This window comes from Stegastes partitus, unplaced genomic scaffold (assembly GCF_000690725.1).
Source record: "Stegastes partitus isolate 25-593 unplaced genomic scaffold, Stegastes_partitus-1.0.2 Scaffold1359, whole genome shotgun sequence".
Classification (NCBI taxonomy): Eukaryota; Metazoa; Chordata; class Actinopteri; family Pomacentridae; genus Stegastes; species Stegastes partitus.
Genome location: NW_007579090.1, coordinates 5,060 through 76,393, shown reverse-complemented (window position 1 = coordinate 76,393; position 71,334 = coordinate 5,060). Strand labels below are relative to the sequence as shown.

Here is a 71,334-nt window from a genome sequence, read left to right as displayed (position 1 = left end):
TGAAAAAACTAAAGTGAAATTTTTTCGATTCATTATTTTACAAAAATTAAAAATCTCTGGAATCAACAAGTACAGCACTTTGTGCCAACAAGGGTTACCAATACTAAAAAAAAAAATGCAGGCTCTGCATACTATAGATATTTTACTACTTACGTTTTCATTTTTGTCTCCTGTTTGCTCTGTGTAAGCTCTGAATTTTTGTCCAGTGACTGCAACTGAATAACTAATGCTTTTATGTTTGGGCCAGTGAGTGAAGAAACATTAAGATTTTTACAGAATCTGGTTTTGGAAAACTGTTTTTTTTTTGTTTGTTTGTTTTTGTTTTACCAAATTTGAAATGCGACATGTAGAATAAAGTTATTTTTGATAAAATATCACAACTTTAAGCTAAGAATTGGTTAAGTTTTCAGGAAAAAAAAAATCTGTCATTAATGCTTATTTTAATCTATCAGAAAGGTAAAAATCCAACAATTCCTTCTGTGTTTACAGTTTCTGGCCTTGATGATTTGGGATTTTTAAAAAACCCACCAATGGGTTCTGCAGTTTCAAGGGTTAGTACAGGTCTACACTGATGACAGGAGATTCCTCTAGAACCTGGAGGATTCTATTAGAATTAGAAATTCTAACAGGTTTTCAGTGAAGCTTAGTGCATTTGGTGGATTTTAAAGGATTAGCTATTTGTGCTGAAGAAACCCTGGATGCAGGAGCAGTAATCAAAGCTGAACAAATCAAGCAACAAGACGTAAACACTATCAATCATAAGAATACCTCACAGATTCTAGTAGATGCTACAGAACTCCATAGACATCACTGTAGAGGAACCCAACTCTATTACATTTCTGGTGCAGTCGGTTTTTTCTTGTGCAATTTAGTGGATCTTCTTTATTTATCTATATAAAAGGTGGACTCACACGGTCCCCCTTAAATGTAAATATTGGATTCTGGTGGATCCCACTGGGTGCTGGATGTGGCTCTGCTGAGGCCACCACTGAGATTCTGTTGTATAACTGTGGTTTCTACTGGACTACAAAGGTCCAGTGTGGCTCCAGGTGAATTCTTGGGTGATTCTGGATACCATTTATCCAGGGCTGGTAGTCAGTACAGTTTAAGGCATGTCATTTGCTCACAGACAGTTTAGCAAGAGTTCACATCCATGTTAGTTAATTTTATTAGATTGTAGCAACAGGAAAAACAAGTTGATCCCAAAGTCTGGATGTAAGTCAGCTCCATAAAGACACTACAGAGCAATCATCTTTGGACACTGCATCCTGTGTTCTACGAAATGTGCAACCATGGAGTTTATCTGTTTATATTTGTAAAAGCACTACTTTAGTTTAAGCCCAGTATTTGGGGGGATGTTATTGAGCCAAAATGACTAATTGACCTTAATTCATACAAATGCTGGAAGAAGCTCCTTCTGATCGGTGTGTTTTTCCCTTCCTTTGTTTACATTTACAGTCCCGGTGTTGTTTGCCTTAAATGTCCCTGAACATCTGATTGGTTCTTGGGAATATTAGTCGCGATGGCTGTCTGTTAGCAGACAGTAAACAGAGTATTTTCAGATTGAGGCCACTGGTCCACTGCGGTTAAGCCTGAGAGCCTCTGGGGTTAAAGATCACAGGATTAATTAGGATTAACTAAACAAGTTCAGCTCAGGTTCAAATGACACAATATAACCTGTCTGTATCCAGCAGCGAGACCCCAGTGTGGTCACTTCTACCTCAAGCTTTATGAACACCTTGTTGTGTGTTATGTTGTGAATAACGAGAATGCAACATTTAGGTTGTAAATCAAAGTCAGTGATGGTTTAATCCGTTGATTCAGGACATTTCAGCTCCAGCGTCCTGAGCACACAGGCAGCGATGCCACTACAAATTATTTTCTCAATTTATCAGTTTGTCATTTGTATTGAAATGTCAGCAAAAGGTGAGAAATCAAAGGTTTTTAGAGCCCAAGATGACGGCTTCAAATGTCTTTTTAATCCTGCCAACCATCCAAAAATATTCAGCTTAATATCAGAATCAGAATCTGTGTACATATACAAGTATTTACACATAACAAATATGCATTTTAACAAGGGCAACAGGTTTTAAGAAAAGTTTCACCATTAAGTATAGCTACAGATATTTTTTTAAAATTATTTTACTTTTATTTAACCAGATAAGAGACCCACTGAGATCAAAACCTCTTTCACAATCGTGACCTGGCCAAGAAAGGCAGCAAACACACGTCCACAAATAAACACACACACACACAAAAATCACAAAATAAACATTAAAAGTGGAAAGTGTAGACAGTAAGCAGATAAAGTGCAGGAGTGTACAAGACAGATTTTTTGTTGTGGGCATTATTTAGCCTAGTTTTACTTTGTTTTTTTGTTTTAATAGTGAATCTGTGAAAAAACAATTAATTTTTCAAAACAATCACCATTAAAACTTTCTACAAGTTCTACAGTTCCAGTCAGAGTTTCACTACCAGCTACTGTTCCTAACATCCAGCTGCTCCTCCCTTGCAGCCGCCTGAGGAGTAACGTGGAGGGTCAGTATCTGATGGACGGCGTTCCCTTCAGCTGCTGCAGCACCTTCTCCCCTCGGCCCTGCATCCAGCAGCAGCTCAGCAACCGCACAGCCCACATCCACTACGACCAGCAGAGCCAGCAGCAGAACCTGTGGAGGAGAGGCTGCCGACAGGCCCTGCTGGACCACTACACCGGCATCATGGAGTCCATCGGCCTCACCGTGCTGCTCATCTGGCTGTTTGAGGTACTGCAGAGGCAGAGTTTGGCTGCTGGCTCAGAATACAAATCTACAGATGCAGGTGGAGATGAAATGCAAAAATCTGTTTCCCCTTCAAGTGTACAGAGCAGGAAAGGAAGCAGGAAGAAACGGGAGGCAGTCGGCTCAGCTAAACTGTGAGGCTGTCACTGTGGACCAGTTTGATCTGGTTTAACAAAGCACTCCAAAGATTCATCTTCTTCTTCTTCTCCCTTAACATTGTTTGACTCACAATCAACACTGATGTGGCAGAATTAGGATGAGAGAAGATCAACTTTATTGATTTCTCACTGGGGAAATTCACAAGATACAAGAACTTGATACAAATAAAGCACAGTAAGAAACAAGACAAGAAACACAAAAGTATAATGAGGATAAAGAAAATACAGAGTGTAGAATTATACTTAAATTTATTCCACATTTCTGTTAATGTACTTGCAAAGTGAGAAAAGACCAGTGTTACGTTAGGTTACTGTACTTCGAGAGCTTTAAAAGAAAAACATTTTCATGTGATGAGAAAGTAAGTTGAAGCTACTGGAACTCACACAAGACATCATTGTCATTTTTCCCCACACGTTCTTTCCAGGTTTCATTACCCACAATGCACCTGCACCTCTGAGGCTGGGGTGTGTTAGTAGCAGCTGGTGTGTCGTAACTTCTTTCTAACTCCACCCAGATTTGTTAACTTATCAAACTTCATAGGAAAGTATTGCACATTAAGGGTTGCAGTGACGTGCTGATCTCTCTAATATAACACATCTGCAAAACATCTGCAGTCTGTACTCCAACATCTGGAAACAACACACACTGTTAAATTACTAGCATGTAGCTTCTTCTACACTAATACACTTCTTTTCGCTTCAGCTGCTGGTTCTGACGGGCGTCCGCTACCTGCAGACAGCCATGGAGAACGTTCTCCGGCTGGGAGATCCGGACTTAGAATCAGACGGTTGGATTCTGGAGAACAGCCTGGCAGAAATGGCCCGGTCCAATTTCAACATCATCAAGAACCTGGGGAAGTGTTACCAGGTCGACGATGACCCCAACATCAATATCCCGACCGCCGCCGCAGAGCGAGAGGTGTCATCCAGGCAGGTCCAGGTCCCTGTGACCGGCTAGAATCATCGCCGGAGGCCGTGAGCTGCTCTCGTGATGATCCTCAGCTCAATCTCCTCCAGGATGTAGAGCGACGAGGGTTCAGTTTTCATCCTGAGGGACAGCAACAGAAACTCAATCGAGTCCATCCAAACAAGTCTGGCCAGATGTTTAAAGTCCAGCTGCTGGGTCCTCAGAACTCTGCAGGTCCTGCTGGACCGCCAGCGCTTTCTGCCTTCAGATACAACGTATGAGTTTAACCACAGTTTTCTTAAAAACATCAGCGTGTGACAACTGTTCATTTGTTTTTTAAAAGTTTCTAAGATGAGTAATTTTTTGTACTCCAGAATGCATTACTCAAAAAAAAAAAACATGACAGGGACACTTTTAAATGTCATCAAAGCAGACTTGTACACTTAGTTTCTAAATGACCTTCTAAAGGTACAAACCTGCCACAAAGGGTGCTGTATAATGGAAGAAGTGCAGTAATTTACCTTCTTTCCATTTCTGAGGCTGTCGCAAGAAAATGTCAATGAGAGCCATAAAGACAAGAACATTAACTGAGGCCTGCAGGGGACAAGATAACTCACAGCTGGTTAACAGTTTGAATAACTGTTTAAACCCTACGGTGTCTTTTGTTTTTGGCAGTCAGTTTGGACGGACTGAGGGTCTCCCTACTGGGAGTCCAGATGGTGACATTGCGGGCTGCGCCTTAACCATCAGGTGCTTTTCTTACCATTACGAGTATTAAAAATTAGGCTCAATCTTTTTTTTCTTTTTTCTTTTTTTTTTTTAAACAAATATGTCAAAAATTGAGCAACAGTAGCTTCTCAAATGGAAATATTTAGTTTCCTCAGTTTTCCTTTTACACATTAAACACTATATAACACAATTTAAGGATGTCAGGTGTAATAGCAATGGAAGTCACTGCAGCTTCACAGTTCTTTGATGGAACAACAGACCCTATGGGAGGTTTTCTGTCTTTTAATATCTTGACGCAAATAAAAAAGAAAATTATTCATCCACTCTACAAGTTGAAGACACATGATGGAGGACAAAGTTCACCTTGTATTTAGTGGTGCGAATATATGACAAACAGAATGATTTGGAGGGAGCCTGAGGTTATTTCTTCCTGTTTCTCTGTAAAAACCTGATGCCTTCATCTGTTTTCTGTCCCTGGCTTCTTCCTCTGCTTCCTTCTGAAATGCTTTCGACTGAGGACTATGTTCTAACTCATGCTGTTTTTAGTTTATAGATTTGAATTTGAAGAAATAATGAATTCAATGCATCGAAGAGGTCTTTTTTTTTTTTTTTTTCTGTTTCATGACTTTGTGTCCAACACAGAGAGGTCCATGATTTGTTTAGCTTAGCTTAGCAGAAAGACTGGAAGCAGACTAATTCAGTTAAAAAAAAAACAAAAAACAGTCCAACAAGCCCGACAACAAACAGGGTCCTTCATAAAATATCTGAGCAGCTGAGGTGTCAACGCGATGCTGGGATATTCTCTCACTGTGAGTTTATGTGCTTTATTTTGATTTTTCTCTTCATAAAGGTCCCATTTCTGATCATGTTTGATATGCTTATATAGATTATCACGATGTACATGTGGGCAGGGATGAACCTGTGGTGCACAGTTGAGTGCAATGATGCATGAATGAAACTGAGGAATCTCTAAGTAGTAACTCTCCTTTAACATTTGTTATCTGCTGATGCCGTGTCTCGTCTGATACTCAAACTAACTGTTGGTTAAATCTATCTGTCTAATTCTGTAAAAACCAAAGCTAATACGCTCGATTTTTTATTCATCCGAATAGTGAAAACTGTTAAATTACTGTATGGAAGTTTCACTGGAAGAATGTGACTCTGAAGTCTCATCCTGTTGTACTTGAACTACAGAAACACTCTGACCTCAGAAACACACACACAATACACAACAGAACTGAGTACACTACTGTGCAATATGACCTTATTGTCAAATGATTCAGAATTGTATCACCTGTGAGTAATTACATTTCTTCTAAGCTGAACAGCAGGGTATTTGGTCTTGTGTAAAATAAAAGAACAAAACAATTTATGTGTATTATATTAACCCCATTCAGGATTTTCATGTTGCCGTACGCAGAAGGTCTTTCAGGGTCCATTGGACATTTTATACTATGTTAAATACATTTTCTGATAAGTTGATGTATTTTTGGTTCCAAATGCACGACAAATGTCCCTCTTTTTATATTAAAGAAAAAAAATTCTTCAAAAATAATAAAATACTACCTGTCACCTAAACCAAATGGCCTGGGGTCCAACAGTCCTGAACAGGGTTAAGTTAATGCAGGTCCCACCGTATCAACTCACTGCAACTAAAAATTCTCGTGTCATTTTGGAAACGTGCTTCGGATCACTGCTGGAACATTGGTCTTCTGTTAAGCTTCTGCAAACTGCAGGTCACCTTGTCAGCCAGTATTGTGGTTTATCCACAGGTATTTATGGTCTATAAATATCATCTCCCCAACACCTTTTGCAGCCCCATAATCATGTCACTCCTACCTTCATGCTTCACTGTCAGGGCTATGCATTCACTGTGGTGGTCCCGGTCAGATTCACACCAAACATGTAGGACCTCATCTGAGACAAACAATCATATCTTGGTTGCCTCTGACCAAAGAAGTTCTTTTCTTGAACACCAACATACACATTATGCAATGTTCTTCACATGTTGTCACAAAAACTCTGATTCCCATTGATGACCCCTGGTGCCAAGTCTGAAGCACTTGCCTCTCTGTTTTTCAGTGCCAGATTGTGAAAGTAACGCACTGCCTCTGGTATCATTGTATGAGGATGACTACTGTGGCTCTGATTAGCAGTTCGATGGTGTGTTCTATTTCGCCTGATTACCGCTGCAACAATGTTTTGAATGACTTTTCCAAATTTGTGAAGTCTGACGATCATTTTAAATTTCTTTTACATATTTTTCATGTCGAGCCATCATGCATATGCAGATAGACACAGTCCAGTGTTCCAAAAACTGAGAAAATTGTTGTGACTACAGATCATTTTATAACCATGTTTATGCAATCACGCTAATTGGAAATCGCAGCTGTGCCAAATTTACTTTCAGTGATAAAAGGTTTTCTAGCTTGTGTGTCAGTGATCACAGGTGTATTCACTTCTCTTGCTTTGAGTTTCTACTTTGGGGCTTGTATTTTCACTACAGTCTTGCTTAAGTATTTTTGATTGTTCATAAGAGGAAACACTGTTCATCTTCGAAATAATGCAATTATTCAGACGTGAACCATGTGACATTTATGTAATTTTGCACAAGTTGTACTCGCTTCAGTTGTAGACTGTGTATGTGACATGTGTTGTCATTAAATTAACATTGAATTAAAATGATGGCTAACGTGAGCTGTCGTTTGAACCAATGGAAGTGAGTGTTCAGTGATAAAAGGGTCCGATTTAAAGTGGCTTTTTTATGTCTGGATGGCAGCAGCAGAGGGCGCTCTCCTAGCCAGCAGTCAACAATAACTGAGGGTGCGCTCCAGTGCCCATACTACCACACTATATACAGTAGTATGTTAGAAAAAGATTTATCATGTCCCAGTAAATATGTCAAATATGGCATGCTAAAATACCAGGATGCCCTACCACATATGGCAACATTTTGCAGTATGCAAGCCAGCATACTTTTTTAGACATTGTGACCCTGAATCCTGTGCAGTGGAACATTTATCCCAGTGTCTCATAAATGTATATAAAAGGTAGACCAAGCATCCCGGTCTGAAAAGTAAGTGCCTCAATCCTGTATTCTTTCTAACAAACCGCAGGGGGTGATACGTCTGGTTCCAAAAATGTGTCTGATTGTATAGAAGTCTTTGGGGAAATTACTTCTCACTTGAATTGTTACCTTAGTAACCATTTTTCAAACTAGTCTTATAGTCTCCTTTAATACAGCGTTATGCTCTTTTTGTGAATTATAGTCCCATTTAGGATAAAATAAACAATAAAACAGAGTATGTTTTAGGGTGTGGCTACCTTCTGGATTGAGTCGCTAGTGTACGGAGTGTGTTGTGTTGTAGTCAGATAAATTCTTCGCATGTTTAATTTTAAAAGACCAAGACTGCAATGGCCAAACTTCAAACTTGACAACTCAAAAACGGTAGTCCACAGTGACATCATGGCAGCTTCCACACTCTTTTATATATATTATATCTGTGGTCTTGTGGTAATATGAATAAGCTTGAGCAGTGGAGAGTGCACAGACAGATGGCAGCTTATTTCACATTACAGACTGCGATGGATATATCCACAAGATGGTCAAAGCTTAAGGTTCAGTATTATGTTGAAGTGGTATGTCCCAGTTGTATGACACTGCATGCAGCATTACACACTTTGTCAGGGCAGCTGTAGTACAGACTGAGAGTACAAAGATGAAGCGTCAGATTTGAATGTAGAATATGACTGAGTCGTTGATGCTGTAAACTTTCAATGAAAAACTTTTCAACATTCAATGAATGATGAGGCTGTGTATCATGGCCGTCATCAAGACCATGAACTTTATCAGGCCAATTGTTTTTTAAAAACAAACAAACAAACAAACAAACAAAAAACTGTTTTTTAAAATGAAATGTTATCTCAGAAGGTCTTTGATACATCGAGCTATATATACATATATATAATTATATGTAGTGATGCACGATATTAAAATTTCTGGACGATACCAATAGCCGATATTAAGGTTTCTGATATCAAAGACAACTGATATTACCAACGTTGATATTCAACTTTTGTTCACACCGAAAAATGAGTATAAGTAAGCACTGTGAGAACGTGAAAACTATTCAAAAGAAGCCCAAATTAGACCACATAGTCTTCTTTATTATGTAACAAAAGTAAAACATCCATCCATCCATTATCTATACACCGCTTAATCCTCACTAGGGTCATGGGGGCTGAAGTCTATCCCAGCTGACTCAGGGTGAAGACAGGTTCACCTGGACAAGTCACCAGTCTATCACAGGGCTACACTTAGAGACAGACAACCAAGCACACTCACATTCACACTTACGGACAATTTAGAATCACCATTTAACCTGAGCATGTTTTTGGACTGTGTGGGAGGCAGCCAGAGAACCCAGAGAGAACCCACACTGCACGGGGAGAACATGCAAACTCCACACAGAATGATCCTGGGTGCCCTCACCGGAACATAAACTGAAGACCTTCTTGTTGTGAGGTAACAGTGCTAGCCACTGATCCACCTTGCAGCCCAAAGTAAAACATATTGAAACATATTTTAACATATTTAACTTTCAAGTTCAGGACCATTTAAGTTAAAACATCTAAATTCTTTCATTGGACCAATACCGATATATGGGAAAAAACATTATTAGCGGCTGATACTGATACATCCCAAATTATATGCTCTATAAATCTCGTGTGAATTAGACATAGTAGAGCAGAAACTGCTCTTCTAATTTGATTATTTGAGATGGAATGACCACATTTGATGATTATTTCTTGCATTTCATTAATATTTTTGGACTGCAAACTGAGTATTAGAACATTTGTCTGCTAAGACATCAGTCGTCTGAGAGAGCAGGGTCTAAGTTAGTGACACAACTTACATCTAATTTCTCTGCTGGTCATCAATAAACTTGTCTGCTTTCAAGATTCAGTTGCAGTGTACAAACACATCTGTATATATATTTTTTTATATATCTGTAGAATGTAGCTGCTGGAAACAGTGCTGGAATGTTTGGCTTTAGTGTTTAACATGATTGGAGCATTACATTTTTAAAGTGATGATGCTGTTGCACTGTAGATATATTAAATTAAACAGCTTCAGGCTGCATAACTAAGTGGTCTAACAGTCACAGTCAACAGGTAGATAAGATAGATATAAACCAACACTAAATGTATGTAATGTCGGATCATCACGTAGAAACACACAACCTTCTCACACGGTGTGATGAGACCAGAAAAGACTAAACTCAGACAAAAATACAAAAAATAAAAGACAGAACAGTGACATGAGATAAAAACAATGATGTCATCAATCAGTTTTGGGTTTCTGTTGTGAGAACTAAACCGAAATTATATGCTGCAAGTTTCCTTTCAATCACACAATGATGCTGCAGTCGTCCACTGGAGGGCAACAGAGACAAGCTGCTGAACACTGATGGCCCAGCTGAAGCTGCTGAACACTGATGGCCCAGCTGAAGCTGTGAACACTGCCTCTTGGTACAATTTTGATTTACTTTGGTTGACTATTTTGAGGTCGGGCCTCACTGTGTATATGTACTGCACTGATAGAAGAGCTAAAGTTACATGTCACAGAACAAATGGAGTTCTCGCGTATAACCATGTGGAGCTGCAGAAACATGCTTTATGTCACATGAAACAGCTCAACAGAACAATCATATAATTCAGTTAGAAAAACATATTTCTCACTCACTACTGAGTACTTTTACTTCACCATTGTAAGTAGACAGAGTATTCATACAGCAGTACAGTAGTTGTATAATAGCACAGTACAGTATCAGAACTGTGAGTGTTTACCTGCAGCTCTCTGTCTCACTCATCCTTCCTGTTTGATCCACTCTCACACGCAGCATCCAGCCAATCACAGCCCTCCTCCTCTCTGACCCGCGGGGAGACGGTTGTCACGGTGACGGCCACGTGGTCTCCAGTGCCCCAGATTATTCTGCAGCTGACCCCCCCGCCCCCTCCCTCACCCCACTATATTCCTTTGTTCCCCATCTCACCCTTCCTTCCTACTCTCCCTTTCCTCCCCCATTTCCTCTCTCTCTGTCTTTCCTCCCTTTTATTAATCTCTCCTTCCTTCCTTGTATCTATCATTCCTCTTTTCCTCCTCCATCATTTTTCCTTCCTTCCTCCTTCCTCCAGGCCTGTCTGTCCTTCATCCTTCCTTTTTTTTGTTGCTTCTTTTGTCTCCTTCTTCCTGTACTTATCTTTGTCCTTCACTCTCTCCATCTTTTCTCCCATTTATTTCTTCTTCATATCTTCCTCCCGTCTGTGCATCCCTCCGTCTTTTCCTCTTTGTCCCACCATCCCTTCCTTTGTTTCTTTGTCCTTCTCTCTTTCCTGACCTTGCATTCATCCCTTCTCCCCCTTTCTCCCTCCCTCCTTCCCTCTCTTCTTTCCTTTCCTCTCCCCAAATACAGCTTGTCTTCCTTTATTGACTCCCTCCTTGTTTCTCCATCTTTCCTCCTCTTATTGACCTTTTTTCCTTCCCTCCTTTTGTTTCCTTCGTCTTCATGTCCCCCCCTTCTTCCTCCTCTTCACCTCCTGATTGATGTATCAAACACCTCCTGTTATGTAACACCTCTGCCTATTACTGCTTCCTTCAGAACAGCCAATCAAATTCCTTCAGTATCTGTGACATCACAGATCAGGGGCGGGGCCTGATCCCAATCAATAACCTTTGTGTGTGGGTGTGTGTGCATGAGTGTGTGTCAGCTGGGTGGTTGCCGTGGTGACGGGGATTAAACGAGCTCAGATTTACTGTCGTTCCTAATCGACTATGGTCACCTCCTCATGTCCCACAATGCACCTGCTGTTACATAACAGAGAGAAGGAGCCAATCAGAGCCTGTGATGTCACACAAGCGCCTACGATTTTACACACACTGATACTGTCAATAATACTGCGCTTACTGCTCGTACTACTGCGGTTACTGTGACACTGATCGGACACCTTCCTGCAGCACCGTCCTGATAGATTAGCGCTGATCAATAGCTGATAGCAGGTTGCATGTAAATGAGAATCATGGTTCTGTGAATATTAATGACATCACATGTAATGTACCATCTGATGAGCATGTGGTCATCGGTGGTTGTCGGGGAAGCAGAAAAACAGGAAGTGTCTGCTTTCACTTCTGCAGCTGAAGTGTAGACGAGTCAGCAGTTTGTTTACAAAACATGTGGTGACAGACAGCATCACCTCTGGCTGCATTTTGTCTCCATATTAAATTAATTGAAACAAATCCAGACCAGTTACCTGGAACAGTCTGAGGGACAAGATTAATAATCTGATTTAATTGTCCTGGAATCAGATGTTAGGATCTTGCTGAGCTGAGGCAGTCTGAACAGGCAAGGTTTAACAAAACATTTCCACAGAGATCCTTTGCTTTATTTCACCTGGTGGAGGTGATGGTGGCGGTGCGTCCACTGGAAATGTTGCTGCTGCACTCAAACTGGTTCAGAGGTCAGATATCTGTCTCCTCATCAGACATCACATGATGCTGCTACCTGCAGCGTTCTAGTGTTTCACTTTCCTTGAAACATCAGCAGCAGGCCGAAGTTTGTTGTCCTGTTCAGGCAGCGGGAAGTCAAACTACCAACCTCATAATGACAGCTCTAAATGTCATCCCTGCCTACTGAAAAGAGGCTTAGCTCAAGCAGAGCACACACACTCACAAGCGCTATTAGCAGGCTATTAACTAGTGTGTGTGTGTGGACTGACTGGTAACTGTTATGTAAGTCAGAACTGCTGATCTGTCACACACACACACACACACACGCACACACACACACAAAAACACACAAACTGCATGAAAGCTACCAATCACAAGGGTCAGAGGTCAGAGGTCAAGGTGTGTGCATTTCATTGTTCTGATGCATTAGTGATGGCCGCATGACCTTCAGCAGGTTGTCACGGAGACAAGAATGATGTGAATGATGAGGGTGGAGCATTTCAAAGGCGGGGAAGGAAAGATGGAGGCATAGAAGGAAGCAAGACAAAGAAGAAGGAACTATGTTGGTAAAGACAGTAAGACAAAGAGAAGAAGGTAGAAAGGAAGAAAGCAATAAAAAAAATTGTGAGGAAAAGATGGACACATGTTGGGAAAAAAGGAGGTATGGAAATAAAAAGAAAGAAGGAGATAAAACAGGAAATGTGGGCAAGGAAGAAAAGAAAATTAAAGGAAGCAGGGGATGATGGTAATGAAGACATACGAAGAGATGAGAGAAGCGTGTAGGCGAGGAAGGAGGGAGTTAGGGAAGTGAAGAAGACGGAGGCATGGGAACAAAAGAAGTGGGGAAAGAAAGAAAGGAGAGGGAGGAGGTAAGGAAAGAGACAAAGAGGAAGCAATGGATGTAAGGAAGGACAGAAGGAGCTAGGAGAATCGAAAAGGATGTCAGTCTCGGGTCTGTTCTCTGTTGGGTGTCTCAGTCTGTCTGTCCTCTGCAGGACGTCCTCCGGTCGTCCTGATGAGCTGCTCAGTAATCTGCTCTGTGATGGAGGGAGGAGGGGGAGGCGGAGGGGGAGGAGAGGGAGGATTATCTGGTTAGCTGTGCTGCTGACTGTAGCTGTTGTTAGCCTCGTCAAACTGTAGTATTTAGAGCTGCCACCCAAATAGCAAAACCTGATTCCTGAGAAACCCAGCGGAAATAATTCAGGCTGGCAGCTGCAGCATGTTCTGAGGTTCTGGGCTTCATTAAAGAGATCGATAAAAAAGAACACAGAGAGTTAAAGTCATGACTGTCTGTCTGCTCCTGTAGCTTCAGGACTTCTTTCATCAGTCTCTATGAAAAATAAAGCAGGTTTCTGAAGTCAAACCGCCTCCACCACAGTAGCTGACTGAAATCTTGGGGATTTTAACAAAATGCCTGCAAGGACAGAAAAAAATACAGCTTGAAAGAAGGAACTACAGCGGGTGGTTCTGTCATCGTCACTGGTTCTTACGACGAATACAGAAAAGGACGAAGTGGCAGCTCTTGACAAGTGAAGAAATAGGAGCTGGCATCTTGTTCTGGTGACATCATTTACAACCAGAGTGGGTGTTGTGGTGAGCTGGGGGGGGTGAAGACGTGGTGTCAAGGTCCCACCTCCTGTCCTGCCCTTCATACAAGAGCACGACCAATGAGGAGATGATAAGCGTACAGCAAATGCCCACCACAGCCAAGAGAGCAGCAGTTGGGCTACATGAATTTTAAAACGGATCCTCCTCACTTCCTCTCCATCGTGCAGGGCAACTCTGTTTGTGGTTTACCCTTCATTCAACTATGAGGTATATATACAACAGCAAGCATCAGGAGGAACTCCCCCCTCTCCAGTGGAAACAGAGAAAAAAAGAAAACTTGTAAACATTTTCTCATTTTTAACTCTGATAAGTTGCTTAGTGTTTGCACCTGTAAATATACAACACGTTACAATCACATGACCACGTCTACAGTTTTCTAGATTGGACTATTGTATATCCATCCATCCATCCATCCATCCATCCATCCATCCTCTTCTACGTATCCACAGTCGAATCACAGTGGCAGCAGGCTACGCAGGACATTGAAGACATCCCTCTCCACATCATTGTTTTCCAGCTCCTCCTAGGGGATCCTGAGGTGTTTCTGGGCCAGAGGAGAAATGTAATCCCTACAGTGAGTTCTAGGTCTATCCTGGGTGTCCTCCTGGTTGGAAAACCTCCAGTGAAAGGCATCAGGATTCAGATACCAGAACCACCTTTCAGTGTGAAAGAGCAGTGACTCTACTCCAAGCTCCCTCTGGGTGTCTGAGCTCCGCACGTTATCTCTAAGGGTGACATCAGCCATCCTATGGAAAGACTAATTTTGGCTGCTTGTGTTTCTCTTGGTCACTAGTCATAGCTCATGACCATAGGTAAAGGTTGGAACGTAGACGAGTAAATCGAGAGATTTACCCTCACATTATTGCTGATTCCTGTCATGAACAAGATCCCAAGAGCAGAAACCCAACCCCAACCCAGGTGCAATCCATCAGTTTCTGCCAGAGAACCATGATCTCCGACTTGATAGTGCGAATTCTTGTCTTGTCTGCCTATCGTTCCAAAAAGATCCCATCTCGATGAAGCCAACGGAACTGCATCATCTGCAAATAACAGAGATGCAACTTCGACATTCCCAAGCGGGACATCATCCTCACCTCACCTGCGCCTCAAGATCCTGTTCAGGAACAGGATCAGCAGTGATGGGGCAGACATAACAGAAACCAGCACCCCCCCAGAAACATGTTTGACGTTGTGCTGAGCATATGAGCACACAAACTTTTGTGTATTCAATCCTAAATACTGTGTATCCCTTAAGTTGCTGATGCCTGTTTAATTAAAAATCCATCTTAGTCTGAACAGTTTAAAAATACGTGACTTCCTTGATGACCACAGGACTGCGTTTCATGATGTGAGTAAATCATTTAGCCTGCAAACATTCAGGGCTGGTGGGAAATGGTGTTCACTGAATAAATACTGAATAAACAACAATATCAAATTGTTACCAAAACACTATCGCCCTAAACTAGACATAAAAACACTTCAAAGCTTGATCTTTAATAGGAAATGTCTCTAGGGGGGTTTTCTCACTTCTGGTTTCAGTCTGACACTACAGAGTCAGTGAGCATCATGTGATGTGACTGTATCTGACTGATGGAGACCTGCGGGGGTCCAATCAGTCCAGACAGTTTTTGCAGACACGCTCTTGCTCACTAACCGTCTCTGTTACATTATCAACACACTGCCTTAACCCTCACATGTCTGCAGTCTGATAACAACATAAACATGTCAACACAAGAATCTGTTCAGTTGTTTAAAAAAAAGGAAAAACTCTAAATGTTTCAAGAAACAGTTCTCACTTTGTGATTTTAGCTGCTGAGGTCAGATATTTGTCCACCTCTTTCTTTTCTTTCTTTCATTCTTTCTTTCGTCTCCTGCTGAACAAAGCAGTCATGGCCGCCGGCTACCGGTTGCCTGGTAACGGTCCTGGGAGACCCGGCGTTGGGATGAACGAGGAGACAGTGAACGCTGCACTGGCAGACTGCTGGTGTCTAAAAGCTGCCAACAGGCTTTGTCTAAACACAGAAAACTTTATTTAATATGCAGCTCCATGACTCGAACACTCTGCACCGAATGAATGAAGCTGCTGACGTCATCACACCTCAGAAAAAGAAAATATCACCCTGACATTACAGGTTTAAATGTATAACTCCTTTGATTTAACATGAATGCATATTAGAGCCACATTTGTCTGTTTTATATATCGCTCTGTTTTGGGGATAATTTCTCCTTCAGCAGCCAGACAGAAGATTAATGTTGTTATTGGACAGTAAGTAGCAGGACACAGCAGGGTGCACAGGAAAACATCAAGCTGACAGTTTTTGTTAATTGTACCAGTTAAAGCATTTGGTTTAATGTGAAGACTCAGTAAAAAAAAAAAGTGGCAGACTGGCCCTTTAAAGCCTCCGTTTTGCCTGTCATTGTAACTCAGTCGGCCATGTTCTCCTGATCTGTCTCTGTGCTGTGTTCAGGCTCTCCTCTTCGTGAGGCGTTCACTGACCCGATGCTGCTGCTGCTGCTGCTGCTGCTGCACGTGAAACACGCCGCTCTGTTGACATCTTCAGCCAATCACAGGAGGAGGAGGCTGAAGAGGTCTGTGATTGGCCGCCGGCAGGAGTAGGGTGAGCTCGCGTAGATGCTGCTGTCAGCTGACGACCCTGTAAGTATGGAGATGTACTCTCTCTCTGAGTGAGAGCTGTCAAACCACAAACCGACACCAGGGAGATGCAGGGGTTTTCATACCAACATACCAACATGTACTTCCTGTTGGGAATATATATGCAGGCTCGGTGTGACAGCAGTCAGCAGATACGAGGTTTTCTGACCAGCACAAGCACTCGCCCGTTGTCCCCCTCCTTCCTCCTCTCGTCCTTGTTGTCTCTCTGTGTTCGGTCATGAATAAATGACAGGGGTATGGGGGGTGGAGGGGGGTACTGCAGCCTCTCAACATGCTGATGGAGGATGGGGGAGGGGCAGTGGGGGGGTGCGGATGGAGGAGGACAGGTGGGGGAGGGGTGGTGGATCTGGTTTGTATTCAGCTCTCAGCACCTGATCCTTCTCCTGCTCCTGTCGACACTGCAAAACAGGGACACATCAAACACACTGTCTGTACATACTGGATCTATATATACATAAAGATACTGTATCTGTATACTGTATCAATATATACATTAAGATAGTGAATCTCTAAATACATCGAGATATTGTATCTATGTATACATCAACATACTGTAAGATATATACATAAAGACACTGTATCTTTAAAAACATCAAGATACTATATATATATATATATATATATATATATATATATCAAGATACCGTATCTATATGTACAGTACATCAAGATACTGTATCTATAAATAAACATCAAGATACTATGTCTATATACACATGAAGACACCGTATCTTTAAAAACATTAAGATGCTATATTTATATATATATATATATATATCAAGATACCGTATCTATATGTACAGTACATCAAGATACTGTATCTATAAATAAACATCAAGATACTATGTCTATATACACATGAAGACACCGTATCTTTAAAAACATCAAGATGCTATATTTATATGTACATCAAGATAACATATCTGTATACCGTATCGATATATACATTAAGATACTGAATCTTTAAATACATCGAGATATTTTATCTATGTATACATCAACATACTGTAAGATATATACATCAAGACACTGTATCTATATATACATCAAAATACTGTATCTATATATACACATCAAGATACTGTATCTATGTATACATCAACATACTGTAAGATATATACATCAAGATACTATATCTATATATACATCAAGATACCGAATGTATATATATGCATCAAGCTACTGCATCTATATACACAGCAACATACTGTATCTACATATACATCAACATACTCTATATATACACCAATATATTGCGTCTATATACATCAATAGACTGTATGTATAGATACGAGGGTACTCCAAAAAGTTCTCGGCCACACCAGAAGTTGTCACAGGAGAAAGTGTGATCTTGCATTATTTTCAGCATAGTCTCCTTTCAACTTTTGCTATCTCTTCCACAAGAAGGTCACATCTTGAGCATCCAACAGCACACCTGACTTTATCATCAGTCTGGAAATGGCAACCATACAAGTGGGATTTCAGTTTAGGAGACAGAAGTCAGACAGTGCAGGTTGGACAAGCAAGGTTCATGGGGCAACAGTTCAAAGCCACATTTGGCTGCTTCTGTGCTGTGTGGACAGACACATTGCACTGGAGCTAAGCTTTTCTCTTCTTTTTTTCTTTAACTGCCTCAAACATTTGAGTTTTTGTGGAGAGTGATGTAAGACTTTCTAGCGTACAGTGTTGTACAGTAGTGTATACCCCAAAATAAGAGTTAGGCTCCTTGTTTCTAGGTGAGGCTGAGAACTTTTGAAGTAGTGTCATATCTCTTTCCCAAACTGAAATCCCACTTGTGTGGTGGCCATTCTCAGAGTGATGATGAAGTCATGCATGCTGTCTCCAGATTCATGATGTGACCTTCTTCCATGAAGGGATAGCGAAGCTTGAACACTGGTGGACCAAGTGCATAGATTTTAAAGGACACTATGTTAAAAAATGATGCAAGAACAATCTGTCTCCTGTGACGTTTGAAGTAACCTCGTATACGTTAACATTCTCTATAAATACGCTGATGTAGTGTGTCTCTATATACACCAGCATCCTATATCCATATATGTATATATGTTTCTGTCTTTGTGCATGCACACCCTTTTGGATGTGAATCTACAGAGGTGTACGGATAGTAAATGGTCTGCATTTGTATTACACTTTTTAACCTTTACAGTTCTACCAAGCACTTTACGCACTGTTCAAGGAGGAATCCCTCAGGCTGTATACAGAGAAGAGCGAGCGGCTGCAGTAACAACTCAGCGAGATACGGCAACAGACAAGGGACAATAACACACCTCAACACAAAAAGCCCATCTGACTGGGGTCACTGAGTACAAACACGGCAGCAGAAGTGTCCTCAGTCTCCTCATATCTATCCTGCTCAAGGACACTTTGGTGTGGAGGAGTCAGTGAACAACCCCCTCATCCATATGACCCTAGAATCTAGATTTTCCATTTGTATTCTAAGAGTTCAGGATCCATTTTTTTTATGATAATTTGAGATTAAGCTCTGCCCTGTCATTCATTCACTGTTCAAATGCTTTGAGTTTATATAATCACAATATTCCTCCATCTGCTCAGACAGACCTCAGTGACCCTCCCAACATTGTTCACCAGCCGGCCTGAACCTGCCGCTGCAGCTGACGGGCACAGCGGGCAGCTGTTACCATGGAGACGAGTGCCATGATGTGCCATGGCCTTCTGCCTGCAGCAAGTCAAGTCACTATTACTTATATTACTTATACTGCCCAACCCCCAAACCATGAATTTACCCACTCAGTCCACAGAATGAACCTTTAAATTTAAACCTGGATCGAATGCCTGGAAGTGCACAGGAGAGCCAGACACACCCACACAATTGATGCACAGTCTGGACCTTGAGGGTGACAAAATCTCAGGCTGAAGGGTGTGGTAATCCTGATCCACCAAACAGACCTGATCCTCTGGACCCTCAGTCCACTGAGACCTGGACAGAGACCAGAGCGCCACACAGGAGGTGACAGGACTGAGACTTTGTGGGACAAACAACAACATCCATCAGTAGCACAAACACAAACGCTGAGTGTTTTCACATGGACCTGATCAGGTTTTAAACTATGCTGTTTGTGTTTATGTATGTAAAACATCACATCTGGATTTCACAGGGCTGGATAGTTGAGTGGAGTCACAAACAAGGAAACAAACTTCTGGTTGGAAAGAGTTAAAGAAGAGTTAAAGAGAGAGAGAGAGAGTGGTAGAGAAAGCTTTACTCTGTCACTAACAAAGACTTCAGTGTTTCATTCACGAACTCTCATTTCATATGCAAATGAGCGGGCTGAGAGGGGCGGAGCCTGTCACACTATTTGTAATCCAGATCAGATTTAGTCTCTCTGCTGGAGATCTAGATCCAGATCTGTGTTCGTCTGTGACCTCTGGCATCATCACCTTCAGCCTGTCTACAGTCAGGATTTCAGAAAGGCTGAGGACACGAGTCAGAACTCCATCCAAGAAGTACTCACATTCTTCAACTACAGTAAACAGCTTCAGTATACTCCATTACAGGTTAAAGTCCCTGCATTCAAAATTCCACTAAGGCAAAGTATTCTTGAAGAAACATGCTTAAAGTATCAGCAGCAAAAATGTAAAATTGTTCTGCAGTAAATCTCTTGATAACTCATCACATGTAAAGATGGTTGGAAACCACTGATTTAACAGTTTGTCCAGTTTAATGTTGAATCTTAATGTTGAAATCTGAATCCGACAGAGTACTAGCAAAAATATTTTGGGTTTTTTTGGTATGATTTACTAGCATTTTTATATGTTTCATGTAAAAAGCAAAACGCAGCCCTTACCAGTGCTGTTCTAGATAGGAATGTTTTCATACAAAGTGTAGATATGTATGATTTTATTCAGTGCCAATTTGTGCATTTTTATGCCATCTGTAGTTGTTTAGAGCTGTAAAATTTGCATGACTGCCAAACCAAATTTCCCTATTCAGACAATAAAGCATCTTCTTTTCTTAAACTGTCAGTAAAAATGACAGTATTTCCCTCCCTCCATGTAGAGGGGTAAAAGACATAACATTAAAATGATGAGGTACAGTACAAACACCTTAAACTTGTATGAATACAGTGCTGAAGTAAATGTACTCTTCACAGTTTATCAATTCATGTGTGTTCTACTCTCTGAACCTTTATCACTGATAGAAATTTGTCTTTGACATAGCTCCACAGGTAAACAGAAGCAAACATACATCCAGCAAAACCATATACATACCACTGAAAGATGTGAATGCATATTTATATTGATTTATTTCCTTGCTTTGTTATCTATTTTTATTTTGTTCAGCTGAAGGTCTTTTTATAAATGTATAGAAACGCTCAGCTCCCTTTCTCAAAGGTCTTTATTCTTCTGCTGTGAAGCAAATACATCACAAACATCATATGACACATCAGCAGCAGCAGCACCGTGGCATCGTGGGTAGCCTGGAGGGAGGAGGTTGGTACAACTGGGTTCGACTTCTGAAGTCACATGACCACACAATAAGCTCACACATGAGCAGATCTCTTCACAGTCAAGTAGCTCCTTCAAGAATCTGTCCGGTCTTAATAAGTCACTTCATGGACAAGTAGATCACAGTAGATCCCTTCAGTCGACCGGGCGGATCTCTTGAGATCACTGCATGTCACACTGTATTCTAGTAAAGGTCTGTAGATTTGTGTAGGTTAAAGTAGGTTCTGTCTGATGGTCTTAGAGTCCAAGCCCAGTTGAGCACAGTTCAGAGTCCAGAGTACACCTCCATATAGTCTATTCCCCAGACAGTCCAGCAGATCCCTGTAGTTAACTTAATATTTCAGTTGTATCACAGCAGGTCGATTTCACTGCATACCAGGCAATCTGGGTTCAGTGGACCTCAGTTGAAATGTTTTGATCCAGACTGTACTGTTCAGGGGCAACCGGTAGATCCTTCTGATTCCACTAGCTTTCCCTTGAATCTTGTAGATTTCATAATTTAACACTTAATCAGATTAATGAGTCTCTCTAACTTTATATAACCTGATTCAGACCCTAGTGGATCCCACCAGGTCTCCTAAAGTTCAGTCGATCCAGCAGATCACTTTAGGATATTTACTAGTTCTCAGCTGACCAGCCATGTGGATTCTGACTAATCCTAAAGGTTTCTGTAGATCACATTAGATCAACTTGGATCCAGTAGATCTATGTAGTGTTCAGTAGACTGCAGGAAACATTTTAAATCTTATTCAGTTACACTGAAGTCCAGGGTTAGATCCAGTTGAGTCCAAAGTTAGAATGCTTTATGAAGTAAATGCATTTCTCTGTCTAAATATTTAGGTTTTAGAAGATTACAGCAAGCATCGTACAACCAGTAAACTTCTTAGCAGCCCAGTAATACATCCAGTGGGTCTCACTATGAGTCAGTTTAGTCCAGTAGATGCCTACAGATTTCTGTTGAGCCCAGACAAATTCAACACTGTGGATTTTAATCTGTATAATCTACAAAATGTAGATGATTCTGCAGATCTCTTAGGAGTGCAGCAGATCCCTGCAGCAGATTCATTCTAGCCCAGTGTTTCATTGTTGGTCTTATGATGAGGAGCAGCAGCAGCTGAGGCATCAGCGTGAGCCTGCTGAACCTGTATTACTATGACATCACTTCATGTGTTTTCAACCTCTTTTATCTCTTTTAAACCAGCATGTAATGTCACCACAGGAGTGGGTGGGGCCAGACCACGGCCCTCCCTGTGATAAAATCCTTCCTCTGTGTGATCTGACGGCTTTAATCCAGCAGCAGGCAGATTATGTAATCTGCAGCTTTAAGGAGGAATCCCTCAGGCTGCAGTACAGAGACGAGCGAGCCGCTGCAGTAACAACTCAGCGAGATACGGCAACAGACAAGGGACAATTACACACCTCCATACAAAAAGCCCATCTGACTGAGGTCACTGAGTACAAACACGGCAGCAGAAGTGTCCTCAGTCTCCTCATATCAGCAACCACAGTCCTCTGTTTAATAACCAATATATTATTGCACAACAGCAAGAAGCTAGTTTTATTTTCTGTTCTTGAACCAACCCCTAACCACAGATAATCCTGCAAGAGTCACTTTCTCTACATACCAGTCAATCCAGCGAATCTCTCAAGAGTCCAGTAGATGATCAGTCCATAAGATCCTGACAGATCCATATATTTCAGGAAACACATGTACATGCCATTTGACCTTCACAACTGCCCGTGGACGCTTTTTGTACTCCAACTATTAAGTGTTGAGATCTCTGTATTCTCTGCTGATTCCAGCATATCTCTCCGCTCTACTAAATGTTCCTTAAAAGCGTGGGTTCCTTAACAGCCAGTAGATCTGTGTCCACATCGTCAGTGGTCAATAGAAGCCTGCAGACACATAGATCTATTAGAAGGTGAAAAAGTAAAGACTTGGCCAAAATGTCCTCACTGTGATGGACTAAAACTCAAATTGGTTCTCACAAAGATAGCTGGAGATCTACAACACTCACACACACGTGCAGCCTCCTGCAGGTGATGAATAATTTAAAGCTGCAAGAGAAAGTGCTCCGTCACCACAGAAACCCCCTCCACCCCTCTGAGGGCAGTTTGTCATCGTCCTGCTGCAGCGTTCGATCACTCAGCTGATAATTAAATCAATCTTGGTTACCAGAAACAGAGCTACAAATATAACATCTGTCCTGCTGCTTTAAATAGCTGCAGTTTAAACTGCTAGGCAGGAACATTGTTCAGCATCTTGGAGAACTTGCTACAGTCCTTTGGTGGACTTAGCCTCATGTAGTCCAGGCTGAGGCCATGATGGTGAAATCAGGACTCAACTTGTTTTAGGTTGATTTTAGATTTGTGTTGCTCTGGTTTCAGACTCGTTGTGGGTGGATTTTAGGTTTGTTTTGAATACGTTTTTGGACTTGTGTTGCGTCAGTTTTGGACTTGGTTTTGGATTGGTTTTGAGTGAATTTATTTTGTTTGGCTTTGGACTGGTTGCGTGTTTATTCTAATTTGGTTTTGCACCTGTTTTTGAATTTGGTCTGGGCTGGATTAGAATCGATTGGGGTTGATTTTAGATTTAGTTTGGAACTAGTTCTTGGATTTGGTTTGGGTTAATTTTGGGCTTGGTTTTGGATTTGTTTGGACTGGTTTTACACTGGTTTGGTTTTGATTTGTTATTTGGTTTTGGACTGGTTGTTGAAATTGTTTTAGGTTGATTTAGGATTGTTTTTTGGACTGGTTTTAGATTGGTTTGGAGTTTATTTTAAATGAGTTATGGACTGGTTTTGCACTGATTTTGGATTTGGTTTTGGATTGGTTTTGAGTGAATTTATTTTTGCTTGGCTTTGGACTGGTTTTGTGATGATTTTGAACTGGTAACAGACTGGTTTAAGGGCAATACTAGATTTGGTTGTGTACTTGTTTTGCAGCATCTTTGAGAACTTCCCACAGCTCTAGATTTAGCCCTCTTCAGAATCTTCTGTCTCTACATGTTGAGATCAGGGCTGTTTTTTTAAACTGAGTTTCTCTTTATTCTCCTTTTTTAAAATTTTATTAATAAATGTTTAAAATGCCACCAAAAACTTTCACACATATACTGAATAGTTGCATCTTGCAAGTGAGCTGAAAGGAAAGTCTGACTGCACTGCATGATTGTTGTAAGTTAATAAAATTATAATGGAGTCCAATAAGGAGCCAGTGATCGGGGTGATGTTAACAAAGAAGTTTCAGGTGTCACATTAAAGATGCTGCAAAGGAACACTGATTGAAGCGTCATGTTCAGGGTCTTGTGTGGGGAATATAACTGATGCAGATACGGTCTGATCGTGATACATCGTCTCAGTCTGTGGTGACGATATCAAGTGACCGTCTGCTGTAAATTAAAAGGTGCACTATAACAGCAGGAAGAAACATCCAGCGTTTCCTGAACTCAGAGAGTTAAAATCCTTATCAGACGTGCTGCATGAGATTCTGTTTCCTCTGAATCCGGATTTTTTATTTGCCTGATCAGCATGAAGTTTGCAACAATGCTGCTGCTGCAAAAAAGCTGAAAACCTGATTCCAGCTTTAGAAATGTGACAAGCATGAAGCTGAGAGACACCCAGACATGATCTTCATCCTCCTCCTCAGTACTGACACTGCCTGGCTCAGAGGCACTGCGGCAGGAACCGAACCTGAGACAGCAAAGAGAGAGAGAAAGAGGGTTGAGAGACGGATCACGTGACCCTCCGTCCAATGGAATGAATGGACTGTAAATAGGAGCCAATGAGGAGCGGGGGGCGGGTATAAAAGGCTGGGAGCCGTCTTTAATCCGCAGCAGCAGCAGCGGCAGACCCCGGACCCACATCAGACCCCAACACCGCAGACTGAACGACAGGTAGGAGCATCTTTAAACCCGACCAATCACAGCCCCGCACAGCAGCTCATCAGTACATCCGCAGAAAAAAAGCAGAGAGACGCTCTGCGGCGGTCAGACAGGTCAGAGGGAGGCAGGGGGAGACGGTGGGTTACACGAACAAAGGCTGCAGACAGACGCTCAGACAGGCTGCTCACTGGATGTTTACTGCTTGTTTACTGGTCGGTTAGTGGTTGTTAGAGGATGCAGGGGGCTGCAGGGATACCCGTCTCTCCCCCTGTCTGTGTCCCTGCAGCCAAACGACCTTGCAGTCCGTCCTGTCTGCAGGTGTTGCGCAGTCACCAGCGCACAAACGCAGAGCTGCTGTTTCTGCCGAATCTCCTCTAATGTGATGCACAGTCATTCACTAACAGAGGATTCATCTGCAAACACCAACATTTGTTTTAATTTTGCAGCTTTCAACGAAAGGCCCCTTAAATAAAGAAATCCACCTTAAATCCAGTCAGGCGTAAAAAAAAAAAAAAAAAAAAAATCCTTAATCTGCTCAAACAAAGCGCATCAGAGGCTTCGCTCCTGCTGCTGCTCACATTCAACCTTTTAGCGTCTGCGTGCATTAAAGGCTCAGCTTCTCTTGTGCACAATCAGCCTGCAACATCACTGGGGGACAAACAATCAAACGGCGCATGCTCATATCCGTTTGATTTTTAGTATATTTAATGGAGGTGATGACGTTATTCTGTGTTGCAGGTGCAAAGCCCGTTTAATTCCCGCCAGACAGCCGGTTATTGCGTCGGTATGAACAGTCAGAACCGGTTCGGGCTGCAGCTGCAGGGTGCTGAAGGTGACCGGGGCGTCGCGCAGTGCCGCAGCCGCGCCGTGAAGGGTTAACCCCGGCCTGCTGCTGCGTCACTCCGCGGCCTCCCGCAGACCGTAATCAGCCTCTCTGTCCCGGTTTAGACTAACGCTGATCCCCTAAAGGGCTCCCTGATCCGAGCCGAGCCGGGCCCTGCAGAGGCTCCAATGGTGCAACCTGATCCAGATTCCGGATCAGTTGATTCAGAGACAGAAACCGGATTATGTGATCCAGTATCTGAAAACTGGAAGGTTGTTGAGATGCTGGACGTGAAAATAAGAAGATGCTGATGATGAGAGTGACGCAGGTGGAAAGTAACGGAGTACATTTACTTGAGTACTGCACAAAAGTACAGTTTGTTTAAATGTGCTTTGTGCTGCAGCGAAGCTCAAGAGGGGAAATGTTGCACCCGACAGCTTCAGTTACAGACAAAAACCCGAAATTTGCTGTCAAATATAAATTAATATAAAGATCAATAGTTAAAGTAAAATCAGCTCCAGCTTTGGTGTTGACACATGAGATTGTGGGCGTCAGTCTGACTGATTTGATTACTGTGGGATGATGATTGTTTCTGGACTTGTGAAAATGCAAATCAATAACTTTCTCTGTGAGGAAAATGTTTTAATACCCAGTTTCTGCTTTGTTTCTCCAATAATAGATAATAATTATGCAATACTTTGCACAGACAAAAAATGCAACACATCAGACATTTCTGTTTATAATGTCTGCAGGTTTCCACCATTTTTAACCGTCCCTCACTTTATTCTTGGAAATTGTGCATGTTTTTGGAGTCAGATATTATAAAATATAACATAAAGATGATCATACCAGGGAGCTAATGCAAACATAATGTCAAAGGCAACATATTTAGCTAAAACACGGTGCTTCAACAGCTTTAATTTAGGAATGTCTTTTGCTAAATCTGGTCCCAATTTATTTGATCACTTAAACACCTCTGACAAACATGTTTAATTTATTCATGCTGAACTGTTGATCTATAAATCAGATTCTTTGTTTTCAAGAATGCATAAAACATAATAAAGAGTGCTGCTTCTTTGCTTTAGGTAATTTATCAAATGCATCTGTTTTTGTGTCTAAGTTTTGCTCAACAAGAGCTTTATTGGGTTTATTAACATTCAGTCTCCAGCCGGAGCTTGATAGTAAATCAAGATGCTTTTAATGTGTTCCATTATCTCGCATCTCGCGTATTAATTTGAATCTAATCAATAAATCCATTTGTGTCTCAAACTGTTGCCAGGTCAGCAGCCCGGACGTCATCATGCCTTTCGGAAACACCCACAACAAGCTGAAGATGAACTACTCCTCGGAGCAGGAGTACCCCGACCTCAGCAAGCACAATAACCACATGGCCAAGGTGCTCACGCCCGAAATGTACGGCAACCTGAGGGACAAGGAGACGCCCAGCGGATTCACCCTGGACGACGTCATCCAGACCGGTGTCGACAACCCAGGTAACCCCTACAGTCCCACGTTACAAATATCCAAGCAAGATAACAAACCCACACCAGGTAACTCCATCCCAAAGCCCAGGTAATCTCGCCTCTAGATCTGCTAGCACCTTCTCCAAAACAGGGAACCACAGTCCAGCCAAGTAACTACTCCTTCAGACAATCTGACAGGTGACCAAGCCAGATAATCCCATCCACGAGACCACAGATTGAGTAACTCTTACAACACACCACACAACAGATCTCTTAATCCAGACAACTACTCCTTAGATCAGGTAACCTTCCTCAAACCTGGTAACTCAAAAGAACTCAACTCTTCTTTAGACCAGATGCCCACTCCCCATCCAACTAACCCTTCTCCTTAACTAGTTAACCCTTCGCTCAAACTAGCTAAATCCTGGTGTTTATCACCTTCACACGGAGACGTTCCGTCCCACACTTTAGCTGCTGGTTAATAATAAACTCTTTAATTGGATCGACTCGTTGGATGAGGTTAATTTCTGCTCCTTAATTCCCCACCGAGGAGGGAAGTTGTGTTGACTTCCTGTCTGATCGCTTGATCCTCCCCATCAAATCCAGCTTAATTCCTTTACCAGGGTTTGTGTAAAACATTTACACACTCAACTCAAATCACAAAACTGGGGAAACAACAAACCCCCAAACTGAGAGATACTATTTTTTTAAAGTTACTAACAGGTGTTGCACTGTTCTTTTAAAGGTCATCAGCAGGGATCTGATTGACCGTTTTGTGTCCCTGCAGGTCACCCATTCATCATGACGGTGGGTTGCGTAGCTGGAGACGAAGAGACGTACGATGTGTTCAAAGAGCTGATGGACCCAGTGATTGAAGACCGCCACGGAGGATACAAACCATCAGACAAACACAAGACGGACCTGAACTCTGACAACCTTCAGGTAAGCAACACCAATCAATAAACCTCAACACTGACTGCACAGATGTTCTTATCGGTCGAGTGCTGAAGGTGTGATTCAATTACATATCGACTGCAAACCTGAGGGAGCCCTTAGACACCAGATCAGAACACATAACCTTTCTTCAGACCGGGTGACCCCTTAAAACCTGTATTTAGTGTCAGTTTGTCAGCAGTCTGTGGTTCTGAAGGGACGGGGGCTGACGTCAGTGGACGCTCATTGGCTTCTGCTGTGGTTTCCGCTGATCTGACTCTGTTCTGCTGTGTTTCAGGGAGGAGACGATCTGGACCCAAACTACGTGTTGAGCTCTCGGGTTCGGACAGGAAGGAGTATCCGCGGCTTCTGCCTGCCTCCTCACTGCAGCCGCGGAGAACGACGCGCCATCGAGAACCTCTCCATCGAAAGTACGACGTCACTTCCCTCCTTCTGTCCTGCATGCTGCAGCGTCAGTCTGCCCCCTGTCTGCAGACTGCTGCACTACACTGCACTGTCACTGCTTTGACTAGAAACCATTTTTACATCATCATCCTACAAAACTAAAATTAGGTTCAGACCAGATGCGGACCTTCTGACTTCTGCTTTACCACAGCAGAGTTATTATGCCATAGAACTTTATTTATTATGACAAAATGGCTTATAAGATCAACCGATCCAATAAAACAGCCAAATCCAGTCAAACTGCTGTACTAACATCTGCACAGAACACAACGTTACCGCATATTTCAACCTGTTTCATGCAAGGAATGCTTCATTTTAGGCTTGTCTAATTTCAAAATAACTTTCTGATCATTTCCAAACAGCCTTAAATTAAAAACAAAGTAATTTAGATGTTATAGCGAAAACAAGACCAGGAACGGCTTAACTAAAACCCAAATAATTACTCGATCATTTCTCATTTCGGATTTAAAAACTCCTGACTGAATTTTAAGTTTGCCTGTGGACAAATTTCACATCTTTGCATGTTCAGCTACACTGCTGTAAATAACTGACACTAGAAATGATCTGGTAGCACGACGTCAACCGTGTATGTTCCTCTTTAAATTGAAAAACATAAATTAGAAAAACTACAGTGAACACCAGTTAAGCCAGTCTCACCAAAAAACTAAAACCAGTCAGTCTGGTTTAGCAAACAATGTTAACTTAAGATCCTGCTATTTGTTTGTTTTCCCTCCCAGGTTTTAGACTGCATCGTGTTCATCAAGAGATGCTGTTTTCACTGATACCAGTTTTTATCATGTGACCAGAGCTTAGTGCTGTTATGTAATGGCAACGGAATAAAATGACATTTGTGAAAGCTGTGGATAAAGACAGTAAGTAAGTGGACTTGAGCGGACTGACAAGTTTAAATTCGCTGCGTCTTAATCTTGCAAATGTGTAATTAACAAGCTCTCAGTAAAACAATCTTATCGTATATTGGCTGTTGGTGTTCACAGACTAACACACTTTTAGAGAACATGCACACTGGAGGAAGCTGACTGACTCTTAAAACTTGAAGGTTCCAGTTTTTTTTTTTTGTTTTGTTTTGGGATTAATGTGGAAAATGTCAAAATATAGGAAAACGATTAGTAAGAGGAAGCTATATTCTTGGCAAAACCAAACCACAAAATAAAAAGTTGTACACAGATATACCAGCTAAGTCTTTACATCGGCTAACAGCTCCAGCACCCAAATCATTTGTTATCGAACAATGGATTAGTCATCAGTCATCCTGCAGGAGACAGATGATGCATCACAGTTTAAACACTGTGATGGTGCGTTCAAGGACACTCTGATGATGTGGCGTTGGTGGCGTTTCTCTCTGCTTCTGCTGAGCCACTGAGGCAGACGAGGAACGAATTCTTCATTTGTCAGGTTTTTTTTTAGTTCTGACTTGTAGCTGAAGAGGACGCATCTTTATTTAGATATTTCCCATCATGCCTCAGTGAGCGTGTCAGTGAATGCAGCAGCAGATCAAACTGTTATATAACTGTGAGCTCAGTGTTGTCCTGCTGAGACTCTTAATGAGCTCGGTCAATCTAATACCTCCTCTTTCATATTCAAATGAGACTAACCAGACCGGACCGAACCGGACTGGGCTGGTCCAACCTGGCAGACCAGAGACTCTGCTGCCCCCTGCTGTCCCAAAACTGAATACAGACAGAACGGCATCTTTGTTCTGAAATCAAAAATAAAGCCAGAAGTTAAAGAACATCTGTTATTGCTGACAGTTACCCACTTAACTTTCTTTTCCAAAACCTTCCATTCACGCTGCTCCACTATCCAGACATTAAATTTAGAGATTTTGCATTAACAGTTTATATTACAGGGTTGTAATTTTCCCTTTTAATTTTCTAGACAACCTCTGGGGTTTAGGGCAAATAATAGAGACAAATATGTGGCATAATCAAATCGGATAACAATTTGGATAATATTAACACAGTATTTTCAGAAAGTTATCAGTTAAATTAAAAAACTGAGGCAATGTCACATTAACTTTTACCAAAGTAACTAGGGATGCTGCCTTTGATACGAAAAGCTTTAACGCACATTAAAAAAAAAAAAAACAATTGGTTGTGGGATTTAGATCTAAAACTTAAATACAGTCTAATTAAAACATTTAGTTTAATTGTTCCTGTAAAATTACCATCCTGATGCCCACTCAGACCTCGTCTCTTGTGGTCAGACTGTTCTCTGTGGCTGACACTCAGTAGGATGGTCTGACTGCATCTCATTATCTACTGTCGGGGAAAAAAGCTCTGACATGTGTATTTCTTCAAACCAATCACAGTTGTCTTGGGTGGAGCAAAGAACCGGGCACATTAACGGTGTTCACTCAAAATAGTGACGAGGGAAGAGTTTTGGTGAAACATTTACATGCAGGAAGGTGAGAACTGTCATTAAAATGAGTAATGCACAGAAAAGAAAAGAGAAAAGCCAGGAGGCCTGACAGTTTAACAACAACTCTAAGCAAAACCTGAAATTTTCAGTGTGGTAGTTTCCCCGAGGTTGTTGTTTACTGTAGTGAGCGGGGTTTTTAAAAGGGAGGAGATAAACCTGCAACAGTCTACATCCTGTGAGTCAGACTAAGACCAAAAAGTGATGCTCTGGGGGCTTTCATTCCTGAGTACAATCTCTCAGGCAGCCTTCTAACCTGACAGCCCTGAAGTATTTGACCCGTTTCCTTCTGACCTTTGACTTCCTGTGGCTGTAGGTCTGGACTCTCTGGATGGAGACCTGAAGGGGAAGTACTACGCTCTGAAGAACATGACTGACGAGGAGCAGCAGCAGCTGATCGATGACCACTTTCTGTTCGATAAGCCCGTCTCCCCACTGCTGCTGGCGTCTGGCATGGCCCGTGACTGGCCCGACGGCCGCGGCATCTGGTCAGTATGACACTGACCTTTGACCTGCTGACATACAGAGTTGGAATCCTGAGACATGTAGGTAGTTATTTTTTGAAATTTGGATGTCCTAAGACACGTCAGTGTTTGGTCCAGACCTCATGAGATCATCAAGTTTGCGTTTCAGAACACAAATGTGTTTTGGTCGGAGGTGTTCAGGGACCTGCATGTTATGTCTATGGCATTGGCTTTCTGTTCCTCTGTCACTAACCTTTCACCCTTGTCGACCTGCAGGCACAACGACAACAAGACCTTCCTGGTTTGGGTGAACGAGGAGGATCACCTGCGTGTCATCAGCATGCAGAAAGGAGGCAACATGAGGGAGGTGTTCACCCGCTTCTGCACCGGACTCACCAAGGTCAGCACCCGGTGTCGTCTCCTGTCTCCATCAGTGCTGCTCTTTTCAACGGGCTGTCTTACCTCACCACCTGTCTCTCTTTTTCTCTGTGGCAGATCGAGGCCTTGTTTAAGGAGCGAAGTCACGAGTTCATGTGGAACGAGCACCTGGGCTACGTCCTCACCTGTCCGTCCAACCTGGGAACGGGACTGAGAGCCGGAGTCCACGTCAAACTGCCAAACCTCAGCAAGCACGAGAAGTTCGGAGAGATCCTGAAGAAGCTGAGGCTGCAGAAGAGAGGAACAGGTACACAGACAGACAGAGTGATAGATAGACAGATAAGTGAATAAACAGACAGACAGGACAACATACAAGAAACCCCGTCTCACCTGCCTTAGACTGATCCTGCGCAGGGCTGAAGGTGTACCTGACCTGTGAAGTCACTTCCCGTCTGTGTCTCTCAGGTGGCGTGGACACAGCAGCGGTGGGCGGAGTCTTTGACATCTCCAATGCGGACCGTCTGGGCTTCTCAGAGGTGGAGCTGGTTCAGATGGTGGTGGACGGCGTCAACCTGCTGGTGGACATGGAGAAGCGCCTGGAGGGCGGCGACAGCATCGACGACCTGATGCCCGAACAGAAGTGAACTGTATCACTGTAACTTGACACCTCCTCCCCCCCTCCTCCTCCTCACCTGTCACTCCCCCTCCTCGCCCCTCACCCCCCCTCCCCTCCCCTCACTGTAATCAATCAGAACCCGTCCTGAAGCTGCAGGACACGTAGAGCCGCTCAGTTAGACTTCAGTCTTCCAACATGTGAAGGATTTTCTATTTCCTGTCTCCACCTGTTGGACTCATCTAACACCTGAAATATCTAATAATAAAGTCTCTGTGGCCCAAACTAAACCCTGCTGCTGCTCACCTGTCTTTCATTCACACACACTCACTTGTGCTTCAGCCTGCAGGGTTAAAGACATGTGACAGAGCTCACTGACCTGATTGTGGTTGCACCAAGCTGTCAGTCCTTTAGCTGCCATGGTTACAGTCACTGTGTCCCTATTGGTTAATTTCATAGACATGTTAAGGATGTCATCATATGAGGTGAGAGAAGTTAACCCTCCTGTTATCTTTGGGGTCAATTTGACCCCATTCAATGTTTAACGTCTCTAAATAAGTCATTGACATAATTTTTCAGTTTTATTTAAAGGGCTATTTACACTTAAACTTGGGTAGCAATTTTAATTATATTTTCTGGAGGTTAAAATTGCTGGGGTCAAATTGAACCCAAGGATAAAAGATGGAAGTAAATTTGAAGGCATTTAAAGAAAATCCTGACAGGTTAGTGTTTCTGTTTTGATGCTCTAAAAAACATCCAGGATGCAGCATCACAAAACCATCAAATGTCATGCTGTAAGTCTGAAGCCGACGGTTGAGACGCATCACATACAGAGCAGGACCAGAACCAACAGGCAGAGCTCCACTTAGCTGAATGCTTTTTATTCAACTAACTACAAGTAACGTATTCAGCTGCACGACAGTTAAGCACTGACACCTAAACAGGTTGCCTGTAGCTCAGAAACTAAATCTAAAAACATACAAACACAGAGTCAGCAGACCTCAACATGCTGAAATAGTGCAAATTGTTGAACGGAAGAAAAATAGGGTACAAATAAATGGATCAAAATAATGAATAAATGCCGGAAATGACTGAAAGTAACATATGAATGGCTAAAATATGGATCAGTGGTTGAAACATGAAGCTTCTGTAGGCGTGACCGCACACTCGACCAAACCAAGAACAAAATGGCAATATCGTCAATACCAACAGTAGTTACAATGGAAGGAAATATATTTAACAAACCTGGTCTTATATGATCAGTAATGTTAAATAATCCGGTTTAAATGACCACAACTGAAAGCTAGAATCAGTGATGGAGCATCAACACCAAACCTCAGTCACTTCATTCTGAGATAAAACTGTTTTAAATATATAATTTTAAAGTCACAACATTCAAAGCATTTTGTCTAAAACCTCTAAAACAATCACTGAGGCTCATATTCCTTAATATCTGAGTGAAAGTTAAAAATCAGGCTGCGTCTTCAGTCAGAGCGCTTTCTGTGTGAACTCACCAACATCACAAACACTCACCTGTCAGTTGCAGCAGCCTCCTGATCCTTTGGTGCCAGTTAGAGCTGGTGGGTTCAGACCTGGAAAAAGATTGGTGTTAAAGACGCCACCTGGTGGTGATAGGTGGTGATAGAGAGTTACTGATGTCATCACTGAGTTCAAAAGTCAAATCCAGACTTTCTGTCCTGGAGGGAAATGTTGTAATCACATGGGACTCGGTCTGAAGATGCAGAAATACTGATGACAGACTGATGAGACGTCCAGCAGTCCAAGGGAAGAAATACATTCTGGAAGTTTCAGTGAAGAGGAGGAGAAAATGTTGTCGGCAGAGTTTCTAAGCAGCCAACTGAACTTTGGAACATTATCATTTAGAGCAGAATGTTTGAATGGATCTTCACAAGTCTGGAAATCGTGAGTGTCATAGTATACCTGCTAAACAACAAATCTGTGTTTGACACCTGCTGGAGCTTTAGTTTCAGCAAACTGAAAGAAGAAAAGCTCTGAATCCAGTTCACAAAGCAGCTCCTCCGTTGGAGAGACGTCTCAGAGATGGCACAAGCCTTTTGAATTAGTTTCATGTATAAACCACCTAAAATGATTGAAATGACATCCGTCCATTAAGATCAGGTCCTGTATGAATCCAGCTCCTCTTTCCAACATTTCAGGTTTGTGAATGAAGCTGTGTTTACTTTGAGGCGACATCAGTTCAACAACAGAATTGTTATTCATCAGAAGGGGTTCAGAGGCCTCTTTGCATCATCATTCAGAGAAAAGACAAGACAATATTCTTTGAGTGATAAAACTGTGGTAAAGCACAGATCAGGTGAAAGGTCAGTAACCAAGACCTCATGGTGGATTGTTGTATTGACCTGTAGTACAACCTTTTATACGCAGGCGTGTTGAAACCACAGCAAGACAGTCTGAACACTCAGGTAAGTGAGATATTTCAGTTTTTGATATTTTTATCCCTTTTCCAAATCCAGGCGTGCAGAACTTCTCAAAACTCATCCAAGACTGAAAGCTGTGATTACCGCCACGGAACTTAATGGAAAAGTGCCAGTTTGAGACATTAAAAACACAATAGAGTAAAGTCGGAACACTTTCTGAAGCAGCTGTAAAGGCTAGTTCATGATTCATGCGTGAGCGATGCAGAGAGTGAAGGTGGTTCTGTTCATACTACAACAGCTATGCATTGGTCTGTAACACAGACAGTCTCATTGCCCTTCACAACAGACAGAGAGCTCCTGTAGACGCTTCAGAAAGACTGGTTAATATTTTGCACATTTTTTAGGATATAGCAGCTGGTTAAACATTGAGCTGGAGCACCGTGTAAATGTAATTACTCCTGAGGCGTGGCGAGCACAGTAAGCAGACATAGTGCAGGATTTCTGGAGAAATTAGAACTTCCTATGGTGTTTGTCATCATTAGATGGTATGCACAACTCTGATTAAATAACTATAAAGAATCTCCTCTTAATATGCATTTGTTTTTTTTTGTTTTTTTAACCTGTTCTGTTCAGCAACTTGGGCAAATAGTGTGATGGTTCTAGATGCCCAGTCGTGCCACACAGATTTGCTCTGCTACGGGGGAAGTCTGAGATACTTCTCCCGTAGTGTGATTTATATTTTATTCTTTGTGACGACCGAACCAGAACAGGGGGGACAGGACAGCAATAAAGAAAAGGGGAGGGGGGCAAGAGGTCAGACAATGTATGCATTTGTTTTAAGCAGAATTTGTTTCCTGCCACGTGTCTCTTTCGTGCCTGTGACAATTATAAAAAAATATAATAATTATATTTATATAATTATAAAAAAAATAAAAAAATTATGAATTGCACACAGACACCTGCAAAAGGGTCTGCATAGATCTTTATGAACTTGGGTGGGGGACAAAATGTATATTTACAATGCAGAAAGCATAAATTTGCCTTAAGACTTGACAATACTGCCAGGAGGACATGTAGTGCAGAGTCTACTTGGAAGACGCTGTTGCATTCATACACAGTAGGCTGTAGCTATATATATTACTGCCCTTGCAGTGTAAGCACGAACACAAATTTAGGGTTACATGCTGACATTTGGGCTAACTCTTGCTAATTTGTCAAGATGAAATTTATGTGTTCGTGGACACAGAATGTATAATAAAGGCCTTGAATGTAAGGGTGAGGTCACATTACATTTTTAGGCTGCCCTCAGCCCTGAAAAAAGACGTAATATTTGTGATGCGGGACATCGATAAAAAAGGACCAATCAGATTGATGAGTGTGAGAGTGATGGTGGAGTTTGCAGTCTGGTAGTGGATCACAGCCTCAGCACTGTGATCATGTAAGGACGTTGAAATAAGAACCTCTTTATGTCTGAAGTCAAAGCAGTTGGACTGAACGTGAACAACACCAGACGTACATTTCCCTGAAAACAAAAACAAAAAACAAAAACCTCACACCTGGATTTGTTAAGGCTACAAGAGATGTGAAAGATACAGAGTATAAATATTTGTGAACCAGCATCTTCATAGGACCGTAAAAACTGAGAAAACCAGCGTGGCTCCTCAGGGCTCCTGTAGCTTCACTGTGGTGCAAAGAGATTCTGACATGAAGCTGTGCTGCGTTCAAGATGTTTAATGAGACACAGGTGAACCTGAGGTCCAGTTAACAAACAACAACAACAACCAGCTGCTGACCAGCTGACTGCTCACACGTACAAAACAAATCAACATGAAAATAAGGTGAGAAACTATTTACACTCACAAACATGGACTCACACCAACCTCTCCACATGACTCCGCCCATGGTCCTCATGTGGGCGGGGCCACAACACCTGCAGGTCAGTCACTGCAGAGGCTCAAAATAAAACAAATGTCAATGACAGCAGAACAGTTCCTGTGTCTCCTTTTAACAACGCTGAACTTAAAGTCCCATGATCCTTTGCAAGAGTCAGTAATGTCCATTCATTAAGAACTCGTATATGGAGGTGCGTTTGTTGTGCTGAGAGGAGGAGAGGGAAACCTCAGACAGACAGAGAAACAGACAGTGACATCATCGTCAGCAGAAGAAGAGCAGGCTGCATCATCAATAACCAGTAATCAATCAATATGAATGTCCAATCAGCAGACAGAGCAGAAAAAAATGAAGAAAGGTGAAAGAAGTTCTGCTGCAGCACACTGCTGATCATCTCCAATCATTGTTTACATTGATTTGTTTCCCTCTACACTGACATGGTTTGTTTAAACCAACAGAAGATACCTGCCAGCGGCCAGGCGACACAAAAAAACTAATCAATAACTGTTAATCAAGTCATCAGTTTATCATTCAAGCCATTTTGAAAGTAAAACATCAAATAAGCCGGTTCCAGCTTCTGGTTTCTGTCTCAGTAAACTGCTTGTCTTTGTGTTTTGGAGGAAGCAAGATGCTCAAAGGCGTCAGTTTGGACATTTTTACTCTTTCCTGATCAACTGATTATCAATGACCAATTATCAATTAAATCAGTTCGACATCAATCTGTTAGTTTCTGCAGATGCTTATTAATATCAAAGTACGAGACTGGAAAACTTACAAACAAGCTGTCTGTCTACATACGGTGTCTTTCTGTCTATCTCCACCTTCGCCCATATCTCATTGTCTACCTCCCTCATCGGTCTCCACCTGTCTCTCTCTTTCTGTCTGTTTCCACCTTTCTCTTTCTCTCTCTGTCCGTCTCCACCTGTCTGTCTCTCCATCTGTCTCTGTACCTGTGTGTCTACAGTTTGAGCTCGTTGGCGATCTTGGAGGCAATGTTCTTGAAGGCAATGGACGTTCCTGAAATCCGCTTGAAGCGGACCCCGTTGAGCGAGAGGCGGGGCAGCTTGCACACCTCCATCTCCCACTGGACGAGGCTGTCGGCGTGCCCGTCTCCGTGGACGCAGAGCAGCAGGAACCGCTCGCGCTGCTCGTAGTCACAGTTGTTGGCATCCAGGACTTTCCTGATCTCCCTCATCATGTCCAGAGGCTCCATGGAGGACGTGGTCTTCATGCTCCAGGTGAACCTGAGCGAGCGAGGCTTCGACTCCTTCATCTGAGGAGTAGCAGGAGAACCAGGCTCGTCCTTCTGATCAGACGACACGTTACGACTGGAGGGAGACAGAGAGACAGAGACAGACAGAGAGAGAGAGAGAGAGAGAGGACAAACAAAAATGAGGGTGTCGTCGTCCACAGTTATCTTTCTCTCACCTGTTCATTTGTCCCTTTACACTCTGAACTCCAAGTAGTTTCTAGCTGTTTTTTTTTTTCTTCTGCCCGATTTTTCATCACTGAGCTCATTTTTCACTGCCATGTAACATTTTCTTAAACACAGGCAAAATTCTACATCGTTAAAAAAAAAGAAAAAAGAAAAAAAAAAGCTGTATTTCTTTGAACATTTATTCTACAATAATAAAAGATAAAAATAGAATCAAGATGCACTACAACTTTCCAAGTGGTCACAGGTGTTACCAGAATAGTGGCTCCACATGCTGTAGATATTTTGCTATTTACATTTGTATGACCTCTACAAGCTAGAATACTTTCACACTACTCTGGACATCAACCCTAGAGAGATGCTTCACCATGCTGAATGTATCTTCAACAGCTCGCTCACAACTTGCTCCTCTGTATAAAGCTTTTGAGCCATGCTGCATTTATTTTACTCTCAATCTCTTTAACTTGTCTCAATTATTGTATCCTCTTTGTTCAGAGGGCTAAATCTGGTTAGAATTTGTAGTTTTCAGGGTTTCAAACAATGAACAAGAGTTGGATTAAGCCTTAATCAGCTGGACTCCACTAAGCTGATAACTCAGCTGTGTCAGTTCACACCAGAGTTTACAGGGGTATCAGCTCATCATCAAGCTCTGCAGAAGCCTGACAACGATCCTGATCATTTGAATCAGGTGTGTTGGACGTGGTAAAGATCTAAAACATGCAGGATTGTGGCCCTTGAGGACCAGGATTGGACACCCCTGGCTTACAAATACTGCTCTTCCTGGTCAGTTTGTGTACTTCCGACTAACCTTCCAGTCTAATCAAAACATAAAGAATTATAAAAAACTACACACATCCTGCTTTAGAATGCAAAATCCTGTTGGACTCACCTGGACCCTTCAGGTCTGCCATTTCTCTCAACCTCTGCCACCCCTCTGACAGCAAGAACATAATGGAGGGGGGAAGAAAGGAAAGAAGGAAGGAAAGAACAATGGAAGGACACAAGGGAGGAAGGAAACAAAAGAAGGCAGGAAGTAAAGACACAAGGGTGGAAGAAAGGATAGCAGGAAGGAAAGATGGCAGAGAAGACAAAGGGAAAGAAGAAGACATGAAGGAAGCAAAGTATCAGTTTCAGTATTGATGAGCAGATGGAGAATCAGTTACAGTAGCAGAAGAGAACAGAAGTTTTCTGGTTTTGGTTTCTCACTCGGTTCAAATACACATTCCACATGATGCTGGTCCAAACTGACACTATGTTAAATTACAGCAACCAAACCTGATGTCCCACCTGTCCACCTGCCATCAGACAAACAGACAGACACGCTCAGCACTGACAGCAAGAATAAGCTCCCATGATTCCTTGCTCTGGCGTACCTGCGTGTGAGTTTGGAGGTGAGTTTGGAGAACAGGTTTGTGGAGCCCCTGGCCCGTGTTTGGGCGAGGGGTGTGGCATCATGTGACAGGCTGGGGGAGGCAGGTGGGCCGTTGTAGGTGGCAGTGCGTCTCTCTCGGAGCTGACCTCCGTGGAAGGTGCTGCGACTCGCCGTTCCCCGAGGGAACCGCAGCCGGTCAGGAGGGGTTGCTCCACTGCTGACGCTGTGGGTGGAGGCTCCACCTGCAGACTTCTGAGTGGGTGTGGTCGCTGAGCTGTGGGGAAGGGGGCAGGGAGGGGGTTACACGTCTGTGGATCGGTGCCTGTGACCTACAGCAGCTGGTGGACTCTACAATAATAATAACAATGAACTTTATTTATAGAGCACTTTTCAAAACAAATGTTACAAAGTGCTTTCCAATAAAAAAGAAACTAAAATTGAAATAAAATAAGCACACAAATAGAACAAGAAGTTATAAAACTTAAATTAAATCAGGAAAAGCTCTCCGATAAACATGTGTTTTAAGAAGTGACTTAAAAGAGAGCACGGAATCAGCCGACCTCATTTCCTCGGCAGGTCATTCACTGAAAATGCTTTGTCCCCCTTTGTTTTCAGCCGGGCCTCTGGGACAGTTAAAAGACTTTTGCCCGAGGATCGTAAGGAGTGTGCTGGAGAGTACTGTGTTAGAAGGTCGGCAATGTAAATAGGACTCTACCTGTTCTCTTTGCCGTTGTGGACCACAGAGTGGCGATCTGTGGAGTTCCTCTCACTGCAAACATACGTGTTCCTCCTTGTCATGTTGGACGTTACAACCTGTGACACACAGCCAGGTAGTCAGATTGGAACTGTTCACATACAGTTCATGGTGAAGACACAAAGACACAGTATCCCCTCACTGCACTGATCTGTCACAATAAGGATCGATGTGTTAGTCGTGAATAAATTATTTACCGATACACCACAAAAGCTTGTTCTAGGAAGACTTTCAGACAGTAACTACATGCCATCACGCTGTGCAGTAGAGAGGTCTCTCAATTTTTGCCTCTCTCTGCGTTTCCAGGGTGACACACAGGTTCTCACACCTGTCTTCACCTCTCTGACAGGTACACTCACAGTGGGTGTGGCTGATGTCTTCCTGCGCTCGGGGATGTCGGCCATGTTGGGGTTGTTGGCGTTCCCCAGCAGAGGACTGCCCGCCTCAGCAGGACTGGACTTTTTGTTTTGACCTCCCCCTTCCTGCTTCGCCTCTCCCTCTGCTGATGCTGCAGCCTGACTCCTCCTGGGATGAGGAGCAGCTGAGGATACCGGACACACTGAGGAGGGGGACAATGACGGGTTAGTGACCCACATGCAGTCCGTTAATGTAATGTGCATCAAACTCTGGTCCTGGTCTGAGTGTGTACCTTGGTCGCTGTACCTCCTCTGTTTGGAGGAGGTGGAGGAGCGCTGAGCGAGGAGGTGAGCAGGAGACTGGCTGCTGCTGGATGGACGAGACTTGAGCAGAGAGGACGAGTCGCCCGCCTCCACCTGAACAACAAACAACGATTAGTCCTGCTGAGTGTCTGTTAGCTTCACCTGTGGTTACCATGGCAACCTCTCACCTCAGCAGTCTTGCGTCCCAGCAGCAGGTAGGTGGCAGTGATGTCATCGTATTTCCTCTTGGCGAGGGAATCGTTGATCTCCTCTCTGGAGTAACCCATCCCCACCATCAGGTCTGACCCACACACAAAATCAAAACACACACACACACACACACACATTATTAGATGCTGACGTAGCAAAATGCGTGTGTGTGTTTTTCTGTGTGTGTGTGTATTGTGTACCGATCCTCTTCTGGTCGCTGATGTCCAGCTCCGGCTCTGTGAAGGGCTTCAGCTCGTCTTCATCAGAGCCACTGTTGATCCAGCGATCCTTCATGATTTGCTGAAGAGGAAACATTCAGGTAACATCCAGGCAACACCACTGAAACCAATACACTGATGATATACCATCCTGTGTTCTCACCTCCAGAGTTCCTCTTTTCCCCGGGTTCAGCACCAGGAAACGTTTCAGCAGGTTCTCACAGTCAGTCGACATGTAGAAAGGAATACGATATTTACCTCGCAGCACCCGCTCTCTCAGCTCCTGCAGACAGAAACACAGACATCAGACTCACTGCTGGACCACGGAAACCAGTCCTGTCTGTCCTTTAAAGAAGCAATACAAGTGTTCTATGAATCCTTGTCTAAATAACACAGACTTTAGTAGTTTTTTTCTGCTTCCAGTCTTTGTGGTAAGCTAGGCTAAACATGTCCTGGACTTGTTGGATTGCTCCTTCTCTGCACAGAGAGAGAGAAGGACTCCACCTTAATGAACAAAGGATTTATTAAACTGTCTGCCAGTCTGGCTGTGTGTTACTGACCTTGAGGTTCTGTCCATCGAACGGCAGAGATCCACTAACCAGAGTGTAGAGGATCACTCCCAGACTCCACACATCCACCTCTGGACCATCATACTTCTTACCCTGAAACACAACCAGTCACAAACACACACATTTAGGGTGTTTGTAGGTTCACCAAGTAAAATCATACACTTTTTAATACCACACAGAGTAAAATGTAAGACCTTCTAAGAGTCATATTAGTCAAAGAATGATGGGGAACCAGCAGGGACAGCAGTTTAGTACTTTACTTTTCAGCTACTGTAACAGCAGTGTTTGTTGCAAGTCTGATGACTGAAACTCTGATCAGACTCCTGTAGGGCAACCTCAATCTATAGGTGTATAACAGGGGTGTCCAATCTTGGTCCTTGAGGGTCGCAATCCTGCATATTTTAGATGTTTCCCTCTTCCAACACACCTGATTCAAATGATCAGGATCGTTATCAGGCTTCTGCAGCGCTTGATGATGAGCTGATCATTTGAATCAGGTGTGTTGGAAGAAGGAAACATAAAACATGCAGGTTAGTGGCCCTCGAGGACCAGGATTGGAAACTCCTGGTGTATAATGTCTCGGGTAGCCCACAGAAACACAGCAAGTGCTACAACTAACATTGCTGTTATACAGAACACAAAGACAAATGGCACTCTGCAGGGTTTATGGAATATTTCAATCTTTTGACAACCTCTATGAACGTTAGTTAGAGAAGTGAATTCAGCATTTTAAGAGCTGCAGACATAGACAGACTGTTGGCTGAGCTCAACGATAGACACTCCGATGTGTGTTTACTTCAGACTCTTCTTCACTGTACTCCATTCAGCAGATGGGACAGCTACATGGAATGACTATCAGACTGCAGAACAAACAGTAGCTGCTGTGGCTACTGATCCATATTATTAAAACATGGTCTCGTTTCTGTTTGGAGCTGCAAAAGCTACATGTTTCAGTCTGTGTTACTTTGCACATTTTAACTTCTAGCTTACACACACGTAGTCACAGCACATGGTGTTCAGGTGTTAGAGTGGCTGACCGGGAACTGGTGGATTTCTTGTCATTATGGTTTATACTTCACAAGCTAATCCATAATCAGCAACATGTAACAGACACGTAATCAGTCTAGTGACCAATCCTAGGGCAGCAAGCCTGTCATATTTATTAAAAATCAAAACATAAAAGGATCTTTCTCCTTTAAAGTAGGTTTCTGAGGACTTTACGTTGTTAAGTAACACTTACCTAAAACTGAAAGTATGATTTCACATGGTATAAAAGGCTGCTGTATGGAAACATTAAATGATTTTGGTTAATGGGTTACCACTTGTAATCTGGTTCCCGTTTACCTGGAAGAGTTCAGGAGCAGCGTATGGAGGAGAACCACAGAAGGTGTCCAGTTTCCCACCAAAAGTGAACTCGTTGCTGAAGCCGAAATCTGCTATTTTAATATTCATGTCGGCATCCAGGAGGAGGTTCTCTGCCTGCAGAAGGGGAGAGAGAAGAAGTATGAATCCAGTAGCAGGACGTACACTCACTGAGCACTTTATAAGGAACACTTGCCCTGTGTAGTCCTGCTATGCTCCAATGTGCCAATCATGTGTTAGCAGTGCAGATACTGGTCAGGAGCTTCAGTTAATGTTCACATCAAACACATCAGGATGAGAGGAAATGTGATCACAGTGTCTTGAAGGTGTGCCGTGATAGGTGAAGAGTTATGAAAAATAAAAGCCATCCAGTAAAGAAAGTTGTTTTTGATGAGAGGTCAGACTGGTACCACCCCACAAGTCAGCCAAAAACAGAAAATGTGAGGCTGCAGTGGGCACAGGCTCAATAACACTGGACAACTGAAGGCAGAAAAACATAGTCTGGTTTGACAAAGCTCCATTTCAGCTGCAGAACGCATAAATCCACAGAGTTAACCTATCAGGTGCTGCTGCTGCTACTGTAATGGTGTGGGGAATGTCGGGTCCCTTAATATCAACAATCATTACCTGAATGCTACAGCCTGTCAAAGTATTGTAGCTGACCATGTCCAACCATTTATGGCCACAGTTTACTGTCATCTAGTGGCTGCTCTTGGCAAATCAAACACCGTGTCACAAAGCTAAAGTCTGGTAAGGTCTGTTTTAAAGAATCAAATAGCATTTTAAATGTAGCTGAGATGTGTAAGACTTTGCACCATGGATATGAACACTGAACATTATCCTACAAAATATGAAAAGAGCTTCCTTACACAACAGTTAACAAATAACAATTAAAGCAGCATGCAGGTTAACATCCACATGACTCTGCTGAATGTGGTTATGCATTGCTCCAATAGAGTGTTTATGTGCCAGTGTATTGTGAAAGCCTACAGACATCCGTATTTTCACTTTCTACATCAAAAACTGACAAGCCACGCTGGTTTTATCAGATGTCAAGCATCCCACTTTCTCCCTTGCTGATTTATAATATTCGGACATTAGCACAGTCTATTTCTAGTGCTGACTAGTACGGATAGCAACGTTTAATAATTTAGCTGATGAAGCCTGCACATCCCTAATCTGCATTCAGTAGATGTGGTAGAACAGAAGACTGGCAGCATGAATGTGCAGCTGACAAAACCTACAGAAAGGATGTGATGAATCATATGAACATGAAGCACAATCTCAGAGGAAGGTTTCCAACATCTCATCATCCTCATCCTCATCCTCATCAGAAGCTCGGCCCACTGTTGGTATGATGTTCCCAATAACTTGCTCACTGATCGTATGTATGTTCATGATGTGTTTATGTCGTTATCATTTACTGTAAGTTACCTTAAGGTCACGGTGAACTATGTGCTTCTGGTGGCAGTACTGAACTGCAGACACAATCTGTGGAGAGACAGACAGACAAAAGGTTAGGGGGTTCAGTTTTGCTGCCTTGCCTAAAGGCACTGCAATACAATAGACGGATACAGACAGAAAAGGTGAAACTGACCTATTCCACCACAGTATTATGGGATGCAGATACTGTATTTCTAGCATGTTACCATGGTGACAGTAGAGTGTGTATGTGCATGTGTGTGTTACCTGTCTAAATTTAGCTCTGGCCTCCTTCTCCTTCATCCTCCCATGAGCTACGAGGTAGTCAAACACTTCACCTGCGCACACACATTAAACACACACTAAGACAAATGAAGGTCACCTGTTCAGAAGTCATGCTAACACACCTTTCTGTCCTAGTCTCAGTCCACATGGACACAGGTTAATTTATAATGTTTAAGTTTAAACCGGGGGTAGCTGTGTGGGTCTAGTTTACAGATGACTGACCTCCGCTGGCGTACTCCATCACTAGGTACAGCGTCTTCTCTGTCTCTATCACCTCGAACAGCTTCACTGCACACACAGGTGACAAATGTTCACATTTAAAAGTTCTGTTTTAGGCCGAGTACATCAACATGCTAATCAGTCAACACATGATTTCTTTTACAAAGTTGTCACATGTTCAAGGACCAGTGTGGAAGATTTAGGAGCATCTGTTGGTGTGGATGCAGATTGCAGCCAGCTCCCTCAACCCTCCCTTTGTAAGCACGTAAGAGAATCTGCACCTGTGTACATAAACTTAGAAAACAAAAAAGGCTTATCCCATTTGGGCTATTGGAAAAACATGGCAGTGCAACGTGGTGGGCTCTGTGGACAAGAACTCACTCCTGCTGGAAATATGAAGGGTTCATTCTAAGCTAACAAAAACAGTTGTGAGTGATTATTACCAGTGGTGTAGTGGTGCTTGGAGAAATGGCTAGACGCTTCATTTATGCCCCTAAATTTATACTACTGATAACATAATTTTGAATTCTACACTCGATTTCTGACAAATGATCCCCCTAAATTCTTCACACTGGTCCTAAATACAATCAGCTGGAACAAAACACTCTGAATGATGAGAAATGTTGATTTGAATCAAGAACGGACTCAACACTTAAACAAATTAATGTGACCACATGGTTGATGGTACCCGTCAGTGAACAGCTGATCTGAGGTCAGTTTTACTTACCGATGTTGGGGTGATTTAAGATCTTCATTATTCTGACCTCTCTGAAGAGCTGATAGACAAACAGAAAACACAGCAGGATTGTTACTCTGATGTGGTGACTGCTCAAATGCTGGATATGTACTGTATCAGTCTGAGTATTGATTGTGTGAAAGACCATGAATTTTTACAAGACGTGTCATTTTGTTCTAATTTCCCAACTGTGCCTCACCTTCTGGAGGCTGGTGGGGTTCAGCTGGGTCTTATCAATGATCTTAATGGCCACCTGTTAAATAGAAACAGATGATCAACACTCAGTACATGTGGGTGTATCAGTAATATCTCCTAGCAGCCCCTCTGTCTGTGTTTCACCTCTCGTCCCGTCAGGATGTGTCGAGCCAGCTTTACTTTCGCAAAGTTTCCCTTTCCAATGGTTTTGAGCAGCCGGTAGTTTCCGACATGCGGCGTCTCGTCCCCGGTGGATGCAGAGGAGTTTTTACAGCGAGCAGAGCGAACGGAGCGGGACGACACCTCAGCGCGCCCATCTTCCGCTGAGGCATGCTGAGAAAAAAAAGAAAAACAGACACATATGGTCAGTTTAACAACAAACACCTTATACAACAATTATATCCAACTGATCAATTACTCAATAAAAAATAAGAAAATAATTGCATTTGCTTATCCCAGCTCAATTTATCTTCATACCTGGCTCATCGCTTTGCCTTCAAAACCTCAGTTAGCAGTATGTGAAAGACAAATAGCACCTTTATTGTGCATCTTTTCATCTGTTTTCCCTTTTAATTAAGACACACCCACTGACAACAACGCCAAGACTTGAGCTAGTAATATTTCAATTGCCATCACAGACCCCCTGGGATAGACTAAAGGACGATCACAACATCTTCCAGGATGAGTAAAATCACAACACCTCTCAGACGTTCCCAGTGACCCTGAAGAACTTCTCAACACAGTTTGAACCTGTCCTCCATGACTCCTGAAAGCCTCTTAAAGATTCTCAGAACATATCAAGACCACCTAGAACCTCTTCAAAAATGCCTGTGCCTGTAATCCTCTCAAGATCTATTTGAGTTTTCTAAACATTCGTTGGAGCCAGTTCTAGGATAGCTAAAACAAACTTTGAGCTGCCCTCAAAATTTTTCAAGAGTATTTGAAGCATCCTTAAAGATGCCTGGACCCACCCATCGGATTCTTAGAGTTTTCACAGCAAATCTACCATCTGGAGCCACTGTAATAACTTCCTGGGAAAGCTGATCTCTACAAATGACCCTACAAACCTTCTCAAGGATTATTGGAGCTACTGAAAGGGCCACTGAAATCTGTTGTGTGGAACCTTTTTAGATGCCTTGATACCTTACCAAGATTACCGGGAACTTTCATGAGAACGACTGGATCTGTCTTAGTAGTCCTTGAAAATCCAAGGCAATGATATATAATACACCAGGATGAATTCCTTTAATGTCCCTGTGTCTTATCAGTGAAAATGGAATTCACTCAAAAACCTTCCAAAGCCTCTGAGCCTTTCACTGTGAGAGAGTTAATAAACTTTTGATCCAAAACCTCCTTGAGAACACGTGGAACCTCCCTAAGGATGCTATCACCCTCCTCGGTGGTCCTCAGGACTGTGGGGACCTACAATAGAAACAGTGCACTACATTCCAGGACACCTGGAATCTTCTTCATAACCTGAAAAAACACTTCAAGGCCTACACCTGGTCATAAAGCCTGATAGTGAGTTAATCTGGATCTTGATTTTGTCAATGTGTACTCGATGAATTCTTGTTTTTAGCTCGTCATTATGTTGCTGAAGATCTAACTTTACTACACACTTGCCGAGGGGAGCGACAAACATTGAACAAAAGTCAAAGCGGAAGCTCACACTTACATTTTCGGCGTCCCGCTCGTTGACAGTGGGCAGAGGGGTCCTGGTGGACATGTTACCCGGGTCAGTGCGAGGGAGGTTCGGTCATGAAGCCGCCTGTCCGCCCTGGAACACCTGTCTGAGCTGTCTGGGAGCTCCTTGAACTTCAGGTCGGGTTTACCTGAGCAGGTTTCCACCCGGCATCACTGGACCCAGTCCTGCCTACAGGGCTGGAGGGTTATCTGGCCCGGTTCGGCTCGGCACTGCTTCTTTTCCGGCAGTTTTTAACCGACATCGATCCAAACGGAACCGGAGCAACAGTTCCTCTTTGCTGGCTAAGTTAGCCGGCTAGCCCGTCAACAGCCCGGCAGGACCGGGTGTGCGTGTTTGTGGGACCAGAGCGAGTCCGGGTCTGCCTACTGGCCTCTTGCGCGGGTCGTCTCGGTGAGCCAATACGGATTTGCTCAGCTCGGCTGCAGTTCGGTCCGTTCAGCTTCTCCTCATCCTCTTCGGAGACACTCTCCGTTAGCAGCTTCGCTAGCCTAAGCCAAGATGGAGGACTAACCCAGCCCAGCGCGCTGACGATATTGGACACCAGGGACAGCGTACGACGTGATTGGTTAATCAGGCCGGACGGCGGCGTTTGTTGTTGCTAGGGTGACTGGACAGAAAGACTAAATAACCATACAGAGAGACAAATAATACGATATACACCACTAGAGTACCGTATTAAAATATATACATTAAAATAATAAGGTGTGTGCGCGTGTGTGTTTATTTATTTATAACAATAAGGGACATATATACACTAAATAAACAATATATACTAATATAATACTATAATAATCTATATACATTATTACAATAAACAAAACACACTAATATTATTTCAAGTGATGTAGTGGTGCTTTGAAAAGTGGGTATACTTTTCATTTATGGACCCATTTTTTTTCAAGCAGCCCATCCAGCAAAGGATAAACACCCTGTGTTATAGGGTGACATGTCAGACTGTGCTCTATGTTTAGTTCACTCGAAAAAAAAAAGGCCAGTAGTATTTGCACATTATCATGACCTGCTTGGCTTTAAGGGAATCGGGATCATTATTGAATAACATCACACACAGAGGAGATACAGACTTTACTATCAGTACTGGCCCACACACTACAGGCTAAGACAGCTACATGATGGTGCACTTTCAGTGGATTCTTTATTTCTTAGTCCAGCCTCACATAAAGACTGGACACTTATTCTGTCACCTTGCAGGTCTATGGAGCAGTGGTGTCTCTGTATAGTGTCTCTGTGAACAGCTGATTGGCAGCAGACAGATCAGCCAGAGTGAACCGTCATTAGAGCATTTACATTCTCTGTCAAAAGGGCTGTTTGCAGATATTAATGCTCCTACATAGGTCTAATGCGTGAATATAAGGTTTATTGCAAAATACATTCCACTGCACTTTATACTGTGTATAATTGTATTCGTGACCAATAAAGGCCTTGAATCGAATATTGAATATTCAAGATGAGGCAAAATTGTGTTTCATTCACATATTATTCTTTTTAAAGAAACCTTCAGAATGACACAGTCAGTTTTCAAATTAAAAGATTTCCAGACTGAATGTGACACTTCTAATCACATGTTTACAACCAAGCAGGACAGTGATGTAGTGGTTAGCACTGACGCCTCCATCTTACTCTGGGTTTCCTCCCACAGTCAAAGTATGCATGGTTGATTAACTGGTGGTTCTAAATTGGCATGTGCATGATTGTCAATTTGTTTTGATGTTTACAAAACAACTTTTGGGAAGCGAATGTTCTCTCTGTGCTGCTAAGAGATTACAAAGTGAGCATTTCAACAAATGGAACCTCACCACGTGAGCCAACTGAGGTAACCAGCTATAGCAAGTCAGAGGCAAAAGAAGGGGGGAAAAAGTGACTTTCCGCACATAACCAGATGATATTCATCAACAAGCCTCTCTGGCACTGATCTGATGAGGCACAAACTGAACTCTTTGGGAAGCACTGTGTGTTTTTAACAGCAGGCTCTGCTCATCACCTGCTTACACCATCCCTACAGTGAAGCATGGTGGTGGCAGCATCAGGCTCAGCAGCAGAGACATGGAGAATGATCCAAATTGAGGGAAGGAGGTATGCGGCCAAATACTCAAGAGATGGAGAAGGAGTGCAGAGACCTGAGCCTGGGACAATGATTTACCTGTCAGCACCACAGTGACCCGAAAAAAACAGCCACGGAAACACATCAGGACAAACATTCTGACTGTCCCTGAGTGGTCCAGCTTAGTCCAGACTTAGACCCAACTGAACATCTGTGGAGAGAATTAAAGATGGAAGTTCCGACTCTTCCATCCAACCTGACGCAGCAAAATCCAGCTGTGCAGAGCGTGTAGAGTCCCAAGAAGACTGGAAACTCTAACTGCTGTAAAAGGAGCAATAAAGGCTTTTTATTTTTGGTTTATAATAAATTTACAAAAATGGCAAAATGATTCTTTTCACTTTTTGTGTGATTGAGTGTACATTGATGGAAAAAATCTAAAAAAAAATAAAATAAAAATACACATGAACAAATACAAACTGCCTCATTTCTTTCATCCCTTCTTTTTTCTGTAGGTGCTTCAGTTCTTTTGTTTCTTTTCACAAAGATAAATAACATTTTATTAATATTCTTATGTCCCCCATGAACCTCCATATTCAACTTTTACTGCTGCTAACATGTCAGTGCCAGTGCTTAGAACAGATGTTTCATTTTAACCAGACCTTGATAGTTTTTCAAATTTTATTCATGATGTCACATCAGCTTGCTTGTCCACAATCTTTCGACATAAATACTATTGTGCATGAAGTGTTTATTAAATTAGTTTATTCTAAAACCCAAAAGATTCATGATGAAAAATGAGTTTCATTTGTTTAAGTGTACTAAAGCAGTAAACATGTCAGTGAGTTCAGCCTTTGACCAGCAGGGGGCAGCAGAATGTAACACAGCAGGACTGACTCACTGTTTCCACAGTTTCTTCCTTAAACAAAAACCTCTCTGTCTCCTGTTATTTCCTGTAAATAACAACACTTTACTCTCAGGTTTTACAGATTGATGTGATCAATATCTGATCAGACGTATTGATCCGCCTGCAGGGGATTTTTTTCCTGCAGCACTGAGCTGAAGTTGAGGACCAGTCTGGGGAGTTTAGAGTTTGGAGAGCAGCCTACTCACTCAGATGGAAACTGTTAGAGATTCTGATGCGTGTTCAGGAATCTGCTGACTGACGATGAGTGATCACATTTAAAGCAGCAGCAAAAAAAACTCCTGAAACACTTTTATTCATCTAAGAGAGGAGCTGTTTTAATTCAATGCAGAATAACTCAGAACTTTGATAGCTTCACCTGGGCAAGTCTCTTGGATTATTAAATATATAAACCTGAATGGTTAAATTCATTTTTCTGATGTTAATGTTAATGGAATACACATGTAATTTTGGTGAAGAAAATATTTTTTTAAACCTGTTACTGTCATAAAAAAACAAGTTTCAACCTTGTTTCTCTTTTATGACAGCTGGGACATTTTAAAGCTCGTCTAATCTTCTCTTTTACCACCAAAAATCCATTTTTATCAGAGCAACAAGAAAGAGTTAAATAAGGTCATTGGTATTTATAGATTTAATGGTCCACGTGTCTCCTTCAATTGAAGCCATTAACCCTGATTTATTCATGTTTACAAGAAGCATTAAACAGGGATGTAAAACCAGGAAGAATCAGCTGCTGCATTGCTCACAATCATAGAAATACAATTTAAACTAAAAAATAAGGTTGCAACTGAGCAGGTTGCTATAATTTTTTTTTTTTTAAAGTTTTAAACAGAGTGTGCTGGCTGTAAACAAACACATGGAAGAAAAATATAATCCCAGCAATAGCAAGAAGACACAAGAAAATAGCAGCTCCACTGAATCCAGCATTTATTGAACAGAGATCAATGACACTGATAAGCCGCCCAACTGCTTACATGTGTCTGTAAATACAGAGAGCTTTATCCATCGTTACAAGTCTGACACACTAACTGTTAGGTTTGTTACACAACTGTGTTTTACTCTTGACCATAATATATGTCTAACATTGTAAATATCTGCCACTGTCTTTTATCCTGCACTTTGAGTTTATTTATTTGGTGTATATAGTTTGATTTTCCTGAAAACTCTAGATATGAGTTACCCAATGACGATACACAGCGCAAGGCGGTTGTGGTTTCCACGTGACAGATAAGCTTAAATTATGATTTTATTAGTTTCTCAAAGAAAAGCATTCACAATGTAAACTAAAGAGGACCCAGGCCTTCACCCTGAGGAACCCCAGACTGGATCTAACACTGGACTGGGTTTTAATCTGAGGTGCACAGGCCTTTATATGAGATTTTCAGCATTTTGATAAAAGTTTATTATGTTGTCTTTACTTCAGTATGGCCACCTGTAACCATTGCAACACATTTGATAATACAAATTTTAGTACCATAATAAAGCAGTAACGCAACGTGGCAAGTACAAGAATCACACACAGCAAAACACTGTGTACTAACTGAATACACAGTCAGTTTGCTAACATGCTACCTCACTGACATGCAAAGCCGCTAACATCCTAAAACCATTTAAGGTTTAAGGACCATTTGATTGATTTTTTTACTGATCCATTTGACTTTCACCTTGGAGAAGAACGGAGGATTGTTATTGGTGGAGACATCGAGGAGGCGGTTCTCCTCCACGCTCCGCCTGATAGAGCGAACGTCAGCAGCTGATAGGCCGGTTTTCAGAGACAGCAGCGCCGACACGTGAGCATCACTGCAGACAGAAGATATAGAGGAGTGATCAATTTGAATGATTAACCAAACAAATGTTAAACCAATGATTGATTTTTGTGGAATAGTTGTGACTGATATGTTTATGTTATGATCAAACTGAATGCTGCCTAATACACAGGTGGCAGACAGATGTGCAGGAAACAACTAGTCAAAAAGGGGAACCAATTCTCAACACACCTGAGACAGTCACATTAACATTAATAATTATTACAAATGAGATTGATGGAATATGGGATAGGATATATTGATCCAAATCAGCAGAGTACAACACAGTCAGTGCCTGTAAATGGTAAGTCAGTGTTGCAGTAAATGTAAATAATGTCACACAACATGTAAGCAGAATTTAAAGGAAGTCATGATTTATTTCAAAACTAAAGTTGCAAACTGACCTCAGAACAAGCACCAAACCCTTTGACAGTGAAGACATCAAACAAACATTTAATGATAAACTGGGGCTCCGTCTCCCTTCGTTTGAATTCAACTTTTCTGTAGACCACCAATTTGTGAGTGGACACAACGATTTAGAGATGAACTTCATCAAGCAGAGCCTGATAATTAATAATCTTGTGTTTATATGGTGAAAAGTCCAGAGTACAGGCTCAGTACACTGCTTTAAATTCTAGGATAAATAATAAGCACTTCTGATTATCTTCATTTAAATCACTCACAGTCAGTCCTTTAAACCAGACAGTTTGCTGAAATTGGCCTGTTTGACTGATAAATACAAAGCCGTGTTGTCAACATACAACAGTACATCATCATCAGATGGATCATCACTAACCATCAAGAAAACTAGTCACCGAACCAGAATATGGACTCAAAGTTCCATCAAGATTGAAATAATATGCACAGGAAGCATCTCTAAAAGAAGACTGCACTCTGAGATTTGGTCCCTCCTCCTGTCTGGCTGCTGCTGCTGCCTGCGGCTCAGGTATTAACATGTAGATTCATGTTGTGAATTTGACACCTGATGAAGTTCAGTGGAAAAACATAATGTTCCCAAGAAACTATTACAAGACTTTAACCTGTTAAACAGGAAAATAATGTAATGGATGTAATGTGAGCAGATCTGATTGCACACTGAATGAAAATATTTTAACAATTTAAGAAACTCTTTAAGTCCATTCAGACTATTGATGACTACAGATTCTTTGTATGTGAAACAAGTTGCTCATTAAGTCAAACGATGCACGATATAAAAATCTGCAATGTGTTAGCAATTTACAGGGGGTCTTTTAAATGTGTGAAATTAAAAGTTTGCCTTCGAGCTGCTGTTATTTTGCAGTTAACAAAAGTTTCTTCTATCCTCCTTCTATTTTTATCACAGCTGAGAGCATCATGTGGACATAAAGCCTCAGCACTTGAACCTGAAATCTGGTTCACTGGTGGAAAAGCAGCAAGGGAACCAGGAAATGTGACATTTAAAATCAGTGACTGACTTTAACATGAGCTTAATTCACAGATATGTTCTGCTGAATGTAAATCCTTATATATTATTCAAAAACAAACACGGAGACAAAACAACTCAATACCAGAAAACCTCTTATCTTATGTATGTTAGAGAATAGTAGAAATCAGTAAAGCAACACACAGTCTGATGAGAAAATAAATCAGGAGGGACTGAATATTTCTTCACTTTCTGCAAATCTTTCACCGTCACTCAGTAACTTGATCCACGCTGCACCAAACCTCATGGGACAAAGATGAAGATCGGATCTCTGCACGGTGACACAAAGACACTTCAGCACTGAGAGTTTTTTTTAAGGCATCTGACGAAGATGAGTCAGACAGTTCTTTATAACACGACTCCGCTCAGTGTTTTTCCATTCTCTTCACACACCTATGACACCTGAACCTCATCCAGCCACACCTGTCGTCTCCCATGGCAACCAGGTGTCTCTCACACAGATCACAGCGTCAGCATTTGTATATGAGAACAAAAACTGACCTGAAATGCACAGAACCCCACACAGGACACAGAAACACAAGCAAGGCGAGCAGACACAAGCGAGACATATTACATAGAGTCTTTTTTGGGGGGTCTATTAGAATATGTGTACATGCGTTCATGTTGAAAAATACATTATTTTCCAGTAAAATCCATTGCTGCAGCATCTCTTCTCACCTTCTCTGAAACAACATTCTTTCATTTAGACGTCAATTTACGCATGAAACATAAAAATGCACTCATAAACTAAAGTCTAAATCTAAACCTGTGGTAACAACTGATTTAACTTTATCCTTCAAACTCTGACAAACCCTGACAAAGTCATGAAACAGAGACATGAGCTCCACCTGCTCGGTCTGATTGTTTTAGTTCTGTTTTATATTATAATTGTCAGATTTCATGTGTAAAATCATTGTCTAATAATACTCCAAACCTGTTGAAAGAGACAGAAAACTCTACTGTGTTGCCTCCTAATCTGCCTTTTTCCTCTTTTTGTGGAAAAACTGGAAACAAAGTGACTTCGTGATGTGAATGCAAAGCAGATGATGTCACCAGCAGGCATCCAATGAGGCGGCTCTGTTGGTGAGTAACAGCGATGAATGAGCAGTGACTCAGCAGCTCTTTCTTTCTGTTCCTGAGAGTCTGCAGGTTGGAGGAAATACTGAGGATTACTGTCACACTGAATGAGATTGTGGGGTTTAAGGGTAACTCTGTCTTTTCTTTTTGCACCTTGACTCCATTCCACCCCTTCCCTCCCCTCCTCGCCCCTCCCCGGTACCTGAGGTCGGGGAAGGTCCGGGCCAGACTGACGAGCTCCAGTTGAACACTTGCAGGATCCTGCAGACTGAGAATCTCAGCGAGACGGCAGAGCATCACCCCGAGCCACGAGGCCTCGCTGCCGCCCTGACACACACATATCATCAGTAAATCCTTCACTACAAGTACAGGTGTTCATTAAGTGCTTACAGTATCGGAAACAAAAGTGCTCATTATGCAGAGTTGCTCCTTTACTACTAAAGTTATACTGTAATACTTCATTCAAACCTCACTTATCCTCTGAATCCCAAACAGTTTCTGGGTGTTTTTTTCTTTTTTGTTTTTTTGCCTCGGTCACATTTTCACTTTTTGATTTTTACAATATAAACTCCTCCACCTGATAGAAAACAATGCCATCTTGGCTAGAAACAAAGAGGAATCAAAAATGTCTTTCATGCAGTAGAAGAAAAGTTGCAATAAATAATAACAATCATCATAAAAAGAAACCTAAAGTTACATTTCTTTGATTATTTATTGTACAACTACTAATGCTGGGAAAAAATGTGGATCTACACACATACAGTGCTTAACAAACGTATTAGACCACCACCCAGTGTAATGTTTATGCCACAGCTGCCCTAAATTAACAGTATGGGTAACTGTCAAAATCTTTTATTATGTTTCTGCAGTGGTTAATACACTAGTATGTAGAAGCACTTCAACCAAAAAGACAGTTTTAATAGGAAAATATAATGATTGTTGTTATCCATGAATTTTCAAATTTACTGTTTCACAAAAAAACTAAAAAAATAATAAACCAAATCATTATTTCTTGATTAAGATGTCAAATTCCAGTTAATTACTTGTACTCCTGAACCGAAACATTTGTTATAATGGTTGAACGGTATGCTTGATTAATTTCTGACTTCTCAGAGAAGCCCAGTGAGCTGGATCAAATTTGGGTATAAAAAGGTGATTGCTGTTTGAAATTCCTCACTCCTGTTCAAAATGGTAAAGCGTTGAGATATATATATATATACACACAGTTGTCCTCAGTTATTCATGCCCTCCCATTAAAGAAGGAAAAAAACAGCTTCAGTCACTGAAATAAGTTGAAAGTGACAAAAGTAATAATAAATAAAAATTTCATGATAATCATGACATTGCTTTTGAATTGTGGTTCAACAGAAATATTAAAAAAAAAAACAACAACAACAACAAAAACAAGCAAACAAGCATGATGGGACCTGTAAACTAATATTTTGTTGAACAACCCTTTGAGCCAATCACTGCAATCATTTGTTTTCTTTAACTCTCAATCAGACTTCGGCACCTGTTGACAGGTATTTTGAGTTTGGCTCACTGCTCATCAAATAAAGTCGAATGGTCTAATGCAAGCTGGTTTTGAGGTTCAGGGGGTTAAAGATTATAACTTTAACAACACTGATGCTGAGTGTGCACATGTCCGAACACGCATATGTCTCACCTCATCTCTGAAGAACCTGTCAATCTTTTGAGAGTCTTCGATCATCCGCTGAGCTCCGGCCACTTGCTGCTCTCTGCTTTTCATCCTGCTCTGTAACATCCTCTTCACATACTTAAGGACCACGTCCTGATGGAGGGCGCACAGCAGAGACTGCAGAGACACAGATGGGTCAGACAGACAGATGTGCAGACAGGTGTGCAGACATACATATCCGGTAGGATGGCGTCTCACCTGTCTGCAGGCTGGCTTCAGGTCGATCAGGTCGGCCAGTTGTTGGTTCAGAGAGTCCAGTAGCGAGTCAACAACTGGAAGTGAGCCATCCACCCAGGTTGCCGTCCACAGCTGACTCAAACGTACCTTTTCATTTGTAAAAAACAAAAACTAGATGTGGCTTTGACAAAATGAATCTTAGTTTGTTGTAAATGTGAAACTCTCAAAACTGTTTTAACAAGTTCTGATGTGAAAATGATAAAAATGACTGTTTCCAACATGTTTATCCAAACATTATAGAAGGTAGTGTTGTTGGAACAGAGACACAACACATTAACTCTGACGCAGTGATACAGAAGTTTGTCTGTTTGACTTATTGTCACAGTAATATGATGATAGGTGGTTACAGTATCAGCTCAGAGGAGCATTTTCTTTGATGTTGTAGGTTTTTGATGACAACAGTTCTGTAGATGAAAACTAACATGAAACTGATGATGATGATGAGGAGGAGTTAGTTTCTGTGCTGTTCATCAATCAGATAATCTAAAAGCAGATCAAGAGCATGGATATAAGAAAGACATTCAGGTTTATCTATCTTCTCTGCTTCATATTCTAGTGAAATGTGAATATTGGTGCGCCACAGGGCTGTAGATGACGACCCCTCATCTTTTTCATTTTACATGGTCGAACTTATTAACATCCTCCATGAATCCATGTGAATGTAAGTTTTTATGCAGATGAGACTCTGATTTATATTCCCATCCTGCGAGGAGACCCTGATCATTGGTTCAAAACTTAAAAACTACAGATAACTGTGGTGTTTATACAGCTGCCTTGACCCTACTGCTACAAACACACAAGCAGTTTTGTAGGACAAATTTGCAGCTTGTGAAGCCAGAAGGTCTCAAACATCGGCCTTCAGCTTCTGTGGCCACGGCTGCTGAGAGGGCAAAGAGGAGCTACAACTTCAAAAAGCAGATGGAGGCTTGAAAAGTCATCTGTTTGTCCAGAACAAGTACCACTTCAACTAAAACAATCCACAAAAACTATAGATACACCTCATCTGTCTATCCATGCTCAACCGCACAACAGTGGAGTGCCACAGATGTGTGCAGCAACTAGGCTGCAATAACTACAAACATGTGACTGTGATTAGTAACTACAGTGTTGACTGATCTGGGTTTGGGAGGGTTCACTCACACTGTAAATGACTGCTACAATTTAGAAATGTTTACTTTTGTTAATAGTTTGAAAAGGTTACAGCATCATGATTGTATTGTGTGGACTATCTTAAAGTGCTGCAGGTCTGTAGGAGAGTTTAACAAAACAAGTGTATGAGTGTTGATGCTGAAGAATACGTCTATAAATATGAGCTGTCATGTTTTGTAGTACTGATTCAGTGTGAGTTACTGCAGTGCCATCAGTACAGACAGTACTTGTACCTTCAGCTGGACCTGAGTAGGTCCAGTGAAACACTGGTATCCACAATCCCTCAGGGCAGACAGAGTGTCCAGGCAGCGGCGTCTCTGCTCCTCAGACAGACTTCCTGTTTGACGTGTGATGTAATCCCTTAGGACAGGCAAAAGGATCCAATCAGCAGCAGAACCTAAATCCTACAGCTCCCAGAATGGTTTGGGGCAGGAAGCTGGTTAAAGTTACAGATACTCCAGCGTTAAAGCTACAGTCAGTATGTTCATAAGAAATTAGTCTGTTGTCAGATTCTTCATCCTGAAATGTTTTTGACTGGATGTAAATAAATGTATTTACAACAAAATGGCAGCTGATCATCCACTTGTCTGCAGGTAAACTCTGCTGCAGGACAATGTCGTCTGCACAGTTTATTGTAACCTGACGTCTCTATGACCAAAGTGTCGCTATTAACCACAGAGCAGGTGAATATGATGGCAAACATGGTTCAGATACACATCCTTCATATCACAGACCTTAATCGTATCTCACAAGTCATTAATGTTAAAACACCCATAAACTCTCAGGTTTCTGAAACAAAGCACCGAACCGCTGATGAGTGAAGACAGGTGTTGCAGGTGTGATCTCACCTGAGCTGCTGCTCACAGACCAGCTGGGCTTTGATCACTGAGCGGACGTTACTGTGGTTCCCCTTCACAAACTCCTCGACACACTTCTTATAGCTGTAGCACACACACACCCACCCACACACACACACACACACACACACACACACACACACATCTGAGCTTAACAGCTAGATCATTTTATAACTGCATTTATTCAGATCAAAGAGCAGGCCTGGAAATGCCTCCATTCAAAGCGAGTGTTGGAACATAGACCAACTCAACTAGTCAATCATCACAACGACAGTCTGGTGCAACACTGATGCTGCATCAATCTGTCCATCCATCTCATGCTTCATTTTCCCATCACTTGTGAACAAGATCTCAAGATACTTAAACTCCTTAAACTCCTTTACTTTGGGCGTCAACACAACCCCAACCCAGAAAATGCAATCCACCTATTACCGGCAGAGAACCATGATCTCAGCGGACTCTCATCCCGGCTGCTTCATACCTGGGCAGCAAACTTCCCCAGTACATGCTGAAGGTCATGGTCTGATAAAGCCAACAGAACTGCAAAATCACTCCAAAAACACTCGACTCTGAGGGTCCCACACAGGGATTTTTCTCCATCTCTGTCTAAACAAAGTGTTTTCAGCTTTTAACTCCAGACGTCTTGCAATGGGATCACACCAGCTGTGATTCCTGTCAGGACACTGGCCTCCCACCTACAAGTACTCAGCAATCATTACTACATGATTACATGAGGACTCAGTAGTCATGGGTCGAACCACATCCATCCTTGAACTCAGCCTTCATTTTGATTTTAGTTTGACTCACCAGATGTAGGTTGTAGGTATACACCTGCCATTGGCCTTCAGCTTTTCATGTGTTACAGTTTTCTGTTCACCACAGAAACAACAACAAGAAGCTCCAGGCAGCAACCTACCACAGTGAAAACTAAACTGAAACTGAATGTTTTGTGGAGGATTTGGATGGTGTAGTAAGGCATCTTTATCATTATCCATTTTTAATCACAGTGCTCGTCTCCCTGCATGCAACTGCTCCACCACAGTAATTCTAGCCATCACTATTTTGAGAGAACACCAAAGCCGCATTCTTCACGTAGTGTTTGGTTTAAATAAATACAAACACGCCAGAGCATTTTTTCCAATAGCAGACTAGCAGTGTGGTGCTGCCAGATCATTTTGTTCTACAGCATGGGCTGGCAAAGTGAGACTATTTTGATCTCAACTACACACCTGGAAAGTTACTGCATTTCTAATGGTTGAGACGCTATTGTGTTGATAAAATCTGTTCATAGACAGATAAATACCTGCCACAGTACTGAAAACTACCTTTGTGGCAGTTCCTGGTACAGCAGGTGTCTGTAGGACCACATTTTGCGATAACGACACACACTCAGATTCTCAAGGTGAAAACATTTCTTTTACATCATAGATGATTCATACAAACTAAGCCTACTATTGTCCTGTGGTGGGTGTGGTCTACCTGCAGAGGAAGTTCTCCAGGTGAGCTGTGAGCCTCTGAGTTTTGCTCTGGTCTTTGATTGCACAGTTGAACTCAGTCAGGCAGCCGTCTGTCACCTGGAGACACAAACACCACAACACTCTTCTGTTTAATGCTGAATAACTTCTCAACGAAACATCACAGAACCACTGGCTCCAACTGAAGCGCGTCTCACCTGTATGACGTCCACAGCCAGTGGACTGAAGTAGTAACAGTCGATGAGTTCAGGTGCTCTGCCGCTCAGCCAGCTCTCCTTTTCCTTCTTCAGAGCTGTGTTCAGCCATAGCTTCACTTTGTCCTGAGGGAAGGAAAACAGCAGAAGGAGGATGTTTCACTTTACTGGCGCTTTCATTTCTCCAAACACATCTATTGTACAACCCAGGGCTGCTACTGCCATGGTTGTATTGTGGGCAATGAAAACATACTTCAGAACTAAACTGTAGGCAAAGAGGCCAGAATCATGATTATGATGACTGTGTTGCCACCCTCTCACAGAGAACCACAGCGTTATTTCAGATGGTATCATATGTTTGAGAATCTGAACATCTAAATGAGCTGATGGCAGAAAGAGAGGTGAGGAGTGTTTATTAGTATCCTGTAGAGACTTTTCTCCTCCTGAGCAGAGTTCTGCTGGTTTTTACCTCTTTGTGGACCAGGTACTGCTCCTCCAGCCGGTTCAGGTCGCCCTTCAGCAGCAGAGAACCCAGACAGGCTGTCTTTATCTGTCCATCCAGTTCTTCATGTTTCAGTATTTCACTGGCAAGAATTACAACACACATACACAATTGTGAAACCAGCAGTGAGTCAGTGAAAGAACTAAACTTTGTTTAGCTCAGACGGATTCCAGAACTCTAAAACTCTGAACTACAAATTTAAAATGAAAGCTGTGTATCAGACTATTATCCTTTGGTCAGGGGGATTTAAACTTTGCTATTGTGTAGAGAAACAAATGTAGATGCAGTGGAATGAGTAGAAGAGACATTACGAACACATGCATCTTTAATGCTTTCTTCTATAACCGGTGCCGCAATACTACAACCTACACTGCTGTCGTTTATTGTATTTTTATTATATAATGCTACAGTAGTAAACAAAAGCTTACATACACTTGTAAAGACTATGTAACACTCTTGATTTTCCAGTGACTCCTACAACTCTTCATTTTCTATGATGGAATGATGATCAGCTCATCATCAAGCTCTGCAGAAGCATGATAACGATCCTGATCATTTGAATCAGGTGTGTTGGAAGAAGGAAACTTGCAGGATTGCGGCCCTCGAGGACCAGGATTGGACACCCCTGATATAAATAGTCTTTACAAGTGTATGTAAACTTTTGTTCTCTACTGTATATTGCATACTGTAATGTGTGTGTTTGTAACACATACTGCAAAAAAATGTGTATATAAAACACTCTATACTTATAAAAATATGTACATTATTTATTATATACATTTATACCTACCTATAATTATGTTTTAAAGAACTGACTCGAGCTGAATTTCTGGACTTCATTTACTCATTGTAAAATATTATACTTTTAAATGCCTCTTATCTATTCCTTGTATTTGATTCAAGCAGATCTTTCTGTTTTCTTTTCAGTCTGCTTCTTTCCTGCTGTAACATGTAAATTACATCCCTGATCCCATGTTGTATTTGTCAAATTCTTAAGACAAGAGTTCGATCCATATCAATTTTTTTAGTAGCTATTAATGCTGTTTTGGGTTTTTTTGCATGCCAGTTGAGAAAGGGGAACAATCCCCGAGGAGCTTCAATCAATTATTTTCATTCTGGTTTGCAGCCAGGTGCCACTGCAGCAGTCAGACAGCTCAGCACCACTCCTAAACCATCATCTCTCAGCAGACTGGATCTGCCCAGATTCTGTAACAAACACTAAAAATAATTTACAGCCCAGCTCTGAAAGTTTTAGCAACAGTTTAACCCATGGCAACAGAAACAAAGAAAGATTCACCTCGTCCATCTGGAACTGTGGAGACGAACAGATGGTGGAAACTCAAAGATCAGAAGCAACTAAGGACACACTTATTGTACACGTATGAAGTCTTACCAGCAGCCACGGATGCTTTAGGATTTCACCGAAATGAGAAAAAAAATTACAGCTAAGAATAAAACTCATCTGGAAAGCTGCTGATTGGACACAGGTGATTCAGCACTCTCAGTTTCAGACTAGCTTGTACATCAGTAGGCCAAGAGAACTGTGCTGTTTCTGTCAGCAGGGACTCACAGTGGATAGTAGTGGTTGACCCAGAACAGCAGGTAGCTGCAGTCTTCTGTTTCCAGTTCTGAGGTAGCGAGTTCAGTCAGCCGAGCAAAGAAACTTCGATGATAGAGTGCAGCGTAGACATTCAGAATATCCATCTGTGGAGGGTAACAGTCCTTCACCGTCCTCACCACCGACAGCAGGTCCTCCTTCACACACTTCCCCATTCGACACACCTGATCAGATGCATGAGCCATAAAACAGGGAAATCAATGAAACAACGTTTTAGAGTCAGAGTGCTGAGTGAAGTCAGTGTTTTGTGTTTTAAAATCTGTCAAATCTATCTATCTCTGTTACTTGCACAGTGCCTTAAAAGGTATTCACCCCCCTTGGAAGTTTTCCCCTTTTATTGCTTGTGAATCACGATCAGTTTAATTAGGCTTTTTGAGAACAGTTTACAAGCAAAGATTATTTCATGTCAAAGGGAGAGAAGATTTCCATTAATTAAAAATAAAAATTCAAATAATTGATTGCAGAGGTATTTGCCCCGTTCAAGTCAGTATTTAGTAGATGCATATTTGTACTGAGCCTGTTTGATCAGGTCTCAGTTAGACTTGCACATCTGGACACTGTAATTTTTCCTATTCGCCATTGCAAAGCTGCTCAAACTTTGTCAGGTTACACAGGAAGCATAAGCAAACAGCCCTTTTCAAGTCCAGCCACAAATTTTCAGTTAGATTAAAGTCTGAGGTCTGGGCTCCGACTCGACCAATCCAGAACAGTCACCTTGATGTCTACAAACCATTTCTGTGTAGCTTCAGCTGTATGCTTTGGGTCGTTGTCTTGCTGGAAAACAAACCGCCCAAGTTGCAATCATCTTGCAGCCTGCATCAGGTTGTCCTCTGGGATTTTGATGTGCTGTGCTGCTTTCATTTTACCCCCTGCCTTTACAAGCCTTCCGGGGCCTGCTGTCGAGAAGCATCCCTACATCATGATGCTGCCACCACCATGCTTCATGGAATGGAAATTTTCTTGTATCCACCCCCTGATTTTTCAGTAAAACCTTTCATGGAGTTGCTTCCAGACACAAGTGTCTGTATACTATGAACACGAGACACATTTTGTACTCAGATAATATCCAGTTCACTAATTGTGTGACGTTTTGCACCAATCGGCTGCAACTGTGTTGAATTAGGTGAATCACTTTAAAGAGCGTAAATATTTATGAAATCACTTATTTTACATTTTGTATTTTTATTAATTGACATTACTTTGAGGAAACCTGTTCTTACTTTGACTTTTACATTTTTTTGTAAATTCTTGTCAAAGAAGCCAAATTATACTGACTATGATTTAATGGTGAAAAACAATACAACAGGAAAACTTCCCAAGAGTCCTTTTTATACGCACTGAACATGAACTACGATGAATAAAAGCTTAAGTCAGTCTCTACCTGTATCTAGTTGTCTAGTGTTTTATCCAATTCAGACTCCTCCAGTAGCAGAAACATTAGTGTTAACACAAATCAGAGGACTCTGTGTCCCTGATGTGTCCTGGTCGGTGACTCACCTGTCTCTTCACTGCTGAGGACAGTTTATCGACTCCGCCTGAGTCGTCCTCTGCAGCCTTCGTAAGTCTGTCCTCCACCATGTTCTGCAGCAGAGCGTTGTGAGTACTGAGACACTTCTGAGGACGCCACACCGGGACTCGGTCCTGTGAGCAGTCGGCCCAGCGTCTGTCCTGCACCTCCTGCTGTTGGATGGAGGCCACAGCGCTCCTCAGGACCTCCAGATGCTTGGTGGAGGAGGAGGAGGAAGAGGAACAGGAAGAGGAGGGAGTGAAGGTGTTGTGGATGGCCATACATATCTGGAGTCTCAGATCCTCAAAGTCTTTCTGCAGCTGGTCCTCCTCCTCCTCCTCCTCACTGGGAGCGTCCTGACTGAAGAGCTCATCCTCCCTGATGATCAGCCTCCTGCTGATCTCTTCCAGCTGTTCCTCCTGCTCCTGCTGCACCTCCACCACACAGTCCAGCTCATCGTCTACAAGACAAACAACACAGTGACACTGAGCTGTTTCTAACTATCAGGGCAGCCACAAACTGGAACCGAAACCCTCTGAAGTTCTGTAGTGTTAAAGAAATTCTAGATCATATAGTGTTGTATGTTGTAACTGAGGTTCCTACTGGTTCTATTGTCGTTCTGGCAGCTTTCTTGGTCATCTCTGTGTGTGGTTTCTTTGGTTGTGCCTGACGTTCTGTTGGTTTAAATCAACAAGGACTTTATTTGGATTTTACCACAGGTTTTGTTAGTTTGATCTCATGCTTTTTTATCTCATGAGTTCAAATGTAGTTTTCTGTTGGTTCTAATTTTAGTTTTGCAGGTTCTCTCTAGAATTCTTCTTGTCTTCAATTAAGTTCTGATGTTAAAAATTGAGTTGTGGTGGTTCTAGCTTTGGTTATGTTGGTTCTCATTAAGCTTTGTTTTGATTTAAAAGGGTTTTCTTGGTTGTATTTGAGCCTCATTTAGTTCTAGTCATAATGTTCTGTTGGTTCCGACTTGGTGATGTTCTGCTCGCTTTACAGGGTTCTGCTGGTTCTCACCTTCATCATAGTTCTGCTGTTTGCGGTTCTTCCAGATCTTTGCAGGGATCTTCAGTTTGGGCAGTCTCCTCCTGGCTCCTCCTCGGCTCTCCTCTGTGCCCCCTGCTGAACATTCGACATCATTCATGAGCTCAATGCTCAGTAAGACAATAAAGGAACTTGTGCAGCTGGTGTTCTGCAAAACAGTGGTGCCTCAAAAAGAAGGAAACCTCACTGACCACCCCAGATCTGATAGGTCGAGTAAAACTCTGATGTCCAAGTTTTAGTGAATGCATCTACAGCATCCAGTGAAAGTGAAATTGAAAGCAGCACCAGATGACAGCAACAGCAATGAGCAGCTGCAGCTGGCTGTGCGGCCACTAAGCATCACAGAGAGCAAAAGACAAAAGTCTGCGTGTCTTCAGTTGACAGATGCACATAAACAGACCTCATAATGTTTACAGGAGCTGAAGTTTAGTTTGTTGCTTCCAGCATCTCCAAAATAAAAGAGCTCCGTGCAACTATGCACTTACAATAATAAATTACACGCAACGTGAAGACAGGATTGATCAAGTTTAAATGATAAATAACACTGTGCACTTTTCTACGCCTCAGAGAGGTGAGCTGTCAGACGTGGAGTCACAGTTTGTATGCTAGAGTTAAATCATTAGGTACACAGTTGAATCCTGAGCTCCATTACAGCTGGATATTATTTCACTGTGAAAGGTTGTCCTTTTGCTATAGTCAACTATTTTTTACATTTTAATATTGAGGTTTTTCTTTGATTATACAGTACATCAGGATATTTAGGCTACAGCAACAAGATTATTGTGTGGATGGATGTGTACTAACATGTGACCTTTCTAATCTATAAAGTAACCGTCATAATGTGGCAGCAGAAAACCTGGTATCAATGAAACTCTCCTCACAGAGTTTTCAAATCTCCAAACTTTAGCTTTTGGCTGTTCGTTTGGCAACCCTATGAAACATTTCTTCACTGCTGCAGAGAACTGAGCCAGCACATCTGGACGGTGGAGGGGTTCTGCACATTTAGAGTCTAGTATGTGAGACACGCAGCAGTTCTGTGGAGAAAAGTGACTGAGAGAATATTACAGAAAGAAAACCATGAACATCTAAAAACTCACTGTGAAGAATCTAAGTGTGTCAGTCCAAGTTTTACAGAGAAACACTCAAAGCTTTAACAGTGACTTCGGAGTTTAGAGGAGCAGGGCTGAACAGAAAGTGATCAGATGGAAAAGAGGAAGTTTGTTATTTACTTTCTCTAGTAAACATGAAGCAGATGTTGAGCAGGGCGCCCCCTGCAGCACAAACAGCGCAGCTTCAGCACACTTTAATAAACACAGCAGTCGTTCATCTGCGCTTTCCTTCAGACGAAAAGAAACAGTTATTAAAGAGAAGAGCTTCAGCCTGTGGAGGATCAAATGGACATTTTCCTGAAACACTTTTACCTGAAATGCAGCGAGTTTACTGCCTCTTCACAGATCAGTACTTTGTCACAGACAGAAACAGATCACTACTGATGATAAAACTCCCACATCAAAGCGCAGGTTTAGCGTTAAAACCACATCCAGCAGCTGATTTCTTACCTTTCATCTCCCGGACGCTCGATTCTGTGATGGAGCAACCCGGAGGAGAGGGGCGGCGTTAGGCGTGCCAGAAGGAGGAGGAGGAGGAGGAGGAGCCACGTGACAGAGCCAGACAGTGCCCCCCACCTCCTCCTCATCCCTTGTTCACCATTATATTCATTTTTAAGGTACATTGACATCACTGCGAGTTTCTCTTGTTTGAGTGATTTTAGACATCAAATGTATAATGTAATGTATAATATAAGTAAACGGAATTTTCCATCATGGAGGAAAGCCTCTCCTCTCTTGGCTGGAGAAACACTTTTTTTTTTTTTTTTGTCATTTGTTCCGCCGGTTAAACAGCTGTGATTATTAGTTGGTGGGTGGAGATCATCTGAGAGCAATCTGAGTCAGACTAAATGTGTCCTGACTTGCCAGATGTCCATGATGTATCTGTAAATCTATGATGTGAGAGTAATGCTGATCTTACCTCTCCCCCTCTGCTGAAACCTGGAAGTCAGAAAGGACATTTTCAGGGCCGCTATCCAGATCATGCAAAGCCGTGGACCAGTCGATAGAGAACTAGCTGCTGCAGAGACCAGCTGGCATTAGAGCATCTTTTTCCTCTGTCTCCTCCTTAGAAAACACTTTCACTTTCTATTTGAGTTTCACTGCACTGCATCACTGTGACCACTCACACTGAGCCTCCATCACCTCCTCCTCCTCTCCTTTTCTCACTGCTTTTCTTCTTTCCATTCCTTTTACAGTAAACGTTGATTTATTGTGTCAGATCTTATTTTCACTGTCTGAATGCTGTTAAAATGACTTGTTGAAATAGTGTTTGGGTGACAGAACCCTTAAATGAATAGAATAAGTGAATCTGGTCGCTAGTCAGAGGCTATAATCTTCCCCTGATGCGACCTACTGTGACCTGCAGTGACAGCTGCACCTTTCATCAGGTGACTCTCGGCCTGTCAGACCTGTGTCAGGGCAAATGGTACCCCTGCAGCGTAACTTGTAGCCAATCAGAGGCCAGCAGTGCTGGAAAACCTGTGTGGTGTCACTCTGTAACTGGATCATCAGCTGTTAATAAGTGATGCAGCTCTGATCAATAATAGATGGAGGAGGTGGTGGTTGGTAGGGGGCGGGGCTACTGATCAAGAGGGGCGGGGCAACTTCACCTGCAGCAGGCTGGCAACTATGGAAAGTTAAGATCACCTCTCTCACCTATCTGTCACACGTGTCTGATCATGTAGCCAGTCTTTCTTACCTGTCTGACCATCTCACCTGTCACTCCCCTCAAAGTGTTTTCATGTATGAGTTTGTTTTGTTTAAGTTTTGCTTCTAGATCAATTCAAGTATTTGTCGAACGTCTCCTAATGATTATTTTTCTGAAGATCACATGTTTATGGACTGTGAGTCACATGGGATCAGTACTGAAATGACAATAGCACATTTCTAGCGTTTCTATATGTTCACTATCAAAACTGACAAACTGCATTCAAACAGACAAAGAGGAATCAAAATCAGTGATTTGATCTTCACACATGAAGGGAAGCTTCTGAACCACAAACCGCCGTGATTTGCTTGAACGTTACAGCCTGTTACCTCCAGATAAAAACAACATTAGTTCATTCATCAATTATTCATTCATCAGTCATTCATTCATCAGTTAACCGCAGCAGCAGCAGCAGGGCTTCTGCTTTCAACTTCAGGTTCATCCTGAGTGAAACTGTGGCCACGTTCAAATGACAAGCAAATCACACAGAGAGAGTCAGCTCATGATGACATGCAAAACACATGCACACACACACATACACAAACACACACACCTACACACACACACACACACACACACACACCTACACACACACACACACACACACACACACACACACAGACACACAAAGGAAGTGACACCTGAATTTGAATTGAGAGCAGCAGAGTCGTCTGTCAGATCAGCAACAAGCTTCATGTAAGGACTCTGAGGATTGAACATTAGAATCAGTTACTGCATCTTTACCATCATCCTCATCATCCTCATCATCATCACCATCAGGTGGGTCACCTGTTTCTGTCTCTGTTGAAATGTTTGCATGCAGTTGGTTTGTCTTCACCTGCTGACTGATTTTTATCTGATTCCACCTTTTAATTCAAACATGTGTCTCCTTCATGGTCTTCAGTCCATCAGAGGCTGTTTGTGTCTCTTTGTCCTCATGTGTGTTTTCATGTGTTTGCCTCTTTGTGTGTCTGAGAGCTCAGTGATGGTGGTCGACCCAAGAAAAGGAATATTACTCAGTGATAAACATGTGTGACTCCTGGGAGTCTGGGCTTTACACAGTTTCAGGATCATTCTGAAGAATAACTTTTATGGCTGATAAGTGTAATAACATGCCAGTTGTCATGGTGACACGTCAGCTGGGATGTGTTCAGGTTCCAGTCGTCTGCTGGAAAAAAGAGCTCATTACTGGTGTTAAATAATCCAGGAGTTTCCAAAGGTTTAGCTTACCAGTTTAATCGTATCTCAGCTGTCTGACTCTAGTTCTTCTTGATTCTTGAGTCCACATCAGACCCAGACCTGAGAGTGACCTCTGCTGGAGGAAAAGATTTCGGGTTTCACCGGGGCCACGAAAACACTCCCATGAATCCTTAATACATCTTTGAGTACAAACTCAGCTGCTCCAGAAACAGTCTGTGCAATTTTTCTGGTTCTACTGGTGTTTCACAGTTTTAGGTGTCATTGGTTTGTCGTATCAGCTGTGTAGAAATCCTTCACATTTTTATTTATATCTGTATGTTTGTTTGTTTGTTATAAAGTTGAAACCAGAAGTTTACATATGCTGTATAAAAAGAAATATACCCTTTTTTCTCTCTCACTGTCTGACATTAAATCAGACTAAACTTTTCCTGTTTTAGGTCAGTTAGGATTACTGAAATTATTTATATTTGCTAAATGTCAGAATAATGAGAGAATTTTATTTATTTATTTGAATTTTGTATTACTTTCTTAAAAGTCAGAAGTCTATATGCAATAAGATAACTATGCCTTTAAACTATTTTGGAAAGCCCAGATGATGATGTCATGGGTTTGGAAGCTTTTGATAGGTTCATTGATAACATGTGAGTTAACTGGAGGCACACCTGTGGATGTATTTTAAGGCTCACCTCAAACACACTGCTTCTGAAGAAATCAGCCAAGATATCAGGAGGAGGACTGTGGACCTCCACAAGTCTGGTTCATCCTTGGGTACAATTTCCAGATGCCTGAAGGTTCCACGTTCATCTGTTCAAACAATTATGCACGACTATAAACACCATGGGAATGTCCAGCCATGATACCGCTCAGGAAGGAGACGAGTTCTGTGTCCCAGAGATGAAGTGTTTTGGTGAGAAATGTGCGTATCAACCCCAGAACAAAAGCTAAAGACCTTGTGAAGATGCTGCTGAAGCTGGTCAGAGAGTCATTATCCACAGTGAAACCAGTCCTGTACCGACATGGGCTGAAAGGATACTCAGAGAGGAAGAAGACATTACTCCAGAAGAAACATTAAAAAGACAGATTACAGTTTGTAAATGCACACAGGGACAAAGACCTTAATATCTGGAGACATGTCCTGTGGTCTGATGAAACTAAAACTGAACTGTTTGGCCTTAATGACCATCGTTACATTTGGAGGAAAAAGGGGGACGCTTGAAGCCTGAGAACACCATCCCAACTGTGAAGCACGGGGGTGGCAGCATCATGTTGTGGGGCTGTTTTACTGCAGGAGGGACTGGTGCACTTCACAGAATAGATGGCCTCATGAGGAAAGAACATTATGTGGAAATATTGAAGCAACGTCTCAAGACATCAGCCAGGAAGTTAAAGCTTGGGCACTAATGGGTCTTCAAATGGACAATGACGCTAAGAATACCGCCATATTAGTTACAAAGGGGCTTCAGGACAACAAAGTCACTGTTTTAAAGTAGCCATCACAAAGCCCTGATCTCAATCCCGTAGAAGATTTATGGGCAGAGCTGAAAAGGTGTGTGCGAGCAAACAAACTTGACTCTGTTACATCAGTTCCGTCAGGAGGAATGGGCCAGAATTCATCAAAGTATTGTGAGAAGCTTGTGGAAGGAAACCCAAATATGTGACCCAAGTCATACAGCAATACTACCAAATACTAAGGAAATGTATGTAAACTTTTGAGTTTGAAGAAAGTAATAAAAAAAAAAAAATTCTCTCTCATTACTCTGGCGTTTAGCAAATCTAAATAATGGTAATCCTAAAACCTAGAAAGACCTAAAACAGAGAAAGTTTAATCTGATCTAACATCAGATAGTATGAGCTTCTGCACTTTGTGAACTTTACTTGTCTTCAGGATGCTATTTTCCAGTTCAGCTCCTTTGTGGCAGAAATTCTGAACCCAAGTTTCCATGACGGTTAATTTTAAAGCGTGTCCAAGAAGACCAC

General features: G+C 42.1%; 5 protein-coding genes across 8 annotated transcripts in view; 3 read left to right on the top strand and 2 right to left on the bottom strand.

Moving 5' to 3' along the window:
- The window catches only part of LOC103370018 (photoreceptor outer segment membrane glycoprotein 2-like), a 4,782-nt gene extending 889 nt beyond the window's left edge, over positions 1-3,893 (top strand). The window contains exons 2-3 of the mRNA XM_008298920.1: positions 2,516-2,762; positions 3,639-3,893. Coding sequence (XP_008297142.1) covers positions 2,516-2,762; positions 3,639-3,893 — 502 coding nt within the window. The remainder of the gene's footprint in view (positions 1-2,515; positions 2,763-3,638) is intronic.
- Positions 3,894-24,680: 20,787 nt separating this feature from the next.
- On the top strand, positions 24,681-32,580 carry LOC103370010 (creatine kinase B-type). Its single transcript, XM_008298910.1, has 8 exons — positions 24,681-24,737; positions 26,828-27,041; positions 27,799-27,953; positions 28,243-28,375; positions 31,162-31,333; positions 31,586-31,709; positions 31,805-31,994; positions 32,153-32,580. Exons 2-8 carry the CDS (start codon positions 26,849-26,851, stop codon positions 32,329-32,331), a joined length of 1,146 nt encoding a protein of 381 aa, XP_008297132.1. The 5' UTR covers positions 24,681-24,737; positions 26,828-26,848; the 3' UTR covers positions 32,332-32,580.
- Positions 32,581-36,414: 3,834 nt separating this feature from the next.
- Positions 36,415-48,231, bottom strand: LOC103370009 (MAP/microtubule affinity-regulating kinase 3-like). 2 transcript variants are annotated; one of them, XM_008298908.1, is made up of 18 exons: positions 47,701-48,231; positions 46,170-46,358; positions 46,030-46,083; positions 45,822-45,870; positions 45,098-45,163; positions 44,858-44,928; positions 44,603-44,659; positions 43,151-43,285; positions 41,798-41,899; positions 41,401-41,520; positions 41,220-41,319; positions 40,998-41,110; positions 40,800-40,923; positions 40,510-40,709; positions 40,112-40,209; positions 39,398-39,670; positions 38,914-38,958; positions 36,415-37,917 (listed from the first exon to the last, which is right to left on the bottom strand). In XM_008298908.1, exons 1-18 carry the CDS (start codon positions 47,749-47,751, stop codon positions 37,548-37,550), a joined length of 2,217 nt encoding a protein of 738 aa, XP_008297130.1. In that variant the 5' UTR covers positions 47,752-48,231; the 3' UTR covers positions 36,415-37,547. The 2 variants fall into 2 exon arrangements, with proteins under 2 accessions (XP_008297130.1, XP_008297131.1); XM_008298909.1 differs by lacking the exon at positions 38,914-38,958.
- Positions 48,232-51,616: 3,385 nt separating this feature from the next.
- Positions 51,617-70,047, bottom strand: tnfaip2a (tumor necrosis factor, alpha-induced protein 2a). Of its 3 annotated transcripts, XM_008298905.1 has the most exons (14): positions 70,044-70,047; positions 66,900-66,916; positions 65,314-65,418; positions 64,284-64,753; positions 62,739-62,950; positions 61,136-61,250; positions 60,670-60,792; positions 60,477-60,571; positions 58,989-59,081; positions 58,374-58,500; positions 56,953-57,078; positions 56,722-56,871; positions 55,258-55,382; positions 51,617-52,511 (listed from the first exon to the last, which is right to left on the bottom strand). In XM_008298905.1, the coding sequence occupies exons 2-14, from the start codon at positions 66,904-66,906 to the stop codon at positions 52,322-52,324; spliced, it is 1,938 nt and encodes a 645-aa protein (XP_008297127.1). In that variant the 5' UTR covers positions 66,907-66,916; positions 70,044-70,047; the 3' UTR covers positions 51,617-52,321. The 3 variants fall into 3 exon arrangements, with proteins under 3 accessions (XP_008297127.1, XP_008297125.1, XP_008297128.1); XM_008298903.1 differs by lacking the exon at positions 70,044-70,047 and having other exon boundaries at positions 66,900-66,943; XM_008298906.1 differs by lacking the exon at positions 70,044-70,047 and having other exon boundaries at positions 65,314-65,415; positions 66,900-66,910.
- The window catches only part of LOC103370008 (protein LBH-like), a 5,500-nt gene continuing 3,039 nt past the window's right edge, over positions 68,874-71,334 (top strand). The window contains exon 1 of the mRNA XM_008298907.1: positions 68,874-68,937. The gene's annotated coding sequence lies outside the window, so the exon portion shown is untranslated. The remainder of the gene's footprint in view (positions 68,938-71,334) is intronic.

Excerpts from the sequence above, each read along its gene's own strand:
- LOC103370010 (XM_008298910.1), top strand. The coding sequence starts at position 26,849 with ATGCCTTTCGGAAACACCCACAACAAGCTGAAGATGAACTACTCCTCG. Across the intron at positions 27,042-27,798 it reads GACCGGTGTCGACAACCCAG|GTCACCCATTCATCATGACG; the intron begins GTAACCCCTACA and ends GTGTCCCTGCAG. Across the intron at positions 31,995-32,152 it reads GCTGCAGAAGAGAGGAACAG|GTGGCGTGGACACAGCAGCG; the intron begins GTACACAGACAG and ends TGTGTCTCTCAG.
- LOC103370009 (XM_008298908.1), bottom strand. The coding sequence starts at position 47,751 with ATGTCCACCAGGACCCCTCTGCCCACTGTCAACGAGCGGGACGCCGAA. Across the intron at positions 41,900-43,150 it reads CTGCTCCTGAACTCTTCCAG|GGTAAGAAGTATGATGGTCC; the intron begins GTAAACGGGAAC and ends GTTGTGTTTCAG. Across the intron at positions 39,671-40,111 it reads CACAACGGCAAAGAGAACAG|CTCAGCGACCACACCCACTC; the intron begins GTAGAGTCCTAT and ends CCTTCCCCACAG.
- tnfaip2a (XM_008298905.1), bottom strand. Across the intron at positions 61,251-62,738 it reads GTCAACCACTACTATCCACT|TGAAATACTGAAACATGAAG; the intron begins GTGAGTCCCTGC and ends AATTCTTGCCAG. Across the intron at positions 60,793-61,135 it reads AGTACCTGGTCCACAAAGAG|GACAAAGTGAAGCTATGGCT; the intron begins GTAAAAACCAGC and ends TCCTTCCCTCAG.